Source organism: Prenolepis imparis, unplaced genomic scaffold (assembly GCF_030444845.1).
Source record: "Prenolepis imparis isolate NDT839.2.m4 unplaced genomic scaffold, iyPreImpa1.0 SCAF_183, whole genome shotgun sequence".
NCBI classification, from domain to species: Eukaryota; Metazoa; Arthropoda; class Insecta; order Hymenoptera; family Formicidae; genus Prenolepis; species Prenolepis imparis.
The window spans coordinates 1,625-73,713 of record NW_028141341.1 but is presented as its reverse complement, the minus strand read 5'-3'; the positions used below and the strand labels follow the sequence as shown (position 1 = coordinate 73,713).

Genomic DNA, 72,089 nt, shown 5'->3' with positions numbered 1-72,089 from the left:
AATACGGACGCATCTCGACGATGTCGGCTTGCCACAGATCATCGTATCCTCGCACTATGACATGTCTTCGGGGAAAATGGTATCAACGCAGAGTACTGTTCACCAACTGCCGTCTCTCCAAACTATGTTGTTTCATCGCTTCGTCGGTTTTTCCCGATCGTCGTTTGCTGCTGTTTGTTTTATCACTCATTTCCGTTCCTGAGCCGTTCGTAGCCATTCTTGACCCGTTCTTGAGCCGTTCGTAGCCGTTCTTGATCCATTCGTAGCCGTTTGTAGCCGTTCTTGACCCGTTCTTGACCCATTCCTGAGCCGTTCTTGATCCGTTCGTAGCCGTTCGTAGCCATTCTTGACCCGTTCTTGAGCCGTTCGTAGCCGTTCTTGATCCGTTCGTAGCCGTTTGTAGCCGTTCTTGACCCATTCCTCAGCCGTTCTTGACCCGTTCGTAGCCGTTCTTGACCCGTTCGTAGCCGTTCTTGACCCGTTCTTGACCCGTTCGTAGCCGTTCTTGACCCGTTCTTGACCCGTTCGTAGCCGTTCCTGAACCGTTCTTGAGCCGTTCTTGAGCCGTTCTTTAGCCGTTCTTGAACCGTTCTTGCGTTGTTTACTTCCGTTCTTGACCCATTCGAAAATCGTTCTTGATTCGTTCGCTACCTTGTTCACAGTCGTTTCTAACCCGTTCATAGCCTTTCCTGACCCGTTCGCAGCTGTTTTTTCGAGGAGAAGAGATCACCATTAGATTGCACGTACGACGATGACAGCGGTAACGATGTCACCGTTGATGTCACCCCCGCGATCGCTGAAAGACTCTTGGCTACCGTGTATAACCGCGTAAATATCGCGTCCACTGTAACGGATAATAAATAAGTATCAAATATAATACGCGCTAGCAACACCTTCAACAAGCATCAGCTCATCGATTGCGACCTGGCAACTTTAGTTTTTTATAAAAGGAGACATTAAAAGGCCAAAAAAAAAAAGAGCTAAATATGGTTTGTTGTTATTTTGTGTTAATAATTGATATTTAATAAAATAAAAAATAAAAAATAAGAAATAAAAATAGACGTTTCGACTGTCACAGCAGTCTTCATCAATACATTAGTTTAAAAAGAATTTAATAATTACGAGTTGACATGTGAAGAGTGTCATAATATAATGAAATAAGAGTTAACATTAAATAGTTAACGCAATCCATACTTATTGTAGCGAAATTAACATATTAATATAAAAATTAAGTCCTTAATGATATGAGCTTGATGAACAAAAAAAAAACATGTAATATATATTGATTTGCCAAAGATGTGTGAGTTGTAATGGTCCAAGAAGTAACTTGATATATTTGAGATGGAAAACATATTCATCGTTGAAGGACGAGAAGATGCTTATCAAATATTACATAAATTGCTTTGATGGGTGTTGTTATTTTTGGAAATCTTCTGTGGATTAATGTTAATTTGATTACTAAAAAATGATTGTAAGTAGTAATGATTGGCAAATTAATTCGATAACTTACATCACCCGCCATGGTCAAATAATTTTTTTATTGTCTAAAGGTATAGAAAATACTGTGTCGCTGATTTCGCACTAACAACTAATGCTTTTTTTCTCAAACTCATGCGTGGTACATCAATTCGGTTTAAATATGTAAATAAGCTAATCATAAACATATAACAGATTGAAACAAATATAACTGTAAACAATTATTTATCTGTTAAGATGTCGAGAATGTCAAAATATGACCCACCCAATAATTTCGTGTCTTTGTTTAGATTAAGACCGTTTTTGTTCTTTTATATGTAACATCTCGGAAATTAGTCTTTTGTGATAATTGCTTTCGCGGTCTAAAATTTTAACATTATTCCAATCAAAAGCATGGTTTTGATTTATAATATGTTCTGAAATCACTGACTGCTTTGTTGGATCTAATTTTATATTTTCTATGTGTTCTTTGATTCTAGATCTTAACTGTCTTTTTGTCTGCTCCACATAGGAAGCGTTACATTCTGAGCAATTTATTTTATAAACTACATTATAAGATGGATTCCCGTTATCTTTATATACTTTAATAAATTTATTAAGGTTATTAAGTATTCTGTATCCCACTTTATGTTTCGATTTTCTCATTGAATGGGTAATCGATTCGGAAATCGAGTTGATGTATGGTATAACTAAGAACTTATTTTCAGCATTTTTTTTTTTTTAGTCAACCGTGATGAAGTTATTTCATTGTTGTTGTTGAATTTGTTCTTAATGAGGTATTTTATCCTGCGATTGATTTCATAAAAAAAAAAAAAAAAAAAAAAAAAAAAAAAAAAATGAGATGGAGAGGAAAAAACCGTTGCAGAGCAATATATTTATAATTTTCTCTAAATTCTTTTTATGGAAAGTATGATGTGATAATAGCAATGCTCTGTCAACTAAATTATAAATCGTACCTATTTTATGACAAATAGGGTGATTGGAATAAAAAGATAGTGATCTTCCTGAAAAGGTTTTTTTCTGGAACCAATCTATATATATTTTGTTGTTATTAACTATGATATTTAAATTCAAGAAACTTATGCAACGATCGGCCTCCCATTCAACAGTAAATTTTAATCTATTGTTACAATTGTTAAATCTTTCAACGATGTCTGTTATTGTATTCGCTGGTGCTGCTAATATGATATCATCTACATAGCGATAGTAGAATGATATTGCTGTATCTAATGTGTTTATAATAGTATTTTCTAGATCTTGCATAACTAGGTCTGAAATTATTGGCGATAACGGAGAACCCATGGGAGTACCATAAGTTTGTTTGTAAATTTTTTCATTGAATATGAAATAAATAGATGATAAAACAAAGTTACCCAGTGAGCATTATTGAGAGGAAGAGCTCTTTAAGAGAACTTTTGAAGACTTCATTAATATTTCTCAAAAATGATATTAGTAAGTTATCTTTTTTTTTTTTGTAAGATATCTTTCAGAAGAGCTCTTTATATTGTCTATTCATAGATGTCTGTAGAGTCTCTAGCAAGCGTGCTATTTTACGAACGCCGCACATGGGCAAGCCTTATATACGTGTGTGAACTGCGTGCTCTGAGTTGAATTTCAAGGAGATAGCATTTACGTTCTTCGATATTAACGTTTAATCTTTCTTTCTTAAATTATAAATATTATTATTAAATATGTATTTGAGCATAAAATAGGGATTATATATTTTCATATATTTTTTTTTGTTATTTGTTCTATGTTGCCTCTATATCCAACCAAAGAAGGGTTACGTCTGCAAAAGCATGTTGCAATCATAAAGTTTTTTTTTTATTCAAAGTCTATGGGCATTTTGAAACCTGTTTTAATTTTAATAAAATGTTATAAAAGAAATGTATACCAAGAGTTATATTTTTTTAAATATAAAAATATGTAAAAATATAATACTACAAATAGCAATTCTTAACGGTAACCTTTTATGATATTTAAAAGAAGTCAGATTGTGGAATTCTTTTAGATATCGTTTATGTGATGTCTTTCTTTCCTCTAAAATCGACACATTGGAGGACTTATTGATATCATAATATTATCATTTTGATGGAGTTATCGAAAGTCCGACTCTTAAACTTGAGTACTTTATGAATTTCTTTTGATAATATATTGCTCACTGGGTAACCATGAAAATAAATTTCTCTTTTGGAATTTTTGTGTGTAGTTTAATATAATTCCATCTGTTAATAATACTTCCAATTGCAAGATCTAGAGGTACATTTGTAAAAAGTGAAACCACATCAAATGAAATTAAAACATCCTGTTCTCTTAATGTTTTTCCATTCTCCATTTTTCTCCCACCCGTAAGCAGTCCCAGCTCTCATACGAAGCTTGTAGCGGTCCTTGCGGGGATGACGTCATGCAGGGGAAGGGGGAACGTGACGCTAGAGACTGAGAGGCTAGGGACCGAGAGGCTAGGGACTGCGAGAGATAGCGCTTAGGAGAGAGAGAGCGTGAAGCGTTTACTAGAGATAGCGCGCGAGAGAGATGTAGCGGCGAAGAGCGCGAGAGATGACGCGCGAGAGAAGAAAGAGATGGCTCGGTGAGGTACATGAAAGAGAAAGATAGCGCGACGCTAGGGACCGCGAGAGAGCAAACGCTTTAGGAGAGCGTGAAGCGTACGCGAAGCAGAGAGAATTTAATTCTACTAATATTTTAATAATAAATTTTTATAATTTAAATAATGTCACGATGAGGGAGAAGGACGTCTTATTCTAGAATAAATATATTTTTCTTTTAATATTAATAATTTTTAATTATATATGCGTGTAATACAGGTGTATCTGAATATAAGAAAAAATTGAATATATAAAAATAATATATCAAATAATTGATATTAAATATAAAAGGAATAATATAAGAATATAAAAATTTAAAGAGTATAGAATTTAAAATATAAGAATATAAAATTTAAAAAAAGTGTATAGAATTTAAAATATTTAAAAATATATAAAAAGATAGATAATAAAATGAATTAATATTATAAATGATAAAAATTAATAATATGAAATAGGACCCCCCCCCCCCCCCCCGGCAGTGGATGTGATAACGGCGGTGGGGTGGCAAGCGGAGGTGCGGTGGTAGCTGCGAGGCGGTGAGACGGTCGGGCAGCAGGCGATGGTGGGGGCTGCGCCGTGGATGCTCCTTCTATGACGGACAAAAATTTTTTATTAATTATTTTAATAATTTTTAAATTAAAAAGAAATACTTACAACACACTCTCAATCTTCGTCCCTCACATCCAACTCATCGTTTTCTAGGTCCGCATCCGGAATATTATGTTCTGACAACACATCTGATTTGATCTGATTGGATGGCAATAGCAATGGTGGCCATGGTGGCAATGTCATAATCATTGGGTTCCTTTCAACTTTCACTTGTCCACTTAAAAAAATGCAATATCTTTTGATATCGACGCTGAAAACACGCGATTCGGTTGTGTTTAGATGATATGACGCAGTTACATACGGTAGTTCCCATTAATTTTCTTTCATGAAATTGCAGAAAATGGGTCACATCTCTTGCTTGAGGTTTTTGCACATCAAGTTCGCGATTTTTCTTAAATAATGCACCATCGAAGTCACTGGAATGTTTTTCAATCTTTCCTGAGACGCCATCTTCACTTTCAGAGTTCTCACTTTAAGTGTTTTAATTTTTTTAAACAGTTTATTGTGTGCAAATAGGGCATAGACTGCACGATACTATTTGAGACACTGATAATCGACATTCGCAGCATCTATCTCCCAAAAGTAAAATGTATCTTTCAGTATCGTGTTTCCGCACAGCACGAACACGTGAAAATAAGTCATTGACTCGCAAAAAACATGCTGTGCAAAATTTGTCGTTATTAAATTCATAATAAAAAGAAATGCAACACATTTTTTGTAGTTCGTCAATATCGTGGATATCAGCTCGTTTTAGAACTCGCACTTGTTTTTGTTCAGTAAGGCTCGCACTACACTCACTATCGTAATCGGAGTCTTCTAAAATTCTTATATTATCATCATCATCATCGGATGATTCTTCTTCTATGTTCATAACTTCTTCATTGTCCACTTCTTCGACATCTATATACATGTTTTCATCTTCCTCAATGGCCTCATTATTCTCAAAGGCCTCTTCTCCATTTTCGATGGCAATCACATCTTCATCACTATCTTCGATGATAATTACATCTTCTATATTCATTTCTTCTCACTTGCAATTCACACAGGACACTTAGCTCTTTACTATATGAATACTGAAGACTTTTTGACGCGGAAACGGACCCACTCTCCATAAGTTTCAACCCCCATCCCTCTCAAAATTATCGCAATTCTTCCTTAAAAAGATATTTAGGAAGATGTTTCGCTCTCGTTTACGACCGATTTTCTGCGAGGGTACAAAGCAGCCGAACGTTGGCGCCGATACGTTGCATTCTTCCTTAAAAAATATTAAGAAAAATGTTTCGCTCTTGTTTTTATGGGAGATTTTCCGCGAGGGTACAAAGCTGCCGAACGTCAACGCAAATAGGTAGAGGCCTATTAAATCACGTTTGACATGTTCGTCGCAGCGTCGGCTTAAAATCTTCATTCCTTTCCTAATGATAAAATGTCCATAAAATGAAAAACATAGTTTTAATGAACTCTAGAACGCTCCGTTGACAAGTTCGAGCAGCCGGACATCGGCGCTTCCGTAATAAAATTATATTAACGAGGGTACAAAATTGTTAATCATCGGCGCTTGTTCTATACCTCTTTGGGGAAAATGTCTAAGAACCCTCATAAAAAAGTCGTAAAGATACCATCTACAAATATTGCACTCAGAAAACTCCCCCTCTTTTGTCGAAACATCCCCCTCCACCCGCGTGACGTCAGCCCCCGCGCCTACGAGATACCCCCGCCCCGCGTGACGTCATACCCCTCGCCACGGAGAACCCCCCGCGCCCCGCACCCCCCTCAGAGGACCTGGGTTAGAACCGGCATAGTATTACTACTTCGATCTAAAACAAAAACTTCGTTAGGCATGAATGTTTGATTGAACCATTCTGTATCCATAATCCCATCTGTATTCATAATCGCTCTTAGAATATCGGAATCACTTATATTCGCTGCCCACAGATTGTCAGGACCGAAAATGTCAACAATAAATCCATCTGGAGTGACACAAACCATAGGTTTCTCTAAATTTCTCTTTTTCTTTTTACCACTAAAAGTCAGTTTCTGAAATCTAAAATTAGTGGATTTTGGAAGATATAAATATGTGCCGTCCTAGATAGTAACAACTTCATCATTAGTTAGAGAATACAAGGTATTAGCTATTTCTGTGAAATGAGCTCGCAAAATATTACGGCTATTTATTCCCAAATATTGCGGTACAAAATTATTCTGAAGATCTATACGAGCTTTTGCAATTAATCGAGCTATAGTCGATTGGTTACAGTGAAATTGTGCAGCAATGGATGATTGAATTCGTCCAGTCCACAAGTATATCAAATATGCTGTGCGCCGACTTTTTCTTCCGGCTCGCGATAAGCCAGAAGAATGGAGCGGAGTCGTTCACAAAAACGATATTAATGCCCGTTTCCTCCAACGTGGTTCAGTTCAGCGTTCAACTGAACTGCGTTTAACTTTGATCGCAGTTTAATCTTCGATCAACTTGTTTTGTTTTCCACCAACTTTACTTTCGTTACGATCAACTAAACGTATACCTTATACGTGCTAACTCAAACTATAATATATTTATATCGAATGATGTGATTGGTGCATATAGTTAAGGGGGGAATTTTGTTTAAATTGCTAAAAATAGTTTTTGTGAATTTTTTTTTATAAAACAATTTCATGGATCTGTTAAAAACTTTTATAGTATTTTATTAAATTTTTAAAAAAGTAAAAAAAGTAATTTAAAAGTAATTAAATAATTTCTTATATGTATATTCGTAGACTTCTAATTGATGAAATAAATGAATAGGTAAAAAAAATCACGAAAAATTCATAAAAATTAAATTATAAAATGATATTAAATAAAAATAATTAAATACACACACATTTCAGATTATAATAAAAAATGTTATTTTAAGCTTTAAATGATTAGTTGATTAGTTGTGATGGAAATGTGTTAAAAAATATTTGTAATTTTAACAAGTAAAATATAAGTTGTGAAGTGAAAGAAATGGACAGTAATTAATAATTATTTTGGGAAGAATCAAAATATATTAATGAAATGCACGTAGGAATTTTGTAATAAAAATCAAAATACGATAAAAATTGTTCTTAACGAAATTGCTTATTTGATCTGAGGCTGCTTGATTGTTCACATGAAATGGTGTTTTCTCTCGATTGCATTGGTAAACCAATTGTCATGTTTATTCTGTTGCGAGGAGAGGAGAAAAATTAATCTAAATATAATATTAAAGTTAGCATTTATAGACGGATCTAACATTGAAAATTGTCTTAAAGTCTATAATCGGATAAGATGGTAAAAGGTGCCCCGTACAAAATAATTTAAATTTAAAAGTATTCGCACAATACTTCTAAACTAAAAAGAAAAGTTTTTTAACGGTTGATAACCCTTCATCCCTTCTCTTTCTTACATAGCAAAAACATGTTTTTTTAATTTAATTTTTTTAACGTGTTTATGCTTATTCTTGATATAAATTTTATAAATAAGAATTCTTGATATAAAAGATATGTTAATAAGAAAAAATGTTATTTGTTTAAAAAAAAATTTTTTTGAATTGTTTTACTGAATTGTTTAAATTTTAAAAAATTCCTAAAATTAAAAAATGCAATTTTCACAAGGTTCTTATAGAGGTGGGGCCTTGAAAAAATTCTCGAATATTTCTTTCAAAAAAATGATAATTTAGGCAATTTATTCAGAATTTTCCGATTAGTGCAAAATATTTTTAAAAAATTAAAGACTATTTTTATAACCATTTTTAACCATTTTAAAAACTGTTTTTACATAATGCTATTATTCACATAAAATACATATAAATCTAAATTTATACATTTAATCTAGTTAAATATAAATATTTTAATATAAATATAACATATATTTTAAACTTATTTTATAAATTATTTTATAAACTTATTGAAATGTTATAATATATAAATATAAGCGATAAAAAGTTTATAATATAAGCATTAAAATAGATAGTTATATTAATAAATAGTTATATTAATAATAAGTATTCATAACTAGATTTAATGCATAAATTTAGATTTATATCCATATAAAAAACAGCGTAAAAATATGGTTTTTAATTTTTTGTTGCACCAATCAGAAAATTCTTTCTGTATAAATTGCGTAAATTATCAATTTATGAGAGGAATATTAAAGAATTTTTTAAGGCGTCCTCTATAAAAACCTTGTGAAAATCGCATTTTCTAATTTTCTAATTCAGAAATTTTTTAAATTCAAACAATTTAGTAAATCAATTTTTAAAAAATTTCTTGTAAAGAAGAAACATTTTTTCGTGTTAACATAATTTTTATATCAAGTATTCATAAACATAAAGCACACCAAGAAAAATTAAATTTAAAAAACATGTTTTTTTTACTATGTAGAAAAGGTAGGAGATGGAGAGCTATAAACTGCGCTAAAAAACTTTTTTTTGTTTAGAAGTATTGCACAAATATTTTTAAGTCATTTTGCGCGGGGGAACTTTTTACTATCTTATCCGGCTATAACTTTTATCTGTGATGGTAAAAGAATTTCTTATTGACTACATAGCATCTTACAATAAACCTAAAATAAACTTTATCATTTCAGGTTTATTTTTAAGATGCTATGGAATCAATGAAAGATTTTATCTTGATATGAAATTCTTTATCAGACCGGGCCATAAATATCGGTCTTAAAATTAATTTTATATTTTAATGAATTTAATTCATATTTATTATTTATGCATGCACATGTTAATTATTTATTGTTTCTAATGTCTGAAACAACATTGAATTATTCTAGTTAGAAAATAATATATTTAACATAAAAGCTATATCATATACTTATATCATATATATGTATATCTCTTTCTAAAATAATTAATTACAGAAAATCATAACTCCTAAACAGTTGCAGTTGTCATAGTTTTTTAGCACTGTCATATTTAATTGTAAGTCTTCTGTTTAAACGCCGTTCAAACTCGTTAACCGGCCAAAAATTGGCGTTCACGATAAATGCCGTTCAACTGAGTTGAACTTTCACTAAAAACTTGGTGGAACGCAAAATGTCATTGATCGGAGTTTAAACTCGGTTTAAATTTTGAACCATGTTGGAGGAATCGGGCACAAGAGTTAATTCGCGCGAGGGAGCAAAGATGTCGAGTGCTCCGCGCGTACCGTAGCGGGGAAAAGGGGCCGTAATTACCGCGAAATGAAGCTTTTATAATTGGGCGCCAGACGCGATCCTTCGCGCGTCAATCTGCGATATAATCCGACACTAAAACTTGGCCAAAAACCCGCTACGGGCCGGTCAACTCTCCTAACGGTAGAGGGGCAGGGTGGTGTTGCCGCAAATTTCCAGAATATCTAACTCGCGAAGGGACTCGAACGCCAATCATACAATTTGCCGGGACGAGACGATACACCAAATAAAAGACTCGAAATAATTAACCAAAACAATATTACATAAATTTATTGTGACAAAAAGAAATGTAAAACAAAAAAAAGAAAATAATATAAAACGATTAACAGTGACAATAAAATAACGAAGTTCTTACTTCGATTAATAATAACGGTAACTTTGAGTTACAAAAAAATTAAGAAAATAACGTAGCCAACAATACGCCTCCGAATAAGACTAATAGTGAAAGTACGAAATACAAAAACGAAACCAAAGAATGAGAACATTAAGGGCGAGATAGTCTTTCGCAGCGCAATCCGATAGATTCCCGACGGCACGTGGCCGGAACTTCACTCTCTCTCTCGCTCTCACGCGCTCTCGTGATCTCTCTCACGTTCGCACTCTCTCGCCGATGGTCGCGAGTATCACGCGTTTTTGCTACAATAGCGACTTCACGCGAACTCTCTTCCCGAACGCTCATCGATCAGATTGAATATAAATCCCGCGACAAGATTCTCACACGGCAACGACACTCTCTCGATCACACTACGCAATTACACAAAGACGCGACAACGCACGGTCGCGATACGCAAACCCGACCGAATCCCGGTGAGACGATAATACCGCGTAATCAAATCAACGGACTGACGGTCTCGACGGCTCTCGCCACTTAACGCCGATCACTCGCAAACGCTAAATCCCCAAAGATCGGGCAGAGCCCTCGCAAATTCCTTTAACCCAAAATCACACAAAAAGTTCGCGACGACGTTAGAATGGCTAAGGCTCGGACGTACAAGAACGTAATTTTTACTTATTACACGGGTAACCTCACCGATAAGAGAGTTTCTCTTCCTGGGCACCTCTGCGTCCTCGGTACTTCGGAATCTCGCCAAACTCGAGATCAGCTGACGCTCGGGAGCGGACACGCGACACGCAGGACAGGCAGCACAAGAATGTAGGATCTATTGCCCCGAATCGATATCGGGGCTCAATCCTGCGCGAAAGGGGGTGCCTATCCAATTACAGCGTCGCGTGACTTATCGCTGTCGCGCGGCTTACGCACGGCCGTACTTAGGGCGACGGTACCCTTATCGGTACTTCGCGATAATTATTGCAGGCGTTAATAACGCTACGTTTTCGATAGTCTCGTCGGTCCTTGGGCCTCGCGGTATCTAGTGGCGTGGCCGAGATCGTTTTTCGGCTCCGCCGGACTGCAGCGTGATAAGGTCCGCCCTCGTCGGTCCGGGGTACTTCCTCGCCCTTCCGGTGTGCGTCACTGCCCCGGTCTCGAGGGTTTGCGCGTTCCGCGCTGTAACGGCCGCGTCCTTCGATCGGCCGAATTTCCCATTTTTTGTAAATAATGCCACTCCGGACTGTTGTTAGGTCCCTCCAAGGTTGTCGACTGTGTTTTTGGTCTCGCTACCTTTCTGGCGTCATTTTTTTACTTCCTTTCTGTAAGGCTCCGTGTGCGGTATAAAAAAATAAAAATAAACGCGAATTAATAATTATAATTTTGATATCGCAAGCCGTCTCTCCGGGGAAAATCGGTGGCTCTCGTGCTCTCTCTTTCGCGTGGCGCGGCAACTCGGCTTTTGGCCTCACGATCTCGGCTGGAGGGACGCGCGTCGTGACGGCAACGTCACAGCTGCTAAAGTTTTTTCTGATATATTTTCACCTTTTATATAATCGTAAAGATGCTTAAAATTCTCTTTGGTAAGACCAAATTTATCTTTAAGGCTCCTTGATCCTACCGCGGCCATATTGAAACCATAACATCAGAAGCGAGAAATGACATGCCGAGAATTTTTGCGTGCCATTTGTAAAGAAAAAGATATTGCAATAAAACATCGTAATAGAACACTTCAGCACACTTGTAAAATTGTCCGAAAACTATAAGCTTCTCCCTTGAAAGTATATAAATAGCCATAAAATGAGTGTCGAAATAAGCCTAGTCATGCGAGGTAAAATGCGATTTGACAGCTGTCGAAAGAAGTGGAAAATGTTCCTTCCACATAATATATTTCTTGTAAAGCTTAATTTTTGGACAATTTTATGGGTTTCACAAATACATTCCACGTCACAGTACTAACATAAAGTGAATAATAACGAAATGGCACGCAAAAAATTCTCAGCATGTCATTTCCTGCTGTCAAGACGTCACTTTTCATACCTTTTAGTATATTGATTTTCAGCATGAGGCCGCTGCACGAAAATTCTTATATTTCTGACATGTGAGTAATATGTGGATAATTTATGACTGACGTGAAACATCTGACATGTTGGTAATGTAGATGTTCTGCACATGTATTACTGTGCAATGTATTAAGGGGATCCTAAAGCGTCTGTCTTACCGACCAAAACGGTTATATTTTTCTATATCGAGAACTTTTTATTGGTTTAATAGAATAAAAAAAGCTTTTCCAGGATTAAAGTGAATATAATAATCTAGGGCGAAGTGATCCGAATTTAATGTAAAATGACAAAAAATTAGAAAATTCAAGTTTTTTTATTAGCTTCTCGTGACAGCTCACAACAATACTTACTTAATATAAAAGTTTTACAATTTGTATATTCGAAATAAGAGAACTTCGCCCTAAGGATTGCATGAAGGAATATCAGTGAACTTACAGAAATGAGTTTAGAAGTCTAATAAAAAAGATTTCGATATAGAAATATTTCATTTATATGTGTGTGTGCGAGATGAGGCTGAGGAATAAAACAGAGCAAAAAATTAGTTGCGTGATATCGCGATAGAGAGAGCTGTAATCGGTGTAGTTGACAAGGACAGACAATCATATTATCTTCGTCTCTTTCATGCAGAGTTATATACATGTATAGGGTAATATACATGTATACATCACACACACACTAATATTACTGCTGCGTGTCTTCTTTCTCTTTCTCACGCACGCACGCACACACGCACGCTCACACGCACGCTCGCACACACACACGCACTATCCACGCACGCACGCACGCACGCACAATCTCTCTCTCGAAAATCACTCGCTTATTTTGAACGAACATTTTGAGAGAGAGAGACAGACAGAAAGAGAGAGAGAGAGAGAGAGAGAGAGAGAGAGAAAGAAATTGAAAAAATATAATATGACTACAAAACTTGAGATCCTCTTATTATTGGAGATTCCTTTACAATATGTCAAGTGGAAGGTAAGTCTTATGTGGTGTGGCACACCATAAGAGAAACAATTTTCAAATGATTTCTTTTTATCTAATATAAATAACGATGCTTGGACGTTGTAATACTAAAGGAACTACTTTTATATACATATAGGAAGAAAGGGAAAAAATTATAATGTTAGCATGTATCAGAGAGAGATAGATTTATTTTTTAATCAATTTTATTATAAATGCATATTTTTATTATAAAATGCGATTTTTGCTTATTTATTTATGCTTCATCATTATACTTTTGGAATGTATAAATTTTAAGTAAATTTGACAAATGATTTTTTGCCTGCACATTTATTCGTGTGAAATCAAGAAAAAAGAAAAATAAATAAAAAATGAAAACTAAATAAAAATAACAAAAAAATTAGATATGTGCGTGAATGTGAATGAACGTCTAACTCTAAGCGCTTTAAATCTTGTACAAGGCACTCTTATAATAAGAATGTAAGAGGGTAATCGTCATCGCTATGATTGACTCGAAAAATAGCGTAAAAAATGTTGAATTACATGCGATTATATTTTTATATATTTCTTTTAACTTTTATATAGTTGTATATAAAAAGTAAAAGAAATATGTAGAAAATATAATCGCATGTAATTCAACATTTTTTACTCCTTTATTCGAGTCAATTATAGCGATGACGATTACCCTCTTACATTCTTATAAGAATGCCTTGTACAAGATTTGTACAAGATTTAGAAATAACGTAGAAATCCTGGCGGAGCGGGCACGTATCCTGGTGCTGCCGCCGGAGCGGGCATGTATCCTGGTGCTGCCGGCGGAGCAGGCACGTATCCTGGTGCTGTCGGCGGTGCGGGCACGTATCCTGGTGCTGCCGGCGGTGCGGGCACGTATCCTGGTGCTACCGGCGGTGCGGGCACGTATCCTGGTGCTACCAGCGGTGCGGGCACGTATCCTGGTGCTGCCGGCGGTGCGGGCACGTATCCTGGTGCTACCGGCGGTGCGGGCACGTATCCTGGTGCTACCAGCGGTGCGGGCGCATATCCTGGTGCTACCAGCGGTGCGGGTATATACGCTGCTGCTGAAGGTGCGTGTACGTATCCCGGTGCAGCGGGCGAAATATGCGTACGGCGCCGCTCGACGTATCTCCGCTGCCGCGCTCGTTCCTTATTCACTGCCTTGCGTACAGCATTATTAATCCGCTGCAAGAAAAGAGTAATATTTTAATATTTATATATATTTTGGTCTATTTGTGTACGTTTCGGTCCTGGTATTTTATTGTAACAAACACACGCACGCAATTGACACAATGTATCAGAATGTACATATATTTTATATATATATATATATATATATACACTGATACGTTATGTCAATTGCGTGCGTATTTGTTACAATAAAATACCAGGACCGAAACGTACACAAATGAGAAAACAGAAGCAATTTTTCCAATAATGTATATTTTGTTTTTATACAAATATATAAAAAAAATTAAGGCTCTGACAAAGATAATGTAAAAGACATATCAAGTATTCAGATCATGTACATTTCTGTCCTGGTACTTGTTGACGTTGATCCGATATCAGGATCAAAACGTATAAATGATCTGAATACTTGATCTATCCTTTACATTATCTTTGTCTGAGCCTTTATTTTATATATTTGTATTGAAAGAAGAAATATGTATTATGGGAAAAATAAAATAATTAATTGAGTAAACTAACCTTCTTTACATTTTGCGCTGACGTGTCCGCTGGTAGCGGCGCCGTCGCCATCCTCGTGTCCGCTGGTAACGGCGCCGTCGCCATCCTCCTGTCCGCTGGTAGCGGCGCCGTCGCCATCCTCGTGTCCGCTGGTAGCGGCGCCGTCGCCATCCTCGTGGCCGCTGGTAACGGCGCCGTCGCCATCCTCGTGTCCGCTGGTAGCGGCGCCGTCGACATCCTCGTGTCCGCTGGTAACGGCGCCGTCGCCATCCTCCTGTCCGCTGGTAGCGGCGCCGTCGCCATCCTCGTGTCCGCTGGTAGCGGCGCCGTCACCATCCTCGTGTCCGCTGGTAACGGCGCCGTCGCCATCCTCGTGTCCGCTGGTAGCGGCGCCGTCGCCATCCTCGTGAGTAGGTATACTAGGCGGGTTCTAACTAAGGGGCAATGAGGGGGGGTGAGGGGCGAGGGGAACCCAGGGCGCGGGGGAATGACGTCACGCGGGGAGGGGGAATGACGTCACGCGGGAGGCGTCCGCGATGTACCGCGATGTAACGCGAGGGGTCCGCGGGGAGGGGGAAGCGTCCGCGATTTTGGTACCGGGTCCGCGAGGGGTCCGCGGGGAGGGGGAAGCGTCCGCGATTTTGGAGCCAGGTCTGCGAGGGGTCCGCGGGGAGGGGGGAGCGTCCGCGATTTTGGAACGGGTCCGCGAGGGGTCCGCGGGGAGGGGGAGCGTCGGCGATTTTAGGGTCCGCGAGGGGTCCGCGGGGAGAGAGGAACCGCGAAAGACTGCGTGAAGCTTTATGGGTGAGGGGTCCGCGGGGAGAGAAGAACGCGAAGGAGAGCGCGAGGCACACGTGAGAGAGATGACGCAAGCGAGACGTATATGCAAGAGCGAGAGAGATAGTGCGAGATGGCTAGGTAGCGAGATGACGCGAAGGAGAGCGCGAGGCGCACGCGAGAGAGATGACGCAAGAGCGAGAGAGATAGCGCGAGATGACGAGGCGATGGAGTGCGCGAGAGCTGATGCAGCGAACGAGAACGCAAAGAGAGAGGCGTTCGTAAGAGAGACTTTTTTATAATAATATTTATAGTAATTTTTAATTAATATTTTTAATAGGAGGAAGGGGAGAGGACTTATTCTAAAATAAATACATTTTTTTTTTAATATGTAAAATAATGTTTATTTATAAAATGAGTATGTGTGTGTGTGTATTTACAAAATGTGTGTGTGTGAATTTAAAATTTAAAATATAATAATAATATAATATGAATATAATATAAAAATATAATAATATAATATGAATATATAAGAAAAAATACAAATAATAAGATAAACAATATAAAATGTAAAATATAAAATGTAAAGTATATTGATGGCTGCGTCATGATGATTGAACCACATGGGTCGATATGATATTCCGTGACGATCGACCCATGTATCACCACTTGTGGTACGAGGCGGAGGCTGCGAGGTGGTGGCTGCGAGGTGGCGGTGGGGCGGTGGCTGCGAGGCGGCAGGGCGGAACTCCTACATGACAGAAATTTTTATTAAATATATTATTATTTATTTTATTAATCAATTTATTATTTTAATAATTTATAATTGAAAAGAAATACTTACTAGGCCCATAATGGCTCCAGAACATGTTCGGGAGGATAAGGTTCCTCCCCGAACAACTGGCGAAGGCAGCACACATCATCTCATTCGCCGTCAGGGACCTCTTCCTCTATGTCGCCCCACAGCAGGTCATTATAATATCGGTCATACTCCCGACCTATCCGCACCCACCTAATATGCACCTCACGCTCCGACTCATACCATAAGTCATGATACATGGGTCGATCGTCACGAAATATCATATCGACCCACCTGGGTCGATCGTCATGGCGCACTCTCTCTTTAATAAATTCCATTTTAAACTGTTTAAGATACTAACGCGTCAAACGCTAAAAACTTTATGACGAACATCGCGGAGACAGACCCGCTGACGTTAAAAAGAGTAGGGGATGTATGACATAAGAATTAGCTCGAACGCTTACTCAGTACATGAGATAAGAAAACAGATGGTCCGAGACAAAGATTCCATGATGAGAATAAGCATATGAATAATATTTAAAATTGAAACCACCTTCAAACCACTTTCGAACGTCAATAGAACCACATTCGAACCACAATCGAACCTCGATCGAACCACGTTCAAACATCGATCAACCACCTTCAAAACACTTTCGAACCACTTTCATACCTCGATCAACCACCTTCGAACCACTTTCGAACCTCGATCGAACATCAATCAACCACCTTCGAACCACCTTCGAACCTCGATCAAACATCAATCAACCTCGATCGAACATCAATCGAACCACGTACATACATCGATCAACCATCTTCGAATCACTTTCAAACCATGTTCGTACCTCGATCGAACATCAATCAACCACATTCAAACCTCAATCGACTACATTTAAAAAATTATAACATAAGAATGCTGTCACATGCTGAAATTAATACGAACACGTGTGGACATATAATACTTGTATGCGTATGAGGAAAATTAGCGAACAAAGATAATATTATTTCAATATTATTTCAATATTAATTTATTCAAAAAAAGGGTGTGGCGAATCATTGCGATGATTTGACCACGAATTAAATATTTTAAATACATTTTCTAAAGCACAATTTTTTACATGTTTATCGCAACATAGGCTATAGGTAGTATCTTGTTTAATGCAGGAATATCTTCATAGTTTGCATCCAAGGTCTCAATAATGAAACCGTTTCTCGCATCGTCCATTATATCGGTCAACCATTCTCGCTTTTCATGGCCTTTTACGTACACATGAGAGGATGTCTCTTCTTCTTCTTGTATCATACCAGCGATAACTGTTGTAATCAAACGCTGAGCCATGCAGTATGGAACGTTTCCATCTTCCCATTGCAATCCATGATGATTTCGAGTCAACCATGAGGCTTGACGTCTCTCCGATTTTATGAGCACACCCCATGGTACGGGGCATGCGAAAAAATAATGTGAAACAATGAATCCTCTTCTCAGAATCGCCGCTTCCTTCACGATAAATCGTTTATTGAGAATAAATCCTTGCAGATCCACAAACGTCGGTACAACCATTTTGTTGCAAGAATGTTGGACGACTGATGTCGATTGTTAAAAATCTCAATCATTTATATTACATCGGAGGAGGGGATAATTGCTGATTATGTAATTTTACGAACTACGTTGGACAACGGACAATATTCGACAACACGATCATGCAAGATGAGACAATAGGCTGTAGTATTTGCCGGTACATCTTCCTTACATTCAAACTCTATTCTCACGTCCACGGTAGAATTTTTGACAGAATCATTTTGTCGCGAACAATCAATAACTGCGAGAGGACCGCAATGTAGAAATTTCGCGATAGTTAGTACATTCTCAATATCACACCCGTAATAAGATTTGCGAAAACGAGAGTACATATCAAACAAGAGGGCGAATCTATTTTTTTCAAAATCTAAATTTAAATCATCGTAGGGATAAGATTCCGAGTTTAGATAGAGCTTTACGTTGGCTAATTTACAATGATCGAATACAGTAACATCTTTTGTCATAATATTTTTTCTACCAGTCTGCAGTGCAAAGATCACATATCGCGGCTTTTCCAGCTGAGAAGCAGTTTTCACAGTCCATGAATGCTTGGTTGTACTATGTAGCAGAGGAAATTCATATAGATCTCAAGCGCGAAAACTCATGTTTAAGAATTGCCCGCTTTCCAATGCTCGTAGCAAGGACAGTTTATTGACCTCATTCAATAGTACATGAGGCATATGCCATTGTATCTTGAGTAATTCAATAGCAGCTTCAGCAGGTCCATACAGACAATTGTTGTCGTTGCGCGAACGTATCAAAATTAATTCGTGGTGAGCATTAATCACAACACGCTTGTAAACTTCGCAAAATCCCAATAGCATGTTGAGCGGCACGCAAAAGTAGAACATACAAATTTCGTTACATGACCCATTATGTGTCATATCCCATCCAGCATTCTTCAAGATTTTACTTCTCTCGGTTGTTAAAGAAACATAATTTTTCATCGTTGGTTATTCCAACGTTTCTGTTGCGATCAATCTCCACACCATTGAGTTCATATCGAATTTCATCAAACATGAACGCAACACAATTATTTGTTAATATCATCGTTTCATTTGCATCTATTTTAGATGTCATCAACTTTCCCTCGACATACAAAAAGCTTTCGCACGGTAACGTGTACAAATCCTGGTGGTGTATAGGTATCCGTATCTCGTCGCTATGTCCAAGCGATGTGTTAGCATATGGATTGTATGTATGTGTCTCAACCTTGACGATACGATCATCAAAGACTGGTTCACCACCAATATTCAAAATATCAATCATCTTTTCGTACGATGAATCCCAATGATTTTAAAAATTCGCGATTCAATGCGCTGAGTTTCTTTTTAGTGTAACGAGATCTCTGATTATTGTCGCTCACTGCCGCAGCTGCTCTCGCAAAAGTATTGTCCCTCGTAATGTCCCTCGTAAAATTATTATCTCTCACGTGCTCCGTATCATTTAGCACGAGCATCACACGCTAATTTTGTCGACGCCGTACGTGCAATCTTACAGTAACTTCCTCTCCTCGAAAATCCAACAATCGTCCTTCTTGATCAACAATGCGTATCGTTAGATCAGTAATGCTCCGTACGACGATCGGGAGATAAATGATCTGTGCAGGCGTTTCCGATATCTTATATCCTGGCGGCACGCTCGGTAAAAATTCATGTATCGTGTGTACGCGCTTGTCATTACTGTACGCACCAGTGGTGACGCTACATTCTATACGGATAATATTCACGCTAATAATATTTATAGGTAAATCCGAATCATGCCATTTGTGAGGTTGCAATATACGATTCGACGAGAATCCCAACAACGATCCTATATTGTATGATTTATTAAAGTTTATTCTATAGATGCATTTGATTTCGCTCTTTAGAGTATTATGATTGGCGCGAAGCGCTATTGCATCTTCATTCTGCGCTTTATTGGAAGGATATTGTGAAATTGCACGTCTCAGATACTCATCTATAGCTTGTATTTCGTATAATCCTTCGGGTATTGTAATTTCCTTGTCATCGTTATCAAAGTAAAATTTATTATTCTTAGAATTTACATTCGGAATCGTATGATAAGTTTCAAAATCTGTTAAACCGAGCTCATAATCACAATTCGATAAATCTATAGCTGGAAAGTAGCTTACAGCGAGAACGCTACTTTTGCCAGTCAACGTTAGTGTTAGCGACATGTTGTCAAACTGAATCGTGATGATGGATTGACAGGCTTTATATTAACCGTTTGAAGAAATCGTAAACACAATTGTCCACAATTATTCTGATTATAATTTTGATAGGATGTGTGACTGTATTCTATTTTCGTAACATTTAAATATTGCACCAATTCTTTGGGTGGTCGTAGATTACCAAAACTATCGAAATATATTGATCGATTTCCCCTCTTTACATATCCAATGAGTACCGGGACCATCAACGTCGTCCAAATTGACGCTCTCATTTTGTCGCACACCGTTTATCGGTAAATTATTGCGCATGAAAACACCTCTAAAGAATGGTATATGCATACGTCTTGCCAGTTGTTCTAATTGTACATTAGTTGTTACACCCACAGGCATTTTTAGCGTTTTTTTTTTTGACGTTTTTTTTTTCTTAGTTGAGAATCCCTGTCCACGCTTGTATGGAGCGAGATAAACTCCACGACCTTCCATAGCGCGATTATGACGTTGCATTTCTTCAAGCTGACGTTGCGCAGCCTTGCTATCATTCACAGCCTTTGCGACTCCCGCTGCTCCACCGGCCAACGAACCGAGAACTCCCAACAATGGTAAAATTGGCAAGATACCACCACGTTTCGCCACAGGCAGTATTCGTTTCTTCTTCTTTTTCAAAGATTTTTGCACATTCATCCCCATACCGAATTTTGTCTTTGCTTTCATAGCTGCCCAAACAGTCGTAGCGGCTGCTCTTTCACCAAGAGTTGAATCTCTCGCAGTAATACGTTTTCGCGCTTTCGCAGCGAGTATATTATCAGCAACGTGTCGTTCTCTGAGGGCGTTGCTTTGAGAATATGCAATGTCGTGCTCGCGACACGCGGCATCCAATGGATTAATACCTCGATCACCTCTAGCCAATCGCTTTTCCAAATGAGTCCCCGGACCGCAAAACTGATAGCCGGGAATATGTAATTCGATCGGAAGCGCGTTTATCGCGCGATTAAAGAGACCACTATCTATTTTCGTTGACATTCGCTGCAATCCTTTATCATCGGCGCTGGACCGTCGATGTACGTTTGCTGCCACGGTCGATTGTAATGTTTGAAACATCGACGACAGGTCTGAATCTCTGGATCCGCCTTTATGTGTTCCGGAAGCTTGTCCCACACGTAGTGGATGTGATTTTCATATCGCAATAAAAATGCTTTTGGTACAAATTGCAGCTGTTCGGCGCTTAAACCGTGAATATCGGAAGCACTTGTTAGCAGAACAAACATTTTTTCGATACTGAGTGATTCATGGTTCCGCGCAGCTATAAATAGGCTCTCCATGACTCATTCATTCATTCGAGAGAAAACATGCGGTTCGTTCAGCAATCGACGATAATCAAAGTTACAAATTTCGACGATAAAACACGGTTGATGTCGGATAAAGAAATACGCAGACATGGAAACATACTGCCGAATACTATACGCGGAATCATTTGCGGTCCTTCGAATTGTGGTAAAACTAACGCGTTGATTAGTTTGATAGAAAGCCCGCACGGCGTTTGCTTCGAGAACGTGTACGTATACTCGAAATCGCTTCAACAACCGAAATATCGATATTTGGAAAATTTGCTATCACCGATAAAAGAAATTGGTTATTTTACATTCTCTAATAATAACGATGTCATTCCACTGAGTGAGGCGCTTCCGAATTCCATTTTTATCTTTGATGATGTGGCATGTGACAAGCAAGAAACGATAAGAGAGTACTTTGCAATGGGGCGACACTCGAGCGTCGACTGTTTCTATCTTTGTCAAACGTATGCCAAGATACCCAAGCATCTTGTACGTGACAATGCAAACTTATTAATTTTATTTAAACAAGATGGGACAAACTTGAAACATGTGTACAACGATCACGTAAATACAGATATGTCTTACAATAATTTTCGTGCATTTCGTCAGAAATGTTGGCAACATAAATATGGATTCGCAGCGATTGACAAGGACAGTCCGCTGACTAATGGACGATACAGAAAAGGATTTAATGAATTTGCAATACCGCAAAGCACTTAGTCGCTTTCGATCCATTGATCGAGCAACGTCTAAATTGCAACATGATGAATAACGATCGTGAAAAGATTGTGATAGAGATTGCGAAAACGAGCGATTCAATCCGTAAAAAATATCGTTTCTTGAAAACTGGTAAAATGGAGGAGGACGATGCATTGGAGAGGCATTTTAAACCAATCTCTGAACCTCTGAAACAGCTTGTTGAAAATACAGTCGGTGTTGAGTCTGGTGAGAAGATTGAACCATTGAGTATGCTCGGAGAGAAAAAAGAGTTTAAAACAAAGCGATCAAATATATCATTGAACGGTATAACTTCTACTCCAAAGCGAATCAAAAGCAGGCGAATGCAACAATTATTGGATGCAACTACTTCTACTCCGATACAAGATGTACAGCCAAGGCAATTATTGCGTGATAAGACATCTATCGAGGAAATTTTCGAGACTTCACCTGAATCGCTTGTGACATCAATTCAACATTCATTACAAACATCCGATGGTCAAAATTCATTGCGAAATCACCTGGGTCCACTTGCTCAAAAATATGTGACAGCTATATTGAGTCAAGATAAAAATTCCAAGATGGATTACGTATACGGTGTTAAATTTATCGACAAAGGAATGACGCTCGGTAATAAAAATTTCGATGTGGATAAAAATGATAACATAATTATCGATGGATCAAAATACGTTGGAACAGCAGGTCTTTACGAGTTGGTTTTCAAGAGAATTCCCGACGATGAAATATATACTGCGAATGACTTGCAAAACTACAAAAGTATATTAATAAGAACAAATACGCACAGACGAAATGGTAATGTGAATCAGCCTGTATTAGGTAACAAGGGATACAAATATAAATATATAATCGCACTATTATTCTCTGATAAAAAATCTGGAAAAGGTATACCGCGTGCTATGATCTTAAACAATAATAAGATTGATTACGTGCATTGGAATGATCCCAACGAGTTGGTAGATCGTCTGCGATTGCTCGAAGCTTCACGTCAAGCCGGCAACAACGCCCACAGCAATGAAATATTATCGATTATAGAGGAACTTTACGAAGCTGGTATTATTATAAAATAAGTTATACATCCACGATACGAGTCAGTCTGTCAATATTAGTGGTATCGAAATGTCGATTAATAAATTTGGATTATCACTTGGAACGTCGAATAATAATTCATATTATCAATGGGATGGATTACTAAGAAATTACGTGCGCGATAATACTCTGTGTCTAACAGCCTCCGGCTATGACGCAAGGTCGCGCAAGATACGACGTGTAGCGCAACCGGAAGATGATAATGATGCAGCCAACAAACGATATGTCGAAGCGAGTGTCAAGCTTTTGAGAGATCAACAGAAAGAAATTGAGAAAAAAATAGTCAGGCTTGAAAGGAATATGCAGGCGCTATTATTAACGCTGGATAAAATGGCTGTAACGCAGACTACATCAAAAGATACATAAAGAACTGTACGTGAAAATTATATCACATTATTACAAATATGCCTCGATCAAACACCTCTGAAAAGCGGCTACTCGTGGAGGAATTGCACGCTCCAGCGAGAAGAAATTTTCCGCGTAGACGTGTCATAGTCAGTGAACTATAACCATACTGGAAGGACAACTCCTTTGTTCTCGAGCGGTCAGAGAGAGATAGTTGAATGGCGACCGTCTGTTCTTGTCTAACTAACTGCACGTACCACGTGACTCGCTATACTATTCACTCTAAAAACATTTATGCTGTGACGTGACGCCTCGGGAGCGTCGTCACAAGGGCTACGGCTCGACCGAGGGGGGGGGCAAGGAAAACGCTTCGGGAGTCGTCTCTCACACCTGAGAGGAGGCGACCTCGAAACCGATTTTATTTCTTTCCGCGATACCTACCGATATTCTTAGACCAGCTTTTAAGGGGTCTCGAGACGACTGCCTGAGTGGGAGGTGACCTTAAAGAATTGTGAAACAGGATTCAAGAAATCCAGAGAAGATACCGCCCTGGAAGGATACCGATGAAGACGCCTCCAACTCCCAGGTCACGTATCGAGTTCCCGTCATTACCGCCGCCTTAAAGTCCGATCTCTAATACACATTTTTTATAGATACGGCCGAGGATAATACACAGGATACCGACGAGCCCCCCTCATGCTGCAGAATGCAGGGTGGAGGGCCCCGCATACGGCTAAACGCCACATCAGGAGGAACTGGAGTAAGGCCTGGCCAGCCTGCCAGTTCCGACACCTGAAACAGTCATATCCGTCGTACACCACTATACAACCACAAGGATACCGAACGGTGACGACATATAGTACCCCCGGAATCCACGGCGATGACGCGTGGAAAGACGGGCAATCGATGGGTGGATCCACACCCCCTCGGCGGTTGAATATCGACAGGATGCGCGGGAAATCGGCGCGGGACTCGAAGGACCGGGAGACTCTCTCGAAGAGAGACACTGTTCGGCGAGCGATACTACGGTGAGGACGAACACCGAAGCCTTCGGACCAGCTGACGACTGCGCCGCAAATATTGTAAGCCGCCGCTCAGGTAGAAACTAGAAATAAGTTCCGGTGCAGGCTGGCGTCGAGTTTACGTTCATACCGGGAATACCGTTGCATCTCATTAACGAGATATTTTCCATTACCGATTTCGTTTGGGAGCATTATCGTTCCGTAATTATCGATACCGGAAGGCCAGCTTACACCGGGTACCGCGAGGGTGTCCCCCTCAGGGAAGTTGCCACCGACAGTCGTAGTTACTAAAATTTGTACTACCGTCTCGTACCGTACTGTATCGTGCCGTATATTAAAATTAACTAGCGTGAGAGTTATCTCTAATTATTCAGATTAAAATCACGGGACTTAAGGAGGGAATTTGCGTGAGTCGTTCTCTGCGAGTTAGCGTTACCGAATCAATAGCAACTCTGCGAGAGTCGTACCGTTCACGAAATTACCGTCTAGGATTCCGATAGAGTCGAGGTACCGATTTTGTTTATATCGGATTTACGCGACCTTCGTGCCGGGAGCGAAGGACTCTCGAGACGCAAGTAGCAATATCAACGTTCTCGCCGATCAAGTTTCCGTTTCTTTTCCGATTATTTAAGGTGGTTAGGACGTAAGATTATCGTGGCATATTCGAAACAGTCCGCTCTGAGATCGTTCGCGAGAAGTAAGAATTCCGTGTATTTATTCGCCACAGTTTGTATAGCATAGCGATTACGTACCGGGTGTCGTTTCCCGACCGAATCACCTATCGTAGTACCGTTTAATTATTTAAGTGTCTGTAAAACCTCGTTGTCCTGTATATTTAAGTATACTTGTGTGTAAATTATCATTGTTCTATACTCTTCATGTAATATTCATTTGTACTAGATTTAAATATACATTGTTAATTATTGTAAAACATCTGTCTTAATTCCCCTAACGTTCTCTCTCACCGTTCTCTCCGGTATAGCTATTTCCCCCGGAACCGCGCCCCTCTGCCATATACGGAGCTGCCGGACTCGTATCCCGTATCGCTATTTTGATATCGATACCGCGGTGCGAGGAATCGCGCCTGGCGCCCAATAACTAATATCGATCCCGTTATTTTGGATACTGAGATACCGCCGGATTACCGTTTACCGACTTTTCCGATTTGCTACCGATTTATTCACCATTGCACGCTGTCCCCTCGGAATCGGCGTTTCCGAGATTGGCAACGGCGTCGCAAATTTTGGCGCCCAACGTGGGGCCCACGCCGTTAAAAGTTCCGAAAAGAAAATTTTTTATTTAATTCCAAAGAAAAAAAAATCCGGGAGAGCGAGAGAGAGAATATTGCCTGATAGTGAGTGCCGATATTTACGTATTGTGTCTATATTTGTTTTCTCTTTTGTGTCGTATACTAATCTTCTATTTGCAGTGAATTTTCGTATAGGTGTTCCGTACATTTGGTAAAAATTTTGAATTTGGATCCCGTATTCGTGAGTAAAGTGTCTGTCCAATCACGAGAAATTTGTTGTAGGAAATTTATAATCGTGGAACGCTGGAATTTGTGTGCCACCGCGTATATATTGTCTACCGCTCGCCGTGTTGACAAGTACCGGGTCGCTCAGCGGTCGAGAATTTTTCTACTCGCCCGAGACGACCTAGGCGACCTAGACCCGCGAGCCGACATATGATACCGCCCGAACCTATGGCTAGGGGAAAATCTGGGGAATTCAAAGAATGACCCGACTTTACCTTTGAAGGTTCTAGGACCCGTGAGATCGTAATACCGTTAGTACGAGAGGTACATTTCCGTCAAAATCAGCGTTTCGATAATCCTGCTCGAAATATTAATACATTTTTTTTCTCTTTTCTTTTGTATATCGTCCCGTTATTTACCGTTTTTATTAATTCTCTCGCTCATCGAGGCTTAATCTTCTATAGTGTTTACAGCTTATATTTTATTAGATACACCGATTATATTCAAGGTTCTTTTTTTTCTCTCTCTCTACTTGCCTTCCCCAAATACGAAACCGTTATTATCGTTATTGTATATCGACCTTGTACATGGAGGCTTGTCTCGATTTTTGATATTTTCGCTACTCTAATCTCGATACCGTCTTCGACGAAGAAAGAATTTTTTTTCCTTGCAGATCAAGGTTAAGTTCAACGAACATTTTGGAGTAACAAAGCCGAGTATTATTGTTTCCGTATTGTTTAAAGTTTCAATTTCGATTTCGAGTGTTGTTCGTGTTTATATTTTTGGGGATTCGCGTATTCGTGTTATTATTATATTTTTCTTTCCTCTGGTCTTTCAACACTGTTTTTCTGATTTATTTGGCTACCGATATAAAAACCGTTTGTGCCCTTCGCCCTATTGTTTCTACCGCAACCATATTTATATAAGAACTTATTTGGGAAATTATTTCAAACGATATTATTTTGTTTTTTTTGTCCTTGACTTATTCCGATTTCTCGACAGTTTTTTTTGTTTATTTAGAGGTTGTTATAACGGTCGTCGGCGTTCTTAGCCATACCGTTCCTACCGACGAACGAAATTATTCAAGGATTTATTTGAAAGTATCAGCCCCTGCCATCGAAACTTTGAATTTTCTTGAGCTACCGTGTTCCGAAGTACGACTTGATTTCTTTTCTCTCCCCACATGCGGAAAGATAGCAATCCACACCAGTGGATACATCAGTTAACAGTAGACGAGGCGAAACAGCATTTAAAGGATAGGGGATTAGGCACGGAAGGCATTTTACCGGTTTTACGGGCGCGACTCTACCGATACGAGGAAGACCTCCACGGGAGGGGGAACGAAACCGCAGAGACCATGTCAACGGATAAGGGCGGACCGTCGAGTGACCCGACCCTTTTAGGGGAGGAAGCCTCGGCGGACCCTAAAACCCCTTTATTCTTCTCATATGGGGAACTGAAAATAGGTGACCCCGCGGGGGGAAAAGGCGGTAACCCAGGCTCAACGGGAGTGGGTCCACTTCCGCGACAGCCCGATCCTCGACCGTCGCGAGCTTCCACCGCGGAAGCCTATAATTTAATGAGAAAATGGAACTTGCACTTTTCGGGGAAACGGGGCAGCGACGCGGAAGCTTTCTTGCTGAGAATCAAGGAAGCCCGAGCGATAGTACCGATATCAGATGCCGATCTGTTCAAGTGTTTACCGTTATTCCTATCGGATATGGCCTTGTACTGGGTCCGGTTGGAAAGCGAAAACTGGCGGAACTGGAGTGACTTTGAGGCGGCATGGAGGGGACGATTCGGGGACCCCGACTACCAGTACGCACTCCGCGACGAAATTTTTAGACGAACGCAGGGGGAACACGAATCGGCAGCCGATTACCTAACATGCCTTCGCGCGTTGCTCAATCGCATGATACCCCGCTGGCCGATGGCGGAACAGTTAAATTTCGCGCATCGGAATATGCTACCGCGATTGCAGATAAGCATCCGACGTCAAGAGTTCGCCGACTTTGCTACCTTAGAGTATCTAGCCACGCGAGTAGAAAGAAGCTTTCTTGCCGAAAAAAATTACCGACCCCCGCTACCGCCGGAACAATCCATCTTCCCGGATTTGGCGTACCATGCGCCGAAAGGCAAAGTAAAGAACCCCGCTACCGTTGCTACCGCTACCGCTACTAGGAAGGAAAAGAAAAAGCCCGCCAAAAACGCGAACGTGAATACCGAAAAGAACGAGACCGCGACAGTTACCGCTACGGCTACCGCTTCCGATACGACGTCCCGTGATACCGTGAATCCTACCGCGACTACCATGCACTCCATAAAATGTTGGAACTGCGATAAAACCGGACATCGCGCACGTGGGTGTACCGAAACGCGCAGAAAGTATTGTTACCGCTGCGGTAAGCGTGACTTTACAGTACAAACTTGTCCCATGTGTGCGGGAAACGCCAGCCGGAGCCAGTAGAAAGGGTCCTTACGACTCCGAGCCATGAAGACGAGGCCCGCACAACCGTGACACATACCGGGGAGGAGGATACGTTACTGCAGTCATATGTCACCTTAGAGTCAGATACCTTACCGTCTTTACGATACTTTTACATTAATATACGCGGATATCCTCTCGCGGCTCTCATGGACTCGGGGTCGAACCGAACGCTACTAGGCCGCGAAGGAATCAAGATTATCCGCGCGTTAGGTATCCCCACTCATAGAAACAGGGGCATGCAAATCCGTACCGCGAATGGTCAACTCGCGGATATTAACGAAGAAGCTCGAATACCGATAGAATTAAAAGACCGATGTCATGAAGTTACCGTAGCCTTATTACCGAACTTAGCCGTACCGTGCATCCTCGGAATTGATTTTCTAATGAAATTCGGCATAGGAGTAGATTTTGCTACGGGCGAATGGTACTTCGCAGAAACACCACATCTTCGCTACCGTCTCGCTACCGAAGAAACCCCACGCGGAACCTCGTGCTACGGGTTATCGGAATTAATCCCCGAACAGGAGAAGGTATTGGAAAATTTTTTACGAACGTTACCGGAGCCCTCAGAAAACCCAGGCGTTACCGCATTAACCGAACATAAAATAGACGTAGGTTCGAATCCGCCAATACGACAGCGCTGCTACCTAGTATCACCGAAAGTGCAAGAAGCCATACGAGCCGAAACGGATAAGATGCTCGCGGCGGGGATAATAGAACCATCATTTAGCGAATGGTCAAATCCGATCGTCATGGTAAAGAAGCCGAATGGCAAATACCGTTTCTGCTTAGATTTCCGGAAGGTTAATAGCGTATCGAAAAAAGACGCATATCCGCTACCGAATATGAATGGAATTCTCGATAAACTACGCTCAGCTCGTTACATCTCTACAATAGATTTGAGCCAGGCGTACTTTCAGATACCGTTAGCTAAAGACAGTCGAGAGATTACCGCATTCAGTGTCCCCGGGAAGGGATTATACCACTTTAAGCGAATGCCATACGGTCTTACCGGAGCACCGGCAACCTTCCAACGATTGTTAGACCGTCTAATAGGCCCGGAAATGGAGCCACACGCGTTCGCGTATTTAGACGACATCGTTATAGTCACGCCAACTTTCGAACATATGATATGGTTGGAAAAAGTACTGGATAAAATTGTTACCGCCGGCCTTACCGTAAATCCGGATAAATGCGAATTTTGTCGATCTCAAGTACGGTACTTGGGATTTATCGTGCAACAAGACGGGCTGACGGTAGATCCCGAAAAGACGCGACCGATTTTGGAATATCCCGCCCCACATAATATCAAACAATTACGTCGATTTTTAGGCATGTCCTCCTGGTACCGACGATTTATTCAGCAATTCGCAACCCTTAGCGAACCTCTAACACGGCTTTTGAAAAAGGGCAAGCGCTGGGAGTGGGGGGATGATCAGGTTCGCGCCTTTGAGCAGATAAGAGAGCAGTTGGTTACCTCACCGACACTAGCATGCCCGAATTTTGAGATACCGTTCGTGTTACAGACCGATGCCAGTTCCGTAGGGTTAGGCGCAGTATTAACTCAAACTATCGACAACGAAGAAAGAGTAATAGCGTTTGCGAGTCGTGCACTATCAGATCCCGAAAAGAGATATTCCGTTACCGAACAAGAATGTTTAGCTGTCGTTTGGGCTATACAGAAATTTAGGCCATATCTCGAAGGATACCGATTTACAGTGATTACCGACCATAGTAGCTTACGCTGGCTACATAACCTAAAAAATCCGACGGGCAGACTCGCGAGGTGGGCACTAGAATTATTGGAATATGATTACGAGATCATCCACCGTAAGGGTGCTTTGCACCACGTGCCGGACGCCCTTTCCCGAATGTTTGAGACAGATACCGAAGAAACGATAACGGCCGCGATAAATGCTATCCAGGTAACTGCCGCTATAGATACCGTAGATTTAGCAAGTACTACCGATGAATGGTACCGTAAAAGATATAAAGAGGTCCTATCAACCCCAGGGAAGTTCACGCAATGGAAAGTTATGGACGGGCGACTGTACTTTTTGAGACCCAAGCGCGTAATTTCCGAAATAGTGGAAGACCTGGACCGGTGGAAGTTAGTAATACCGAGAGAATACCGTAGAGAAGTATTAAGGGAATCGCACGACATGCCGCAAGCCGGTCATTTAGGTACCGAGAAAACCTACCAACGCGTTGCTGTTTCTTATTTCTGGCCGAATTTATTCCGCGATGTTACCGAGTATATACGAAAGTGCGACCTCTGTCAGCGAACCAAAGTCGAGCAGGCGAGTCCCGCAGGTCTCATGGGACGCCGCATTGCGGACGGACCCTGGACCGTTATAGCTGCCGACATTATAGACCCGTTACCGCGCAGCAAGGCTGGATTCCACTACATCTTGGTGGTACAAGATCTCTTTACAAAATGGGTGGAATGCAAAGCCTTAAGAGCTGCAACCGGCAATAAGATTAGCGAAGCTATGGAAGACTTAGTAATTTCCCGATGGGGCGCTCCTAGATTTATCTTGACGAACAATGGTACCGAATTTATCAATAAAGTGATGAAGACCTTTGCCGAGGAGCATAACCTCACTCACACTACCGTACCGCCATACCACCCTCAGGCCAATCCAGTGGAACGCGTAAATAGGATCCTAAAGACGATGATTATCTCGTTTATCGAGAAGGATCATCGCGAATGGGACGCGCATCTGTCCGAATTCCGTTTCGCTTATAATACCGCCTCCCACTCCTCATTAGGGGCATCTCCCGCCTTCTTGAATCTCGGACGAGAATTAGAGCCAGTAAACTCACTGAGTCGGCGTAGTCGAGAGGTTACCGAAGTGATGGCAGGGGATACCGTAGATTGGGCGGAACGCATGAAGGGGTTACAATCCTTGCGCGAGTGGGTTACCGAAAACTTAAATCAGGCGTATGAGAAACAAGCCTCTCATTATAATTTGCGTCGGCGCAATCGGACTTTTAAGGTAGGCGAATTGGTACTGAAACGTCAGCACATTTTGTCGTCAGCTGCACAAAACATAGCAGCAAAGCTCGCACACAAATTCCAGGGACCATATAAAATAGAGCGAGTGATCTCTCCGGTGGTCTATGAATTAGCTCAACTGGACGGATCACCCGCAGGTAAAATCCACATCAAGGACCTAAAACCCTATTATACCCCTGTTACCGAATAGATTAGTAGAATGCCACGTAACCTGATGGACCAGCGGGCGATCAGGAAGCTCTGGAGGAGCTTTTGGTCCCGACATCGCCCGGTCTGGGAATACATCGAGTTCCACGACGACGGTTTCTGGCTGGACCTGGAGGACGTGGCGGGGCAGGTTAGACGGGCTCGCTGGACCACCGAGGGTGCCGTGGTGCGGGAATACCCACGCACCCAGGATGCCCATGTCCAAGCGACCGCGGCGGGAGGTACGGAGAGGGCCACACAAACGGACCCTCCCGCACCCGTTCGGGAAACCCGACCAACCCCGAAACCCCGGGGACGAAGCCCCTCTCCGCGGATACAACCGCGGCCCCGTCCCTGCCAGATCCACCGGGAGCGGTCCCCCAGAAGTCCCGCGAGGCGAGGTCGGTACCCCGGGGGGTGCTGGAACTGTGGTTCCGACCGACACCCCTATACGGGATGCCCCCTCCCTCGCACTGGGGACTTTTGTTACGGGTGCGGACAGCGGGGAGTGACCCTCCGACGGTGTGACCGTTGCGGACCCACCTATCAACGGACGGAACCGTACACGGCCGGGAGAGGGTCGAGAGCACCCCAGCCACCGAGGACAGCGGAGCGAGAGGACTCCCCGTCCCGGAACGGATGGCCGTGGCAGAGGGACCTGGCGGCGGAATCCCACTAAAAGGGACCCGAGGGACCAATCATCCCCCTACCGCGATAGCCTTATGCTGCTGGTTTTTTTGTTGATTGTTTTTTTTTCTCGCTACGGGGTACCGCTAGGTTGGCGATTGAGTTTTTTTGTTTTTTTTTGTTTTGTTTTTTTGCTTCCGAATACCTAGTTTTTTTTTGTTGTTTTTTTTTATTTTGTTTTTTTTGTTGTTTATTATGACCTTTTTTTGTTTTTTTTATTGTTTTTTGTGTACCTCCGAGCGATAATAAAGCTGCAGGCTTATAACCCTATCGCCTATTTTCTTCACCTTCTCTCCTACTGGTACGAGTTCCTCCTGTCACCCACGGGACGGAACGTATCGGCTCGCAGAGCGCGATTGTAGCAAGAAGGTCACGGAACGGCCCGCGCCGATACCGAAAAGACCCCGCGAATCGCGACATTACTGTCGGAGCGATGAAACTGGAGAAATGGTGGACGGAGTGGGTCACGAGATCTTGAGGACCAGCGTCCAGGGATAATACCGGAGCGGCGGTAACCAGCGGGTCGAGACCCCAAAACCCCGCGGTCCTCCTCTAGGAAGGGGGAGTTGTGACGTGACGCCTCGGGAGCGTCGTCACAAGGGCTACGGCTCGACCGAGGGGGGGGCAAGGAAAACGCTTCGGGAGTCGTCTCTCACACCTGAGAGGACGCGACCTCGAAACCGATTTTATTTCTTTCCGCGATACCTACCGATATTCTTAGACCAGCTTTTAAGGGGTCTCGAGACGACTGCCTGAGTGGGAGGTGACCTTAAAGAATTGTGAAACAGGACTCAAGAAATCCAGAGAAGATACCGCCCTGGAAGGATACCGATGAAGACGCCTCCAACTCCCAGGTCACGTATCGAGTTCCCGTCATTACCGCCGCCTTAAAGTCCGATCTCTAATACACATTTTTTATAGATACGGCCGAGGATAATACACAGGATACCGACGAGCCCCCCTCATGCTGCAGAATGGGTGGAGGGCCCCGCATACGGCTAAACGCCACATCAGGAGGAACTGGAGTAAGGCCCGGCCAGCCTGCCAGTTCCGACACCTGAAACAGTCATATCCGTCGTACACCACTATACAACCACAAGGATACCGAACGGTGACGACATATAGTACCCCCGGAATCCACGGCGATGACGCGTGGAAAGACGGGCAATCGATGGGTGGATCCACACCCCCTCGGCGGTTGAATATCGACAGGATGCGCGGGAAATCGGCGCGGGACTCGAAGGACCGGGAGACTCTCTCGAAGAGAGACACTGTTCGGCGAGCGATACTACGGTGAGGACGAACACCGAAGCCTTCGGACCAGCTGACGACTGCGCCGCAAATATTGTAAGCCGCCGCTCAGGTAGAAACTAGAAATAAGTTCCGGTGCAGGCTGGCGTCGAGTTTACGTTCATACCGGGAATACCGTTGCATCTCATTAACGAGATATTTTCCATTACCGATTTCGTTTGGGAGCATTATCGTTCCGTAATTATCGATACCGGAAGGCCAGCTTACACCGGGTACCGCGAGGGTGTCCCCCTCAGGGAAGTTGCCACCGACAGTCGTAGTTACTAAAATTTGTACTACCGTCTCGTACCGTACTGTATCGTGCCGTATATTAAAATTAACTAGCGTGAGAGTTATCTCTAATTATTCAGATTAAAATCACGGGACTTAAGGAGGGAATTTGCGTGAGTCGTTCTCTGCGAGTTAGCGTTACCGAATCAATAGCAACTCTGCGAGAGTCGTACCGTTCACGAAATTACCGTCTAGGATTCCGATAGAGTCGAGGTACCGATTTTGTTTATATCGGATTTACGCGACCTTCGTGCCGGGAGCGAAGGACTCTCGAGACGCAAGTAGCAATATCAACGTTCTCGCCGATCAAGTTTCCGTTTCTTTTCCGATTATTTAAGGTGGTTAGGACGTAAGATTATCGTGGCATATTCGAAACAGTCCGCTCTGAGATCGTTCGCGAGAAGTAAGAATTCCGTGTATTTATTCGCCACAGTTTGTATAGCATAGCGATTACGTACCGGGTGTCGTTTCCCGACCGAATCACCTATCGTAGTACCGTTTAATTATTTAAGTGTCTGTAAAACCTCGTTGTCCTGTATATTTAAGTATACTTGTGTGTAAATTATCATTGTTCTATACTCTTCATGTAATATTCATTTGTACTAGATTTAAATATACATTGTTAATTATTGTAAAACATCTGTCTTAATTCCCCTAACGTTCTCTCTCACCGTTCTCTCCGGTATAGCTATTTCCCCCGGAACCGCGCCCCTCTGCCATATACGGAGCTGCCGGACTCGTATCCCGTATCGCTATTTTGATATCGATACCGCGGTGCGAGGAATCGCGCCTGGCGCCCAATAACTAATATCGATCCCGTTATTTTGGATACTGAGATACCGCCGGATTACCGTTTACCGACTTTTCCGATTTGCTACCGATTTATTCACCATTGCACGCTGTCCCCTCGGAATCGGCGTTTCCGAGATTGGCAACGGCGTCGCAATGCATTTTCTATATACCAAGTACCAAGGTTCAAGTACACGCACACGCATCCAATATTGGATGCAGCACTTTCTTCCCATTCTTCTTTTCCAAAATTGCACATTACTTGTAGGTATAAGTACTTGCACTGTATGTTTGCATGACACGAATCGAGACGAATGTTTTCAGCTAAGATAGTTCATGTTAAAAGGAGACAGACGGTCGCCGTTTAACTATCTCTCTCTGACCGCTAGTACCCATGGAGGGGGTAAGGCAGTTTTACTTCCAGTATGGTTATAGTTCACTGGTCATAGTACATGGATACGACGACCTGTGGCAAGCTGACGTGGTCGAGATGCGTCCTTATGCAAGAGTCAACAAAGGATACAATTACATACTCACCGTCATCGATGTGTTGAGCAAGTATGCATGGGCCCTGCCGCTCAAGAATAAGAGCGGACGCGAAACAGCTGACGCTATCGCTGAGATAATTCGAGATAGCAAGAGATGTCCGAGAAACATACAAACCGATAGAGGAAAAGAATTTTACAATGCAAATGTGCAGAAACTCGTAAAAAAACACAACATCAATCATTACTCGACGTATTCTGTTATGAAAGCCTCAGTAGTGGAACGATTTAATCGTACTTTAAAGAACAATATGTGGAAAATGTTTACACTTAATGGTAATTACAAGTGGATCGACGCGCTGTCCCGACTCGTTGCAGAGTACAATGCGCGAAAACATCGCACTATCGGTATGAAACCTATCGATGTTACTCCGGAGATTGCCGAAAAACTTTTAAATACGGTATACAGTAACATGAAAATTGCTGCTCCGGCAAGATTCAAAGTAGGCTGTCAGGTACGCGTGAGTAAATTCAAGACCGTCTTCGAAAAAGGTTTTACACCAAATTGGACTACTGAAATATTTAAAATTATCAAAGTGCAGAAAACTAATCCTGCGACATATATACTTGAAGATTTGCGCGGAAATTCCGTCGCCGGAGGATTCTACGAGTACGAGTTACATCATGTTGCAAATCTTGATGTATATCTCGTGGAAAAGGTTTTGCGGAAAAAAGGCGATGATGTTTATGTGAAATGGTTGAGACTGGATAAATCTCACAACTCATGGATTCATAAAAATAATTTATTATAAACATTTATTTAAAATATTTGTACACTGTTTATTTTACAATATATTTATCTAATAATTTTATAAATACAAATATACATATAATATACATATTTATACAAAATATATTACAACAAATATTATTTACAAAGGTATTTTATAATGTCCCCATGGCAATGTATCAGTGGTTTCAGGTATGATATACCGCTTGTCATCGTGAGGACTTAGAGCAATTTTCGTCTCGCGAATGGTGTATACTTCATGCAATTTCGATCTTATACATGACTGACTACGTGTCATTTCAATCTCTTCATTCAAACACCGCGTGTAATCATCAAACGTTATCGTTCTCGCGACAACGTTACTCTTGACACCTTTTACTTTTTTGGTATCTTTCTTACCATCCACTCGTAATGCATACATTTTTGCTCTAAGTCCTACAAATTCAGTCATTATCGTACCGTTATTTTCATCTTTCATTAGACCTGGCACCTTTTTATTCACAAGCGGTATACCGTACGCATTGTCCGCAGTGTAATCGCTCGTATCAAATTTGCTTATGTCGCGCTTTATATTCTCATATACGTCTTCGCATTCGATGTGGTATATTAGGCTGTCTGTGTCGGTATACATTACCCGACATTTATTTCGATACAGTGGTGACATATATTCATGATGAAATTCGTATAAACATGTCTTCGAAATGTCGAGTATGCACATACCGACATAGATTGGTTTATAAAATTTTACTTCGAGTTTACGTAATTCTATGGCAATTAAATTTTCCGAAAAGATGCTTCTGCTGTGAAAATTTGGTTTCGCAATCATTGCCTCTGCACCGTATCTCCCTTCCCATTGTGTGATGAGTTTTACATCAACACGATTACGCACATTTTCCATCGTTTTGCCGAATACTGCATTATTCATCAATTTGTATAAATTTTTTTCGAAATCATTTTTTGCTTGCATTCTAAATTGTGTATTAAGTTCGATATAATTTCGAAGCCATGGAGATTGTGCGAATTGTAATATGCGATGTATTTTAGTAACTTGAAGACCGTGACGCATACATTGCTGCAGGTTGCGGTAGTGTATCACGTAACGCTTTTTATCATATAATGTCGCGAGCAGCTTATCTTCCCGCTTGCCTGGTGGCTTGTCGCGTGTCGGGCAAAACGGTAGGTCAGTGTGCACATTGTGAAGACATTGTGGATATTCTAAATCTACTTCAAGGATGTAGCCTGTAGGCGAATCGAGCGCGATAGATGATAAATTGAAACTAGACATGTCATCGACCCATCGAAAATCTGCATATGGCAACGGTTGACACATTGCGCATCCATACAAATTATTTACATCGAAATACATTAGATACGAAGATGGTTTCGATGAATCGTACGACTGCATGTACTTGTTATTAGCGTGTGCATATCTGTTTGAACATTGACTTAGACCGCCGCGTATACCCCGTTCTATAAACATAACCATGTCGATATCGGTAAGCAATTCGAACGTAATATTTGTATGTTTTAACATGGCATCCCATGTATACCCGGGGAGAGTATAGTAATACGCGGGGTCGAGCCCATAACTCTCGATACATTTATCCCGGAAATTTTCAAAAATGTCAGCTAATAACAAGACGTCAGTTTTTAAATACAGATCGCTATATTCGCCCAGCGTTCGAATGGAGAATCGCACCCATACGTTTTCAGCGTGCGCGTAATCGTTCTCGGATACAGTGTCGCCGGTCAAGGAACTATAAAACGATTCGCGCGGTGGTAGACACGTATCATGCAACCTTTCAAAACAGTCAATGTATTCGTATGGAAAGACACCTTTCCGTGTTAATAAATTGAAATTTTCGGTAGATAAATTTTTAAATTCTGAATGTAAAATTTTGAATTTATCTTTATCCAAAAAAGATGCCAATTTATCGAGACTTGTCGTGAGAAATTTATATGAATCGATAAATCGTAATTTTATGCAAGCTTTCCTATCTTTGTCATCGTTGGTACTATTGACAGTTTTTGTAAATGATATATATTTTTCTTTAGTTATTGGAAGTAATTCGATTCCCCCTTCGAACGCTGTAGCTATTTCCTTAATTATGAAATGTGAGTCATAACCGGATAAATTGTGAAATACTATTGGAATACAAAAAGAGTTTTTATAATTTAGATTACAATTTGAGTGCGCGGGACCTCTGTACCGCCCGGTCAGATGACAATGATCGCGTACGCGTGTATCGTTATCTTGCATGAATGGTTTCTCACATATATGACAATGCGTCGCGCTATGAAATTTTTCCCACTCGTCAGATGTTAAATTTACCATGGGGACGTTAGTTGCTAAAATATTCTTTACGCGTATCGCTAAATTTTGTAGTTGTTTGGAAAACCACGAAACGCAATCTACACTACGATGAGAATAATATTCGGATAACGAATCGTCATATGAGCAATGTACATAATATGCTATACTAAATATTTGGTGATGTTCGTATAAATTCTTTTCTTCTTCCTTCTTATTCGTCTTTGTCAGCACACATTCGAGGTCTGCGTATACGACAAAAGGAAGTCGTTCTTTGTGATAAAAGTTGTTGAACGCGAGCCACTTGTCCTTATCGCTCGGTAACCGGATAGCGCAATCATTCATCTCTCCGCAGTCTACCATATGTGTCTGCAACTTGTCCTCAGACCTGAAATAATGCAAGCATCTGTAAAAGATAATAGCAATTATAAACACTTTATAATTATTTTATGATTATTTAATATATAATTTGCAATAAATATACATACCGATCACAGATATATTTTCTACATTTGTCTTTGCTCAATTGCGAGCTGACAAGCCGGGATAGATTCTTTATCCAGGCGAAATGTCCAACGCTATTGCTGTCTTGCAACAAGTTGATGTGTCTGTCTTTCTTTTCCTCCGAGAGACGTATCGGGACAATGTTCTTTTCTTCGATACTGTACATATTTATCGAAATGTCATTATGATGTTCAAATTTTTTAATTTGATTCAACGTCATTGGAAACTCAATGTTCTGGAGATTCAACACTGTTGTGTAATGTGGATATGAAGATTCTAGTTGCACATTTCTTTCTGCGGGGTACAGAGCAGCGACCACCGCCCACGCGAAACATGCATTGTCTTTAGATTGCACGTTCACTACAGCTCTTTTATTCATTATTTCTCGCGGCAATTTAACATGGCATCCCGCGCGCATTGGATTATACTTGTTTATATTTACAATTAAATTGTTTATTCGCGATAATGCCCAACCACTATCACGTTCTTGAAATTCTTCTAGCGATGCTAGTGTGGGCTCGATAACGCGGCGTTTGTACCAATCATGTAAATCGGAGGTGCGAAAGATTTCAAAGTTTTTAGTGTTGACACTTTTATTAGCGCGCTTATCGCCTGACACAAACTCACCATTAAATATAGTGTTCACTTTTACACTAGTGTGTTTTTGCAACACTTTTTGCACGTGTTCGATCACAATGTCTTTGGCATCCTCTAGAAATTGACGAGGTTCGATGTGGTTGCTGTTTATCACCGCACCAGTCAAGATGCGGCTCTCGAACGCTGTATCAATCTCTCGCCATATGAGTCCGATGTCTCGCGAACTGCTTCCGGCACCTGCGTGTACAAAACGTCTGCGTACCGAATTCTTCAACCCTTCGAGACGTGCGATTTGGGAGACAAGCGATTGTCGAACTCCGATCGGTAATCGTGGACGTTTTATTCGACTTTGTTCTTCCAGTGATTCGATGTATTCGTCACATTGCTGCTCCCACACAATATATTCTTCCACCGAATTCACCCTTGCGGCTTGCTCCAACAAACTTGCTTCCAAGTGTGCCATTTTTGAGATGCTCTTGCTGAACCTCTGACAATGATACTAACATAGTATGCCTCTTTACCATCCTTTTTATTTAATCGTAGAGATCATTGGCACTCGAGTATGTTGCACTTTGTGATTTTGTTACGTACGAATGATGTATCGACCTTGAAATTGATACATTTTTTTGCACATTTCGCGAGATTCATCTCAAGATGAGAGCGGCCGTACATTGGCGCTCGAAAATTTTAATTATGTTGCATTTTCTTGTGATTTTGTTACATACGTTTTGAACACCTGGGGATGATATCATAGCAGCCGTACATTGACGCTTGAAATTTTGAATATGTTGCATTATTTTACATTTAATATTTCATTGAGGATGATGTCATAGCAGCCGTGCATCGGCGCTTGAAATTTTGAATATGTTGCATTAGTTTACATTTAATATGTCATTGAGGATGATGTCATAGCAGTCGTACATTGACGCTTGAAATTTTGGATATGTTGCATTATTTTACATTTAATATTTCATTGAGGATGATGTCATAGCAGCTGTGCATCGGCGCTTTGATTGGTTGAAAATAATTTTGCGTCAGCAATAATCCCCACCCCATTGCTTTGTATCAATAAAAACTTGTAATAATGGTTTAGTATTGTATCAATCACTCGATTGAAAAGGTTCTTTTAAAATGTACTCCGCCAGCATGAATTATTACGTTCCAGTACAAGAGAGCCATGTTTTGTACAAGAAGAAATGTGACAAGTAAGTTTCAATATTATCTGTTAAATGAATTTTTCAATAAACAACTTTTTTTTTTGTTGTTAAATAATTATTTTCAATAAAATTTTTGTAGCGCTTCATCTCATCGTGCGGCTCGTATACTTGGAAGAAGATACATCTTAACCCCAACATCATACAAATATTTGGAAATAGGAATCAGCGTCGGAATAATATCCTATGTGGAATTGGCTCTCGGTGATAATCGAGGCAATCAAATAATATTACCCATTGAAACATGGAAATCTCTAATGCGGAAACGAGCAGACATTGAGCAGCTAACTGAAACTCCGCTATGGATTAGTGATCTAACACTCGAAGCGGTTAACATGTATACTTCAAAAATTATAAAAATTACTTTATCTGATAATTCTTTGTACATGAAACTATCAACGTTACTACATTTATTCGATTTCGACAAATGTATTGATCATATGTATTCCTGGCTGTGTGAGAATACTCATAGTGTTAATGAAAAATTTAAGCAATTTGTAAATATTTTACAATGTGATAATATCCACGATGTGAGCAATGCCGCAAAGGCGATACGTGATAGTAATATGTTTAATAGCGAATCACTTATAGATTGTGAATTGATAATTTGTGCTATAAATGAAATTATTTATAATGCTTGCAACAAATAAATTATTTTACTGTTAAACTGTGTTTAATTATTTCTTTCCCGCTCCTGTTCTATATGTATATGAATAGTATGATGTGCACATGCATTATCAGCAAAACCCTTCAAAAAAAAAATGATGAGCTAGATGATACTCCAGTTAGAACAGAGAGATGAAGAGAGATGTAGAATTAAAATCAAGAGGGGAGCAACATTATAATATATGTGTCGTGTCATAGAGTAGCAGACTTATACTCACATGCTTGTGCTGTGCGGTTGCATGAAACTGTAAGATATACTCTAATTGAAGGGAAAACGTGTTGTAAAGATGTTAACTCTGGAGGAATACATTGCATCGCTGGAAAAAGATGTGTTAAAATTTGCTGCTCGGTTTGAAAAAAAAAATTTTGCAGTGCGTCCGACTGAAAGTGATAAAGTGAGTTATAGTAAATGGGAGTTGGAGTGCGATGGATGTATCGACTTGTTAGAAGGAAAATGCCCACAAGAACTAATGAGAATTTTCATAATGAAAATCAACCCAAAGAAATTATTAATTGGAAATTTGCAGTCACGGACCGCTCGAATCGCGCGACTTGAAGAAATAAGAAGATCGCTACGCAGACGTTACTTAAGCGTAGATACCAATGTTCCAGCACTATCGACAAACACTCCAGTAAATTCAATCGTGCAGGCAATACACGGGCGTGAAATAGGTTTTAAAAAACGTCACACGAAAAACCTGTATGATTGCATCTTTACGCATAATTTGTATCATTCTCCACTCGACTATTTTGATTGGCGAGTTCAAAATTTCTGTGTAACAGAACTCAATCCTGGTTGTATGGCAAACGAGTTTTGGTAAGTCTCATTAATTTTATAATAACTAAATTAAAATATTTAAAAATTATTAAATTAATAAAAAAACTGTTTTTTTTTTTTTTGTTATGCAGAAACCGCATCCACCTCGCAGCCACCACCTCGCAGCCTCCGCCTCGTACCACAAGTGGTGATACATGGGTCGATCGTCACGGAATATCATATCGACTCATGTGGTTCGATCATCATGACGCAGCCATCAATATATTTTACATTTTATATTTTACATTTTATATTGTTTATCTTATTATTTGTATTTTTTCTTATATATTCATATTATATTATTATATTTTTATATTATATTCATATTATATTATTATTATATTTTAAATTTTAAATTCACACACACACACATATTTTGTAAATACACACACACACACATACTCATTTTATAAATAAACATTATTTTACATATTAAAAAAAAATGTATTTATTTTAGAATAAGTCCTCTCCCCTTCCTCCTATTAAAAATATTAATTAAAAATTACTATAAATATTATTTAAAAAAAGTCTCTCTTACGAACGCCTCTCTCTTTGCGTTCTCGTTCGCTGCGTCAGCTCTCGCGTTCTCCATCGCCTCGTCATCTCGCGCTATCTCTCTCGCTCTTGCGTCATCTCTCTCGCGTGCGCCTCGCGCTCTCCTTCGCGTCATCTCGCTACCTAACCATCTCGCACTATCTCTCTCGCTCTTGCATATACGTCTCGCTTGCGTCATCTCTCTCACTGTGCCTCGCGCTCTCCTTCGCGTTCCTCTCTCCCTGCGGACCCCTCACCCATAAAGCTTCACGCGGTCTTTCGCGGTTCCTCTCTCCCCGCGGACCCCTCGCGGACCCTAAAATCGCGGACGCTCCTCCTCCCCGCGGACCCCTCGCGGACCCGGCTCCAAAATCGCGGACGCTCCCCCCTCCCCGCGGACCCCTCGCAGACCTGGCTCCAAAATCGCGGACGCTTCCCCCTCCCCGCGGACCCCTCGCGGACCCGGTACCAAAATCGCGGACGCTTCCCCCTCCCCGCGGACCCCTCGCGTTACATCGCGGTACATCGCGGACGCCTCCCGCGTGACGTCATTCCCCCTCCCCGCGTGACGTCATTCCCCCGCGCCCTGGGTTTCCCTCGCCCCTCATCCCCCCCCCCTCATTGCCCCGTAGTTAGAGCCCGCCTAGTATCACTACTCTCGTGTCTGCTGGTAGCGGCGCCGTCGCCTTCTTCATGTCCGCTGGTGACGGCGCCATCGATTTCCTCGTGTCCGCTGATGACGGCGCCGTCGCCTTCCTCGTGTCCGCTGGTAGCGGGGCCGTCACCGTCGTCTTCCGTCTCGGGATGTATCCCTCACTTCTTGCTGAAATAAAAGTATATTATAATTATATTTATTTATAACGTTTAGAGAGAGAGAGAGAGAGAGAGAGAGAGAGAGGGGGGGGAGAGAGAGAGAGAGAATAAAAAAGATATAAAATACTTACATCTAGGCATCGTTGTCTTCACTCCACTCTCTTCGGCGACAAAAAACGAACTGCCGATTCCCGAGCTCGTGCAAGCAACGTGCGTTGTTGCCGCGCGGCTAATTGTTGTTTGTTTGTAGATAAGGATTGCGCGGCGCACACACAGACACTCAATACTCATGTCACATTTAGAAATAATGTCTTTTTGTCTCTCGAGCGTCTTTTTCGCTTTCAACGAAGCAGTATTGCATTAGAATTTTTTCTTATTTATATTTACAAATAATATAAATAAATAATATTGTTGTGTCCCCGTCGATGTACTTCGGGACACAGTGTATAACAGAGAAGTTCATCTCCGAACGCGTCGTCATAGAGTCGTTGTGAAACAAGAGAGCGATTGAGTTGGAATTCGGCTGAAAGCCGGGTTAGACGGGTTTTAATGAATTGCGTATTAATATTGTTGATATTCCTAATTCTGTTATTAAAGTTAACAAACGCCTAATCATTTCCGGCGTGAGTGTTGTGTGAAAACGAGTGTTTGCGTTATACACGCTTCGAGATATCGAAGCCGGCCAGAGAGCGCAACATTTTGGGGGCTCGTCCGTTATCTGACGGACAACGATGGCGACAGTGCATTCTCCGAGAACACGTTCCCAGACTGCAGCGAATCCTCTTGCAACGAGTGAGGCGACAATAGAAAGCACGGCGCTCCAAACTGCTTTACTTGAGATCCGGCAGCTTCGCGAGGAACAGCAACAGCAATGATCATCTTTTGAAATGCAGCTGCGACAACGCGACGAAATGCTTCGAGGAATCGAGGAAAGAATGCGTGGCGAAAACCAGCTAAGTCGCTCTAATATTAGCGGTGTAGGAGACAATGTTGGAATAAACGAAAATGAGCGTTTCGATACTATTAGCTTGGGTTATAAATTGAAGCCGGACACGTTTGACGGGACTATTCCGCTTAGAGAGTTTTTCTCACAATTTGAATTAATTGCGCGAGCTAATCGATGGTCTGAAGATGCAAAGAATATCGCACTTGTATCATGTTTAAGAGGGAAAGCGCGATCCGTATTGGAATGTATTGACGATATTAATAATCTTACTTATTCTGAATTGAAATCTAAATTAGAGTTGCGCTTCGGGGAGAGTTATTTGTCTCAGTCGTATTATTCGCAATTTACTAATAGAAAACAAAAGTTCGGGGAAGATGAAGCGACTTTTGGAACTGATTTAGAACGTTTAGCGCAATTAGCTTATCCTGAGTGCTCACATCAAATTCGGGACAAAATCGCATGCGCGCAGTTTATTTCAGCATTGTCTGATAGATTTATTAAAAGAACACTTCAACTCGAGGGAATTACTTCCCTGAGAATGGCCGTACAAAGAGCTAAAACAGTAAAAAGTATTCAAGAAACTAATTTTGAGAAACGAAAGGATGAAATTAATAAACAAGGGTATAGAGAGAAAAAGTATAATTTTATTAAGAATGAGAATAATAAAAATAAGGAAATTCAGAAAGAAGGTAAAGATTTCGAAAAGAAAAATGTATTTAATAAACAAGGGAATAATAAGAAAAAGTTTACGAAAGAGTGTTGGCAGTGTGGTAGTACTGGCCATTTTCGGGCGGAGTGTCCCTCTTTGGAGAAATCTGAGGGAAACTAGGTTTTGTCGAATTGTTTGGGGCAAGTTTGACAAAGAAAAAAAAAGCCCCGGTAGAATATAAAAATTATTTAAGTAGAAGTAAGAAAGTTAATTTTGGAAATAAAGAAATGTTTTCCTTTAATGGTTTTATTGACGAACAATCTGTTATTTTGAAAATTGATACGGGTTCGGATGTTTCTCTAATTAGTAGCAAATTAGTTAAATTGCCTAGGAAGAGGATTACGATTGAACAATCTTATTTAAAATACCCTTCGGGAGAAAAGGTACCGGTGAAATTTAAAATTGTCACTTTGATTCGTTTACGAAAATATTTGGTAGAATGTCCAGTTTTTGTGATAGATATGGCCGAAGATTGTCTCTTAGGGTTGGATTTTCTTTCGAAGATAGATTTAGGAAATATTTTTAAACCATTCTTTGGAAACAGTATTGAAGAAAGGGGAACAGAAATTTGTGCTCGGATAGGAGCTTGTATTGATGAAGTTCCTCAATTCTTAAAAGAATTTTTTGTTAGAGAATCTGAGGGTTTAACAGAAAAACAAAAGATTCATTTTATTCAGTTTTTGATTGAATTTCAGGATATCTTTTCAGAAGATATTATTGCAGGAAATTGTAATGAGGTCGAACATGTGATTAATTTAGAAAATTCTAATCCAATAAAACAGGCTCCCCGTCGAATTCCATTACGAATGCGAGAAGAAGTAAATGAGATTATAGAGGATATGAAGCGTCAAGGGGTAATAGAAGAGTCTCGAAGTCCTTGGGTTTCCCCAGCAGTGTTAGTTAAAAAGAAGGATGGTACACTCAGATTTTGTATCGACTATAGGAAATTAAATTCAGTGACTATAAAAGATTCTTATCCTATACCTCGGATTGACGATATGCTTGACCAATTGTCTGGAAATAGGTGGTTTTCTACCTTAGACTTGAAAAGTGGATATTGGCAAGTGAAAATTCGTTCAGAGGATAAAGAGAAGACTGCATTTTCGATCGGGAATGGTTTGTGGCAATTTACAGTCATGCCATTTGGACTGTGTAATGCTCCTGCCACATTTGAGCGTTTGATGGAAAGGGTTTTACATCAATTATTGTTTAAAATCTGTTTAGTATATTTAGATGATGTAATTATTTATAGTAAAAATTTTGAGGAAATGTTAAGTCGTTTAAGACAGGTTTTCTTACGACTCCGTTCTGCTAATTTAAAATTAAATCCAAAAAAATGTTTCCTTTTCAGAAAAGAAATTAAATATTTAGGTCATGTAGTTTCTGAGAAAGGAATTGCTACAGATTCCGAAAAGATTTTTGCTGTAAAAGATTGGCCAGTTCCTCAAAATAAGAAACAGATTCGAAGTTTCTTAGGGTTTTGTTCTTATTATAGGAAATTTGTAAAGGGATTTTCTCTTATAGCAAAACCATTGTTTTCATTAACGGAAAATATGACGAAGTTTATTTGGACTGAGTCTTGTAAAAAGGCTTTTGAAGAATTGAAGGAACGATTATTATCTTCTCCAATTTTATCTTTTCCAAGGGATAAAGGAAAATTCATTTTAGACACCGATGCCTCAAATCATGGAATTGGCGCAGTATTATCTCAAATTCAAGAAGGAGAGGAGAAAGTCATAGCATATTATAGTCGTGTGTTTAGTAAAACAGAAAGGAATTACTGTGTTACGCGACGAGAATTACTAGCTATTGTCGATTCATTAAAGTCTTTTCATCATTATCTATATGGAAATAAGTTTTTGGTTAGAACTGACCACATTTCTTTGCGTTGGTTGTTATCATTCAAGAATGTAGAGGGACAATTGGCGCGGTGGTTAGAGCGAATTCAGCAATATAATTTTGAAATTATGTATCGAAAAGGAAACAAACATGGAAATGCTGATGGTTTATCGAGACGACCTTGTGTAGAGATGAATTGTAATTATTGTCATAAAGTTGAAATAAAACGGGAGGATTTAGTTAGAAGAATTGTTTTTAAGAGAATGATTTAGAAACTTGGAAAAAAGATCAACTGGAAGATCTCACCTTAAGAAAGATTTTTCGTGGAAAAGAGGGAAACCAACATCCTTCTTGGCAAGAAATTGTTTCAGAAGGAAATTTTGCTAAGGTTTATTGGTTACAATGGGATTCTTTAGTTTTGAAAGATGGAATTTTGTATAAAAAATGGGAGTCTCCTAATTTACAATCTATTCATCTTCAAATTATAGTTCCTCAAAAAAGAATTCGACAAGTTTTAGAAGAGGCTCATGATTCTCCATTTAGTGGACATTTTGGTGTGAATAAAACTCTTGATAGAATTCGAAAACGATTTTATTGGTCTGCTTGTAAACAAGATGTAGAAGATTGGTGCAGATCTTGTAAAGTTTGTGTAGCTAAGAAAGGGCCTTCTGATAAAGGAAAATCAGAAATGCAAATTTATAATATGGGAATTCCATTCGAAAGAATACAGATGGACATTCTTGGTCCATTTCCTTCTTCTTACTCGGGAAATAAATATTTGTTGGTAGTTTCAGATTCTTTTACTCGGTGGGTAGAAGCATTTCCGTTAAAGAATTTTAGAGCAAAAACGGTCGCAGAGGTCTTCGTTAATGAAGTTGTCTCTAGATTTGGTGTGCCTGCTGAGTTACATACTGATCAAGGTAGGAATTTTGATTCCCGATTAATACGAGAATTATCGTGTTTATTAAGAATAAAGAAAACCAGGACAACCCCGTTTCATCCACAGTCCAATGGTTTGGTTGAGCGTCAGCATCAGACGATAGTGAATTATTTAGCCAAATTCGTTGCGGATAATCAACGAGATTGGGATCAATGGATTGGATTAAGTTTATTGGCTTATAGATCGGCCAAGCATGAGACTACAGGAGTCTCACCCGCTGAATTGTGTTTAGGTCGAAATTTAAGGTTACCTATAGATCTTCTTTGCGGAAGTCCTCCAGGGAGTGAAGAAATATATTCGGAAGAAAGTTATACAAGGAAATTTAAAAAAAATTAGATGAAATACATTTCAAAGTAAGAGAGCGAATGAAGATGAAGTCTCTTAAAACTAAAGCTTCTTACGATCAAAGAGCTCGTCAAATTCGTTTTGAACCAGGACAGAAGGTGTGGTTATTCAATCCAAAAAGAGTTATAGGGAAGACTCCTAAATTACAGAGCAATTGGGAGGGACCCTATGAAGTAGTAAAAAGATTAAATGATATAGTTTATTGTATTCGCAAATCAAATAGACATAAAAATAAAGTAGTTCATTTAGATCGATTAGCTTCTTTTTATGAAAGACGAGTTTAGGAAATCTTCATTTTAAATAAAAGAAACATCCGAAACCCATTTAAAGAATTATTTATTCGTAGGAGTGTTTTCTTTTAGAGAAAAGACCGCGTCGAAGTGGATTTTCAAGAAAATTGAACATCATTTTCTTGGGGAAGACCGCGTCGGAGTGGATTCTCGGAAAATTGAACATCATTTTCTTGGGGAAGACCGCGTCGGAGTGGATTCTCGGAAAGTTAAACATCATTTTCTTGGGGAAGACCGCGTCGGAGTGGATTCTCGGAAAGTTGAACATCATTTTCTTGAGGAAGACCGCGTCGGAGTGGATTCTCGGAAAGTTGAACATCATTTCCTTGAAGATTAATAATCGATAAAAGAAGACTGCCTCATTCGTGGTTTTCAAGCCGTGGTTTTTCCACGAATCTTTGGATGAATACCGAGGCAGGGATTTGAGAAGTCCCATGTGGGCGTTGGGTCCACGGTAGTTACCTCCCCCTCTTATCCGAAAAGTTCCAGAAGAAGTCTAATAAAAAAAAGGAATTTTTTTTGTCTTCAAGAAAATTTGGATCAAGTCGCTCGTTAACCTGCAGCAGCAGCTCAGGATGGAGCAGGAAAACTCGTCTAATTTTCTGAAGTCAAAAGAAGAATCAAAGGAGTTACTTAATAATTCGAGCTGGAGCTCGAAGTGAAGTAGAAAAACTCATTTCGATTCATGATTGTCGAGACGACAATCTTTGGAAGAAAGGGGGCAATGTTGTGTCCCCGTCGATGTACTTCGGGACACAGTGTATAACAGAGAAGTTCATCTCCGAACGCGTCGTCATAGAGTTGCTGTGAAACAAGAGAGCGATTGAGTTGGAATTCGGCTGAAAGCCGGGTTAGACGGGTTTTAATGAATTGCGTATTAATATTGTTGATATTCCTAATTGTTGAGAAAGAGAGAGAGAGAGAGAGAGAGAGAGAGAGAGAGAGAGAGAGAGAGAGAGAGAGAGAGAGAGTGTATGTATGTGTATGCGGGGAAAATGTATCGCGAATGCATTCGCGCTTCGCTATGAGCGCGCAATTAAATCCGAGTGATTAACGCACTCGAATTCTGCGCGACGACACGCATTATCCGCCTGTGCGCCAATCGCACCGCCGGCGCGCCCCGCTACCGCGCACAGCAGCGCGCGTTTCGCGCGCCAAATATCGTCGCCTTCGATCGCTCACGGGTAACCGTCCCGTGAGCAAAAAACAATAAACGGTGAAAAACAAACGGTTTTGTCCTCTGACATTCGAGAGGATTCCATATCTTTGTGTAACGAGAATCACAAATACGATGATTCTCGCCTCGGAATCTTCTCGAAGGTCGGCGGGATAGAACCGTTTGCCCGCTGCCTGTATGTTCACTCGTCTAGTCAGCTTTCACGCGCACAGACCGAGATTCTTTCGCTGTTTTCTTCTCCTTTGTTCGAGCTTCTCGCGGACAGTAACTTTTTCGTGCGGTTGCACTTCCAGCGATCGTCGCACTGCTTGTAGCAATAAAGGTGCATCGCGCTTGCATCCTGTATATATATATTGTGTAATTTTCTTGTAAATATAGTGCCGTGGGTTTTTTTTCTTCGTGTAAATCCTGTGTTCTTTTTTCTTTCGTTGTGTCGTTGCACTACCTCTGCGTCCTCTGGACTCAATCGTGTCCGCGCAAAAACCGCTATCTACGCGCTTTAAGATTCCGCACATCTTTTGGTCCTTCGAGCCGGATCTCTTTCGCGCTTCCGTCGCAACCGGCACTCGTGCGTGTATTCGCCATTAGCGGATGTGGACATCGGACAGTGAGTCGAGTGCCATGACGAACGACGACATGGAGCAGATGATCGATGACCAGCACGAGATCTACGGTCGTATCTCCCGTTCTCTCGACAACCTGAAGAAGATCGGAGCAGCCAAGCTCTCATTGGACAGCGTGCACGCAGCTATACGCCTCCTGGACGAGAAGTGGTCCGCTTTTTCAGAACAGCACAAACAGCTTCGTGCGGAGTTCTGGAAGGAGCTGAAAAACCACTCATATCAAACAGAGGACTTTTTCAGCGTAGTGGAGGTCGCATACCTCCAACAGCGTACAGAGCTGGGTGAAGTAGAGCGGAGACTCACCGTGCCGTCGGAGACAGTACCTGCCGAGCGGGCGCGAGACCCCGCTACGTCGCGCAAATCTCTGCCTCGGATGCAGCTGCCGCAGTTCTCTGGCAAGTTCGAGGATTGGCCGTCGTTCCGAGATCTGTTCCGTTCGATGGTGATTGAGGAGCCATCCTTGTCCAAGGTCGACCAGCTTCAGTACCTGAAGACAAGCGTGAAGGGTGATGCAGAACACCTGATCAAAAACTTACCCACCACGGGGAACAACTTCGAGCGTGCTTGGGATATGCTGATCTCTCATTTCGAGAACAAGCGACTCTTGGTGAGGGCTTACCTGAACGCATTCACCTCGCTGCAGCGGATGAAGACCCCCTCAGCCGCCGGACTCCGCCGTATTTTTCATTGCGTCCTCACGACCGTTGGCGCTCTGGAGGGTATTGACAGACCAATTAACGACTGCACCGACCTCTTCGTACACCTTGTAGTCGAGCTTCTGGACAGCGAGACCAGACGTGAATGGGAAAGCTCACTCGGCAGATCATCCGATCCTCCCTCGTACGAGACGCTTCGTGAGTTCCTCCAGGAGCAACTAATGACACAGGATGTACTTCTGTCCGTCGATGCAGAGTCTCGCAGCAAGACGTCCAAGCCGTCGGAGAAGACCAGCCGCTCTGTCCGTGCCAACCACGTGGGAGGAAAAGGGGTCGATCCTAATCGCAGTTGCCCTCTGTGCAAAAAGGATCACTTTATCGCCTACTGCGACCTTTACAAAAGGAAGACGACTCAGGAAAAACGAGAGGTAGTCGGTACTCACCAGCGTTGTTGGAACTGCCTCGGACGACACCTTCTGGGAGCCTGCTCTTCCACAAAGGTATGCGGCAAGTGTTCGGGCCGCCACCACACGACCTTGCACGAGGCATTCGCCGTCGCCGCGTTAGCCGCAAGTGCACCCAGTGCATCCGCGACAGTGCTCGTTGCTGAACACCCACCCGCGGAATGCGGGCCCGTGTTACTCGCGACCGCTCGTGTGCTGGTGACTGATCGTGTCGGAGCCCGCCACGTCGTGCGGGCGCTCGTGGATACGGGAGCCGAGACGTCGCTGATCGCTGAGTCGCTGGCGCAGCGGCTTCGCCTGCCGCGAACTCCATCAGCTGTGGCCATCTATGGGGTAGGTGGCATCCAGTCGGGCGTCTCACGCGGTCGGGTCACGCTCGCCGTCACCTCTCGCGACGGGCACTTCACGCTCGCCGTCTCGCCGCTTGTGTTACCGCGGCTGTCCGTCTACAGCGGTCCGTCGAGGAGTGAGATTCGTGCGTGGCCTCACCTCGACGGCCTCGAACTCGCGGATCCTGACTACCGTCGTCAGGACCCCGTGGAACTCCTACTCGGTGCAGACGTGTATCTGGACCTCGCCTTGCCAGAACTCTTACGCGGAGCGCCTTGCGAACCCGGTGCCCAGCGAACTCGCTTCGGCTGGGTGCTGATGGGTACTACCGGAGCCGGTCACGTCGCGACCCCGGTTTCGGCGCTGCAGTGCTCCACTGACGCCGACCTCAGTGAGTTAGTGCGCCGTTTCTGGGAGGCGGAGGAGCCTCCACGCGCACCGATGCCGCTGACCTCCGATGAAGCGGCGTGCGAAGAGCATTTCTCGCGTACGTGCGAGAGACTGGCCGACGGGCGCTATCAAGTGCGCCTGCCCGTTCGTCGCGAGCTGCCCGACTTGACTCACACTCGCCGAGCCGCGCATCGTCTCTTGGAGGTCATGGCGCGTCGGTTCACGCGCGACAACGACTTCGGGAATCGGTACCGCGCCTTCATGGACGACTACGCCGCGCTCGGACACATGGCGCCGGTCACCTCCTCACCGTCGACTCCAGGAGCACGATGTGGAGAAAATGTACCGCCAAATCTTGGTACATCCTGCGGACCGGGACCTCCAGCGCATCCTGTGGGGAGAGAAACCGACTGTAGACTATCATCTTAACACAGTCACATACGGGTTGGCGAGCGCACCGTATCTCGCAATACGCGTACTCCGCCAGCTCGCCGACGACGAGGAATCGAGATTCCCGCTCGCGGCCAACACGCTAAGACGAAACGTCTATATGGACGACATACTCACCGGGGCGGACGACTTGGTGACCGGCCGGCAGCTAGCAGATCAGGTGTCGGCGCTCTGCATGGCGGGCGGCTTTCCTCTGCGCAAATGGGCCGCCAATCACGACGCACTCCTGGAAGACGTCCCAATCGAACATCGGTTGCAGCAAATCGGCAATGCGCAGCTCCCGTCGGCAGAGCACTCCGTCCTGGGCCTGCGGTGGAACCCTGTAAGCGACGACTTCGCGCTAGTCATACAGCGGGTCCCGCATACTATCCCGACGAAGAGGTCTGTCTTGTCGCAAACGGCACGACTCTTCGACCCGTTGGGTTGGCTGGCGCCGATCATCGTCCGAGCCAAGCTCCTGGTGCAAGCAGCGTGGCTCCAGCATCTAGATTGGGACGCCCCGCTGGCCGACAAAGAAGCCGCCGCCTGGATCAAGCTGAAAGAAGAGTTGCCGATGTTAGAGGAGGTCCGATTGCCGCGCTGGTTCGGCTGCGGCATCCCCGCGGATACCTTGGAGCTCCATGGATTCTCGGACGCCTCGGAGCTAGCCTATGCCGCCGTCGTCTACCTGCGGACCAGCGGTGCCGCTTCCACCATCAACCTGGTCGCCGCTCGGACAAAGGTCGCGCCGCTGAAACGCGTCTCGCTTCCTCGCCTGGAGCTCTGCGCCGCAGCCTTATTAGCCAATCTGGCCGAGCATGTCCGAGGCCTACTGGATCTGCCATCTTCAGCGGTGCATCTCTGGACTGACTCCACGGTCACTCTCGGCTGGGTGCGTGGGCATCCTGCAAAGTGGAGCACATACATAGCAAACCGAGTCAGCGAGATTCAGCGAGCAAATCCGGATGCAACCTGGCGACACGTACCTGGCCGAGAAAATCCTGCTGACTGCGCTTCCCGAGGGATCTCACCGAGCGAACTGGTAGGACATCCGCTGTGGTGGCGAGGTCCGTGCTACCTCCGGGAAACCCGAGATGCCTGGCCAGCGGACCCTGGATCCATCAACGACGAGGACCTGCCGGAGCGACGACCACCTCGATGCTTCGCGGCCACCCAAGAGCGAGAGCCAGACGAGCTCTTACGCTTCTCCAGCCTCCGCCGCCTGCTTCGTGTCTCGGCCTGGCTTTGGCGCTGGCGAGGTCAACACCTTCGAGCAGCTAGCGGACAGGCCGCGCCCACGTTCCTGAGTCCAGGGGAATTGGAGGCGGCGTTGGCACGCTGGATCCGAGTGGCACAGCGGCTGAGCTTCCACTCGGAGCTGAAGGTCATCCGCGCCAGGGAGTCCTTGCCGGGTCGCAGTCCGCTCCGCAAGCTAACTCCGACGATCGACGCTGAGGGCATCCTGCGAGTGGGGGGCCGCCTAAAACATTCGCTTCTCGACGCGGATCAGCGTCATCCCATTATATTGCCAGCTGAGTCTCACCTGACCTGCCTGGTGATCGACGCTTGTCACCGACGCACGTTGCACGGAGGGGTCCAGTCCACGTTGGCTAACATCCGGCAGCGCTTCTGGATCCCGAGGGCCCGCCAGCTGGTGCGCCGTCACATACACCGATGTCCTCCATGCGTCCGATGGCGGGCGGCCACTCCGCAGCCGATGATGGGGAGTCTGCCGAAGGAGCGAGTTACACCAAGCCGACCATTTCAGCACACCGGCGTTGACCTTGCGGGTCCCATCTGGCTCCGAGCTTCAAGAGGCCGAGGTCACAAGGCTTTTAAGGGGTTCTTGGTAATCTTCGTGTGTTTCAGCTCTCGCGCCGTGCACTTGGAGGCCGCCAGCGACTACTCCGCCGAGGCCTTTCTCGCAGCATTCCGCCGATTCGTGTCGCGCCGTGGACTGTGCACCGCGGTGTACAGTGACTGCGGCACGAACTTCGTGGGCGCGGACCGACAGCTCCGGGAGTTGTTCAGAGCAGCCAGCCGCGAGGCCAGCACCATCATCGGGCGCCTCGCCGACGAGGGGATAAGGTGGGCCTTCAACCCACCCTCAGCGCCCCACTTCGGTGGTCTCTGGGAGGCGGCCGTGAAGGCCACCAAGCACCACCTGCGCCGGACGATCGGGGAGTCGAAGCTGACCTTCGAGGAGCTCTCAACGCTCCTTGCCGAGGTCGAGGCCTGCCTAAACTCGAGGCCGCTCCAGGCCTTGACGGACGATCCAGAGGACCTCAATGCGCTGACGCCGGGGCACTTCCTGGTGGGAGGCCCTCTCCTGGCCATCCCGGAGCCGTCGCTGTCGGGCGTGAATTCCAATCGGCTGACCCGGTGGCGCCTGCTCCAGCAGATGCGCGACCACCTATGGCAACGTTGGACCAGGGAGTACTTGCAGGGACTGACCCCCCGGCCAAAGTGGTGGGCCACGCGCGGAGCCATCCAGGAGGGTCAGCTCTGCATCGTCAAGGGCGAGAGTACCCCACCGTGCCGCTGGCCGCTCGCCCGGATCACGCGTCTGCATGCCGGCGACGACGGCCGCGTACGCGTTGTGGAGGTTCGAACCTCCGGCGGCAACCTGACTCGTCCGGTAGTAAAAATAGTACCGCTGCCGTCGACCATCGCCGCGGACACCGACTCGCCGTCGTAGGGCACGTGCCCCGCGATCCTCCCGCGCCGTTTGCTCCATCCGCGAGCACAGTCCTGTAAAAATAAATTTATATATATTTGTGTGCCGGTAACTGCAACTTACGGTCTAGTTGCTATATACTAATGTACTTACTGTCATACCGCAACCGGATCTCTGCCTTCGATGCTCTCACTTCTCACGTTTTCTTCGCACACGGGGCTCCTAACCTCGAACTGTCAGCGCTCGACAGTAAGCCATACCCACACCTCTATCGACGATTGCATCGACGCGTCGATGGATTCACGCCGGTTAATCGATACGAGAATCGAGGGGTCGGTCGTCGTTCGTATCTCGACGACGGCGGGCGGGATGTTGAGAAAGAGAGAGAGAGAGAGAGAGAGAGAGAGAGAGAGAGAGAGAGAGAGAGAGAGAGAGAGTGTGTGTATGTATGTGTATGCGGGGAAAATGTATCGCGAATGCATTCGCGCTTCGCTATGAGCGCGCAATTAAATCCGAGTGATTAACGCACTCGAATTCTGCGCGACGACACGCATTATCCGCCTGTGCGCCAATCGCACCGCCGGCGCGCCCCGCTACCGCGCACAGCAGCGCGCGTTTCGCGCGCCAAATATCGTCGCCTTCGATCGCTCACGGGTAACCGTCCCGTGAGCGAAAAACAATAAACGGTGAAAAACAAACGGTTTTGTCCTCCGACATTCGAGAGGATTCCATATCTTTGTGTAACGAGAATCACAAATACGATGATTCTCGCCTCGGAATCTTCTCGAAGGTCGGCGGGATAGAACCGTTTGCCCGCTGCCTGTATGTTCACTCGTCTAGTCAGCTTTCACGCGCACAGACCGAGATTCTTTCGCTGTTTTCTTCTCCTTTGTTCGAGCTTCTCGCGGACAGTAACTTTTTCGTGCGGTTGCACTTCCAGCGATCGTCGCACTGCTTGTAGCGATAAAGGTGCATCGCGCTTGCATCCTGTATATATATATTGTGTAATTTTCTTGTAAATATAGTGCCGTGGGTTTTTTTTCTTCGTGTAAATCCTGTGTTCTTTTTTCTTTCGTTGTGTCGTTGCACTACCTCTGCGTCCTCTGGACTCAATCGTGTCCGCGCAAAAACCGCTATCTACGCGCTTTAAGATTCCGCACACTAATTCTGTTATTAAAGTTAACTAAAATTATCAAACGCCTAATCATTTCCGGCGTGAGTGTTGTGTGAAAACGAGTGTTTGCGTTATACACGATTCGAGATATGGAAGCCGGCCAGAGAGCGCAACAATATAAATAATTTAAAAAATGTGTTTACTATATAAATTTAAAAAAAAGGAAATGAAAAAAGGACATGTCTTTCTCGGTCTTGAACCCGAGTTCGCACGGTGATAACTCCACGCACTATATTGGCGCCACAGAATTTATGATATCAATATGGATTTTTATGAGACATTTTAAATAAAATAATACTACAAATTGTTTTTAAAAAAATACTATAAATTGTTTTTATAAAAACGTTTCTTTATAGAAAAAATATCATTCATCCACTTATTTCAAAAAGATAAAAAACAAAATAAAACTACTTTTATCTTTTTAAAATAAGTGGATCGATAATATATTTTTCTATAAAAAACGTTTCTAAAAAAACAATTTATATTATTTTTTTTTTACAATTTGTAGTATTATTTTAATTAAAATGTCTCATAAAAATCTATGTTGATACCCTAAGTCCTGTGGCGCCAGTTTAGTGCGTGGGATTATCATCGTGCGAAGTCGGGTTCAAGACTGAGAAGGACATGATGCCCTTTTTCGCATGCGATTTACGCCGCTACCAGCGGACACGAGAATGGCGACAAATGTCGCTCCCCCCCCCCCCGCACGCATCGCCCGTAGCACCAGGATATGTACCCGCACTGCCGTCAGCACCAGAATGATATCCCCGTACAAAAAAGGGCCCAGGACTTTTTATGGCTGTTTTTCCGAATGGGACACTTCGAGTTGAGGGCAGCCCTTTTGCGTACTGAAAGTAGATGCCAAAATAACGTATTATATAAAATTTCAGTCGCGGCAAATTATTTTTTCAAATGTTTTTATTTAAAAAAATTTTCTTTAAAAATTTTATTTTAAAAAATTGGACACCGCACGTGCGAAAATCCACGCGCTGCCTACCGACGGGGAGGGTCCGGGAGGAGGGCCGAAGGCCCCCCTTGCACCCCCCCCCGTGTGTGTGTGTGTGTGTATACATACGTTTCTGATATGCGTGGATCTGTCCAATGGCGTGGAGCTCCCCGTAGGGGTGGGGGGGGGCGGAACTCACTGCATCCACGCATGTACTTTGCAAGATGAAACGAAGTTCACTCAACACCTAACATTGATATAATGTACCTAATCCTGAAGGATTACAATCCATTCAGGACAACACCCAGATATTTATTTATCCCTGCTCTTGGAGAAAATTCTCTGCTTTAACCAAAAACACAAACTGATAATTATAAAGTATTAATACTGTTATTGAGTTTAATTGAGATTTTACTTTTAGGTAAAAACTATTGAAAAAATGATTTGCCGCGGCTGAAATTTTATATATTACGTTGTTTTGGTATCTACTTTCAGTACGCTAAAGGGCTGTTCCGAACTCGAAGTGTCCCATTCGGAAGAATATCCCTTTTTTTGTATTTTTTTTATGATTAATAAATGTTAAATAATTATTCATCAAACTAATAAGAATATAAATATATTGATCAATAAATGAAATTGATCGTCATCGAAAGGGGAGGAAAGAAAAATCTTTTACGTTTATTTATTTTTATCAGTCAATTGAAGATATTCGTAATTGAAGAGATTCGTAATTTATAAATCAAATGATATTTTTATTTGCTTTATAAATTGTCAATCGAATCTTCGATTGAATTTGCTCGATAAAAAAATTAGTTATATTTCATAATTTTACTTATGAATGTTGATAAAAATTCAAGTTGTGAACTTCATGGAATCGAGCAAATTCAATCGAATATTCGATTGACAATTTATTAGCAAATTTGTAAAAAAATAATTAGATTTATAAAATACGAACCTCTTCACTTCATGATTGATAAATAAACATAATCGGACATTTCCCTTTCCTTCTCCTTCAACGACGATAGAATCACTATAATTTATTGTTTATCAAATATTTATACTTTTTTTAGCTTGATGGATAATTATTTTATATTTATTATTCATAAACAAATTCCAAAATAAAAGTCCTGGGCCCTTTCGTGCGAAGATATCATCCTGGTGCTGCCGGCAGTTCGCGGGCACATTTGAAACTCTATAATTATAATTGGTGCAAAAGAAAAATAACAATTATTAATTATTTTTTATTTATATATATATATATATATAAATTATATTTTTCTATAAATATTCTGATTTATTATGTAAAAACGCGCGCGTCAGATCTTTTATATTCGCGCGGTATCAGTAGTATGTATGTACCGCAGCACCGACGAGTCGGTGACCGCAATAATCCGTGTGTGTAATGCGTTGATATGATCTACTGCGCGACTCCTCGCCGCGCGTAACAATGAAGCAGCGTGTACAAGAAGTCACGTTAGAACGTGTCGTAACTGTATAAAGTGAAAACGTGAAAAGTTTCCACATTATATATATATTTAGTTTTTTTTTTGTTTTAGTGTGTTAGTTTTAGTTTCTTGTCCACACAATGGGAAAGAAATATAACGCAAAACGTTTGCCTCTCACTAAACGTAGAGTTTCCTTCAAGAAAGGCTGGATGCTAAGGTTAGTATATTTCTTTGGAATAAAAAACATGAGATAATACAAATACATATTCATATATAAACACATATTCATATATATACATATTCATATATATTTACATTCATATAAATACATATTCATATATATTTATATATATATGGATATATATATTCATATTCATATAAATACATATTCATATATATACATATTAATATATAATAAGTAACAATGTAGGCTCCCTGCATTGATAAATTACAAATTCAAAAGGAGGCTATATGGAGCCACGCGTATGGTGTAGGTACGCAAATATTAAAAACAAACTTGTTGGAAAAACAAATTTATTGAATCTAAACGTTTCGGTCCTTTCTTTGGACCTTCTTCAGTAAATTTAATACAATAAATAATAATGGGGAATCTACATACTACCGCACGTAGCGCAAAAGCCGTGAGCCCCCCCTATCGATATCCCATTAGATAGACAAAGTGACATAATATGTCATGAGGTACTCAAAAGTGGACTATAATGACGAGTATAGTGAGGAATTTCCGAAAGGGGGCTCACTCTTACTCACACACTCATCCATCGCACGTTCACACGACCGTACGCGGACGCGCCCGACGCACGAGTGAAGAAGATATTCGTTCTGATGCTATTTATAAGGCGCCCTACACGGCTCATAGCCTGTTATCGAAGTCAATGTCAAACAATGTGTGGAATTTATTTCTCCTTCTCTCTCTCTCTCCCTCTCCCTCTCCCTCTCCACTCTCTCTCTCTCCCTCTCTCTCCCTTTCTCCCCTCCGTCTCTCTCCCTCTATCACTGTCCCCCCTTCCTCTCGCTTCCCCCCCCCTTTCTCTATCTCCCTCTCTCAAACATACGATGTATGGAGATTAATGTTACAAATGATTTATGGCTCTCTAAAGGAATTCGATAACAACTAAACGAAGACCGTTTTTCAAGAAATTTGAGGCATATTTGTCACAACAGATATATATGCTTGACTTAGACACTCTGTGTCTTCTTGTCGGTTTAGGTCATTTATCTGGCGCCTGATAAACAGCATCTCTGAAACAAGTCTCTTCCTTAGAAACGGTTCCTCATCCAAGATCTCAACGTTATCCCAATCAAATTCGTGGTTATTCAGCCTGTGATCCGTGATCACGGATTTTTGCGCGGTGTTTCTTTTTATGTGATTTCTGTGCTCCCTAATGCGTGTTCTCAACTGCCTGCTGGTCTGACCGACATAAGAGGCACTACAATTTTGACATGAAATTTTGTATACAACGTTATTATGCCAATCTTTCTGCAGTGTGTCTTTATGCACGCGGATAAACGAGCGTAACTTATTCAAACCTGTGTAGGACATTTTTACATCTAGATCACGGACCACATGGCTAAACCGCTCGGACCATTTGGGTATGTATGGGACATTAAAATATGCAACGCGAGCCAAATTATCAGGTAAAGTATCAGGTGTTCTGTTAGCGTCACCTGAATTATTATTTTTATTTCTCGCAAACAAAGTCCTAAGCCTTTCGTGAAATGTTTCAAAAATCAGTTGTAATGGATACCCATTATCACGTAACACCCCAATGACCAATTCGAGGTTCTTTTGGTGATATCTTGGATGTGATAACCAGAAAGCCCTATCTATTAGGCCAAATATTGTGCCTCTCTTGTGGCAGAGAGGGTGACAGGAGTAATAATTCAGATATCTTCCCGGAAATGTTGGTTTATGATACCAATCGAATTCAACGTATCCCCGGTTTAGAATGAATGTAACATCCAAAAAATCGAGTCTATTGCCCCCCTTTTCCAAAGTAAACTGTAATCTGTTATGACACGCGTTAAACTGTCTTAGTATCGCCTGGCTCGTCCCGAGAGGGACGGCCAACGCGATATCATCAACATAGCGTACGTAGATCGGGAGTTCAAAAGGAAGGTCTCCTATCACCCTGCTCTCCAAATCGCGCATGGTTAAATCGGCTACTATGGGAGACAGCGGAGAACCCATGGGCGCTCCGAAGGTTTGTTGATAGATTATGCCATCAAAGGTGAAAAAAGTTGAGTGAAGAACAAGCCGGACTGCCCCCAAAAATTCCACGCGCGGTATCGTACAGTTATTTTCTATGAAATTCCACCTCGCGGCTATGCCGTCGACTGCCAAATCCAATGGGACGTTAGTGAATAGAGAGACCACATCCAGTGAAATAAGTTCACAATTGTCACCAACGTAAGTTCCATCGAGTTTGTTGACCAGTCGAAAGCTATTCTCCACATGACTGTCGGGAAGATATCTGAATTATTACTCCTGTCACCCTCTCTGCCACAAGAGAGGCACAATATTTGGCCTAATAGATAGGGCTTTCTGGTTATCACATCCAAGATATCACCAAAAGAACCTCGAATTGGTCATTGGGGTGTTACGTGATAATGGGTATCCATTACAACTGATTTTTGAAACATTTCACGAAAGGCTTAGGACTTTGTTTGCGAGAAATAAAAATAATAATTCAGGTGACGCTAACAGAACACCTGATACTAATTCGGCTCGCGTTGCATATTTTAATGTCCCATACATACCCAAATGGTCCGAGCGGTTTAGTCATGTGGTCCGTGATCTAGATGTAAAAATGTCCTACACAGGTTTGAATAAGTTACGCTCGTTTATCCGCGTGCATAAAGACACACTGCAGAAAGATTGGCATAATAACGCTGTATACAAAATTTCATGTCAAAATTGTAATGCCTCTTATGTCGACCAGCAGGCAGTTGAGAACACGCATTAGGGAGCACAGAAATCACATAAAAAGAAACACCGCGCTAAAATCCGTGATCACGGATCACAGGCTGAATAATCACGAATTTGATTGGGATAATGTTGAGATCTTGGATGAGGAACCGTTTCTAAGGAAGAGACTTGTTTCAGAGATGCTGTTTATCAGGCGCCAGATAAATGGCCTAAACCGACAAGAAGACACAGAGTGTCTAAGTCAAGCATATATATCTGTTGTGACAAATATGCCTCAAATTTCTTGAAAAACGGTCTTCGTTTAGTTGTTATCGAATTCCTTTAGAGAGCCATAAATCATTTGTAACATTAATCTCCATACATCGTATGTTTGAGAGAGGGAGATAGAGAAAGGGGGGGGGAAGCGAGAGGAAGGGGGGACAGTGATAGAGGGAGAGAGACGGAGGGGAGAAAGGGAGAGAGAGGGAGAGAGAGAGAGTGGAGAGGGAGAGGGAGAGAGAGAGAGAAGGAGAAATAAATTCCACACATTGTTTGACATTGACTTCGATAACAGGCTATAAGCCGTATAGGGCGCCTTATAAATAGCATCAGAACGAATATCTTCTTCACTCGTGCGTCGGGCGCGGCCGCGTACGGTCGTGTAAACGTGCGATGGATGAGTGTGTGAGTAAGAGTGAGCCCCCTTTCGGAAATTCCTCACTATACTCGTCATTATAGTCCACTGTTGAGTACCTCATGACATATTATGTCACTTTGTCTATCTAATGGGATATCGATAGAGAGGGGCTCACGGCTTTTGCGCTACGTGCGATAGTATGTATATTCCCCATTATTATTTATTGTATTAAATTTACTGAAGAAGTTCCAAAGAAAGGACCGAAACGTTTAGATTTAATAAATTTGTTTTTCCAACAAGTTTGTTTTTAATATTTGCGTACCTACACCATACGCGTGGCTCCATATAGCCTCCTTTTGAATTTGTAATATTAATATATATTTATATATATATGGATATATATATATATATATATATATATATATGAATATGTATATACATGAATATGTATATATATGAATATGAATATATATGAATATGAATTATATATGAATATGAATTATATATGAATATGAATATATATGAATATGTATTTATATGAATATGTATTTATATAAATGTAAATATATATGAATATGTATATGTATGAATATGTATATATATGAATATGTATATATATGAATATGAATATATATGAATATGAATTATATATGAATATGAATTATATATGAATATGTATATATGTATATACATATTCATATATATTCATATAAATACATATTCATATAAATACATATTCATATATATTTACATTCATATAAATACATATTCATATAAATACATATTCATATATATTTACATTCATATAAATACATATTTATATATATTCATATTCATATAAATACATATTCATATAAAAACATATTCATATAAATACATATTCATATATATGTACATTCATATAAATACATATTCATATATATTCATATTCATATATATACAGATTCATATAGAAACATATTCATATATAAACATTCATATAAATACATATTCATATAAATACATATTCATATATATTTACATTCATATATATTTACATTCATATATATTTATATTCATATATATATACATATTCATATATAATTCATATTCATATATATATGTACATATTCATATATATACATATTCATATATATACATATTCATATGTATACATATTCATATATATTCATATTCATATAAATACATATTCATATATATTCATATTCATATATATTCATATTCATATATATATTCATATTCATATATATACATATTCATATATATACATATATACATATTCATATATTCGTATAAATTAAAAAAACTTGAAAATTAATTTTTTTAATATACATATTTTTTTATCTCTACACACACACACACACACACACACGTATATATATTTATATACACATACAGGGAGACCCATTAAAATCTATAAGTAAATATATGTATCTTCTAAATAATTTTGAATTAAAAAATTAAACATATACATCAGAGCTGTCCACGTTTTGCACTTTTCGGCCGATTTCCGAGGCTCACCGCCTAGCGGCCCCCACTTACGCTCGAGACCTTAGCAACGCGTGGCCCGATAACCGTAGTTGCTAAGGTCTCGAGCGTAAGTGGGGGCCGCTAGGCGGTGAGCCTCGGAAATCGGCCGAAAAGTGCAAAACGTGGACAGCTCTGATATACATGAACGAGATTGAAGAGGTCTTTAGAATATCGCAAATAAAATTCGAAAGGTGAAGGAGTCTTGGAAATTTCAGGATCATCTTTGTTTTTTTAAATGGAATCGCCATAATTTTTTAATATAAATTAATTTATTGGAATATTCTGCATAAAAAAAAGGATACAATGACCAAAAAGTGAATAGTTGTTATTTTTTATTTTAAAGTAATTTTACATACACTATATAATATTTTAGTAAAATATTCATTGTTCGATGATGTTACCTGAATACTTTTAGGCATAAAATAATGAGAAAAATTAATTGGTATAAAGAAAAAAGAGTTGTTAAAAAAATATAGCTGTTAGTTGCAAATTACCTTTTTTAAATACAAACATGTGTTTTCTTTACACCAATTAATTTTTCTCATTATTTTATGCATAAAAGTATTCAGGTAACATCATCAAACAATGAATATTTTACAAAATATTTTATAGTGTATGTAAAATTATAAAATTAAAATATAAAATAACTCGTAAACTATTCACTTTTTGGTCACTGCAGAATATTCCAAGGAATCGATTTATATAAAAAATTATAGCGATTCCATTTAAAAAAACAAAGATGATCCTGAAATCTCCAAAACTCCTTCATCTTTCGAATTTTATTTGCGATATTCTAATAACCCCTTCAATCTCGTTCAACATGTATATGTTCAATTTTTTAAATTCAAAATCATAGAAGATACATATATTGGCTTATAGATTAAAATGGGTCATCCTGTACACACACACACACACACACACACACACACACACACACACATATATATATATATATATATATAATAGTAATTTCGAAAAAATAGTAATTTCAGAAAAATAAAGCAGTCTCTTGCACATATAGTAGTTAGTAGTAGAAATATTAGTAATAAATAGTAGTTAGTAGTAGAAATAGTAGTAATAAATAGTAGTTAGTAGTAATAATAGTTATAAAGTAGTAGCAGAAAAAGATATTTTATACCAGAGACGATATATTCGTCTGCTAGTTGCTTATAAAAAATATCTTCTCCCAGAATGATTTGCATGTGCGTTCTGGTTTTTAAAAAAAGATATTTTATACCAGAGACGATATATTCGTCTGCTAGTTGCTTATAAAAAATATCTTCTCCCAGAATGATTTGCATGTGCGTTCTGGTTTTTAAAAAAAGATATTTTATACCAGAGACGATATATTCGTCTGCTAGTTGCTTATAAAAAATATCTTCTCCCAGAATGATTTGCATGTGCGTTCTGGTTTTTAAAAAAAGATATTTTATACCAGAGAGCATCTATTCGTGAACTGGTTGTTTGTGACATCAGATACGGTTTATATGGTATATGTGTCCTCTGGTTATTATAAAAAATAAGACATTTATGTTGTAAAACATTATCTATTGTATAATATAATATAGTTTTCAATTAGATATAGATTTATAAACAAGAGACTCCATTTATTTTTCAGAAATTTTACTTTTTTCTTGATTATATATGATATAATAACTGACCCATCTTATTTTTTTAACAATATTTTAACATTATTTTTTTTGCAGGCGACAGATGCTGAAGCTGGAGAGACAAGAAGAAAATGACTCCAGGAATAGCACGTCTAAGAATACTAACAACGAATCCATCGGTTATCAGAAATCGGTAGAATTATTCTCCGATACGATGGATTCGAAAGTTAGTATCCAATCGTTAGTATCCAGCACGTCTAAGGATACTAACAACGAATCCATCGATTATCAGAAATCGGTGGAATTATTCTCCGATACGATGGATTCGAAAGTTAGTATCCAATCGTTAGTACCCACGATCCAATGCCTGGAGTTAAATTCAAATACAGGTACGTGTAGAATTGTCAAAATGTAGAATTTTGCGAAGATGACAATTATTTTGTTATCGATAATGGCCCTCTGGATACAAATCGTATCCAGGAAAGCATGCCTCAAGGCCGTCGCATTGTCGACCTTTCTCATATGTGGAATGAAATCCACAGAACATTTAATAACCACATGCGAGGAATAGAGTGCCGATTTGAAGATTGGAAACTCACCCACACTTCTGACAAAGGGTTAAAAACGCGTTTGTACTTCAAGTGCCAAATGTGCCATACTGAAGCCGACTTCTGGTCAGAACACGAAGAGCAGGAAATAATGGACATTAATATAGCTGCTGTAGCAGGAACTGTTACAGTAGGAATTGGTTATGCTCAGCTGAATGAGCAGTGTACAGCCATGAATATTCCTTGTATGACCGAGCCAAGGTACATAGAAAATAGAGAAAAGTTAGTCGATGCTTTTCAAAAATCAGCCATAGAAAGTATGAAAAAGGCTGGCGAAGTTGAAAAACAACTCGCTCTTGAGAGAAACGAAGTTATAAACGGTATTCCGTATATAACAGTTGTAGCGGATGGTAGTTGGATGAAGAGATCGTATGGCAATGCCTACAATTCTCCTTCCGGTATTGGAGCCATAATTGGTTACCGTACGAAAAAGATTCTCTTTGTTGGTGTCCGCAATAAATTTTGTGCAGTATGTGATATGGCAGAACGAAAAAGTATCGAATCAAAAGCTCACAAATGCTACAAAAATTTTAATCGCAACGAAAGCTCCACAAGGATGGAGAGCGATGCTATCGCGGAAGGTTTTAATTGTAGCCTCGAAATGCATGGGCTGATTTATAAAACAGTTATTGCCGACGGTGACAGTAGCGTTTATCAGACCATTATTGATAACAGACCATATAGTGAACAGATGGTCACAGTAAAAAAAGTAGAATGCACGAATCATTTACTTTGCAATTTATGTAAAAAGCTCAAAGCTGTGGCAGAGATGACTCAGCCAAAAACGCAGAGGCAGCGTGGCTTTACAGAATTGCGAAATGTTGTGAAAAACAACATGAAAAACATCAGAAAAGAAGTAGAAACAGCAGCCGAGCTACGAAGAAAAGATCAACAAACACCTCAACATTGTAAGGCTATGGAATTGCAGAAAGATATATTGAACATTCCTAGTCATGTTTTTGGCGAACATAAGCGATGCAAAGCACGCGGTATATGCGAAGAGAATGATAATAAAACGAACAAAAATTATGTTCCATTGTTGAAAATACATGGCCTGTATCAAAAAATAGAAAGCGCTATCACATATCTAAGCGGTTATTCCGACAGCTTATTGCTGAATTTAACTAATAATCCTGCAGAATCGTTTAATTCGATAATCTGCAAAGAAATTGGTGGAAAGCGCATTCATTTTGGTAAACGAGGCTCTTACAATGCCAGAGTTGCGGCAGCAGCTGTGCAATTTAATACGCAACAAGTCCTTACAGAATTACATAAGAGCATGGATAAAACTGTTCCACCTATTGTTGAGAATGTAGAAAAAAATCGACAAAAAAAAATTGCGAAAACCAGAGAATCTCGAGAAGTGCAAGGAAGGCAAATAAATTTCAAACGAGAGACAGGAACAGATCGTTATTATGGTCCGCAGTCTCAAAAACCAGATCTTCCATCTGATGTATTTGAGCAACTTCGGCAAAATCATTTAGAAAAGTTGTCCGAAAATGCGAGAAACTGGAAGAAAATTGAATTCGATACGAGAAACCAAAGTGACTCGGAATTATGGTTATCATTGAGACGAGAAATGTTGACCGCATCCAATTTTGGAACTGTATGTCGCATGAGACCGACAACGTCTTGCGCAGCAACATTAAAAGCCATTTTATATCCTTCGTTTATTGATACCGCAGCCCTAAAATATGGTCGCGAAAACGAAAAAGTAGCAAGAGACGAATTGGCTGAAAAATTAAATAAAGAAATAAAACCTTGCGGATTATTTATTGATACTGAAAATCCGTGCTTGAGTGCTTCTCCTGACGGAATTATTGACGAAAATGGTCTAGTGGAAATAAAATGTCCTCTGTCAGCTGAGCATTTGACAGCAGAAACAGCTGTAGAGACATTACCTTCTTTGAAAGGTATCTTTGATAAAAAAGATCCACACAAAATGAATAGAAATCATCGATATTTTTATCAAGTTCAAGGTCAGTTGAACATAACACGGCGAGAATATTGTATTTTTGCTGTTTGGACTCCACAAAGCATGAAAATATTGCGCATTGATTACAGACAATATCTTTTGGAGAAATCAAATGCTACCTTACTTAACACGTTTCTATAACGAATGCATGCTTCCAGAAATCTTGGATAGTCGTCATAATAGGCATATGCCAATCAGAGATCCAAGATATATTATAGAAGCTAAAGAAGAAGCAGCAAAAAAAATAGTGACAATGAGTCGAACAAAGAAACGAAATATAGTAGAAAGCGAAAATGGCATACAAGAGAGCAAACAATTCAAACCGATCGTTTCGTTAATAGAAGCAAAAATTACTGATACTGCTGATATTGCTCTGAATAAAGAGGAAGATGATGATTGCATTATCACAAGTTATTCTAGTAACGAGCGAGATATATCTGAAGACGATATAAAAAGAAATGAAAAACTGTTAAACACATTTGCTCCTCTTTATTTGGTAAAGGATAATGTCTTGCGTATGACAAGTCAATTAAACGATGAATCGTTGGATCTATTTTTGCGTATCATAAGAGAAACTTCTCATTTCGAAACGCAAAGTGTGCTTTATTTAGAATACCCTCACATGATTAAAGCTAGTCGTAGTGATAATAGCTTACAAATAATTGGAGGGAATTGCAGTAATCATTGGAGATGTATTTTCTTTGACGGCACCAAACTTCGCGTGTACGGTAGTCTACCTGGCTGTACATACGATAAATTGGTAGCTAAAGAGAAAAATTATATACATCTTCGTTATCCAACAATAAGCTCGAGTGACATAATTTTTGAAAAGGTTCAAACACAACCTGATGGCATATGTTGTGGAATTTTTGCTGCCGCCTTCGCCACGACTATAGCCTTAGGAGGCAATCCTTGCGTGGAAAAATACTCCAAAAATGTAAAATGCATGAGAACATTTTTATACAATTCTAGAAAGCAATAAACTTTCGCCTTTTCCAAAATAATAAAAAATAATTTTTTATTTAAAAAAATCTATGCTACAAATATAGACTTGAAAAATCTATATTTTATAACTGACCAGAAAAAGCTGCATCAATCTCGATTGCAAATTATAATCGGAGCGACGAAAAACATATTGGGTGCGTTCTCACGAGAATGGACGGGGAGGGGTCCATTCTATGTTTTAAATATTTAGAATATTGTAAAAATACATTATTCTGTTACAATCGAGACAAACAATGTATTGTAAATCTTTATTACAATACATAAACATTTACCTATACGATAAAAAATATATATATATATATATATATATATATACGAGGGTGGTTTGAAAAGTCCGTGCAAAAATGAAAACTACTTAATTTTTCGGGATAAACTTTTTTTATTTTTCAACGTAGTCTCCTTTTAGGCTTATACACTTCGTCCAACGCTGCTCCAGTTTGTTGATCCCTTCCAAATAATAAGATTGGTCCAACTCTGCAAAATAGGCATTTGTTTCCGCAATCACCTCCTCGTTTGAATAAAATCTCTTTCCTCCCAGCCATTTCTTCATATTGGGGAACAAGTAGTAGTCCGAGGGAGCCAAATCTGGAGAATAGGGGGAATGCGGAACGAGTTGGAACCTTAATTCCATCAATTTTGCGGCTACAACTACAGATGAGTGAGCTGGTGCGTTGTCGGCCAATCGTGGACGTTTTTCTTGCAGCTCGGTTTTTAAACGGTCCAATAACGATGAATAATATGCACCTGTAATAGTTTTGCCCTTTTCCAAATAGTCGATGAGGATTATTCCTTGCGAATCCCAAAAGACAGTCGCCATAACTTTCCCGGGCGAAAGAACGGTCTTTGCCTTCTTTGGTGCAGACTCCCCGCTGGCAACCCATTGTTTGGACTGTTCCTTGGTCTCAGGCGTGTAGTGGTGTATCCATGTTTCGTCCACAGTGACGAAACGACGCTTAAAGTCCTGTGGATTCCGCTGAAACAGCTCCAAACCGTCCTTGGAACACCTCACACGATTTCGTTTTTGGTCAACTGTGAGCAATCGCGGCACCCATCTTCCGGATAGCTTTTTCATGCCCAAATGTTGATGCAAAATATTATGTACCCGTTCACTCGAGATGCCCACAGCACTAGCAATCTCGCGCACCTTTACTCTTCTATCATCCATCATCATATCATGGATTTTATCAATGATTTCTGGAGTAGTGACCTCAATAGGGCGTCCAGAACGTTCAGCGTCACTTGTGCTCATATGGCCACTCCGAAAATTTTGAAACCACTTATAAACTGTTCTAATCGAAGGTGCAGATTCACCATAATGTTTATCAAGCTTCTCCTTAGTCTTCTGAGGCGATTTGCCTTTCATAAAGTAATGTTTTATCAACACACGAAATTCTCTTTCATCCATTTTTTGGAAATCACTCGACTTTCTCGATTCAAACGAACGCCAAACACAGAGAAATAGACCGATCTGGCTGAAACTTGGTGTGTGTTCTTCCAAGAGATGCTACTAACTAAAAATAACCCCGATACGCACCAGTGGTGCCATCTCTCTGACTTTGCACGAACTTTTCAAACCACCCTCGTATATAATATACATATAATGTATTATTAAATATTCTGTGTGTGTACATACACACACATAATTTTGAAATAATACATTTTTATTTTTCGATTATATCGATTGGAAAAAATAAACTTAATTAGATTGTAACTTATATAAAGCTACATTATAATATCGAAAATATGTAGATATTATGCACATATCTGCATGCGTCATATACATTTCTTATATTTATATACACGTATGCAAACATAAATAATACGTCTATATATATATGTATTTTATTTGATACAGTGGATTATCAGAAAAATAAATTTTATCAGAAAAATAATAAATAAAACATTTTCAGGAAAAATGTTCTATATAAAAGTTGTAAAAGGTTTCGAAGGGGGACAATATCGTTTTGTTCGGTGTTTTTCAAAGATATTTAGAGGTCAATCTAGTTCTTTTTATGAACCTACCTTTGTTATGTAAATCGAATCCTCGCAATATTCAACATAAATAGTGATAAAATGGCTAAAAAATAGAAACTTTACGAGATATTTTATAATTTTGATATAATTTTATAAATTATGAAATATATCTTATAAAATATTCATTTTTTTCGATAATCTTACATCTACTTATGCACAAAATAATGAGAGAAATAAATTAGTGCAAAAAAACACATAGTTGTTAAAAAAAAGTATAATAGCAGCTACATATTTTTCTTTGAAAATAACTGTTTGTTTTCTTCATACCATTGTATTCTTTATACCATGTTTTCTTTATACCATAAGTATTGAGATGAAATTATCGAAAAATGAATATTTTATGAGATATTTCATAGTTTATATATTTATATAATAAAAATAGTTCCACTAAAAAAACTAAGTCTAAATATAATTGAAAAACGCTACGCAAGAGCAATTTTCATGATATTATCTCCTTTCGAAATCTTATAATATAATACAATTTTTATATTAACATTTTTCCAGAAAATGTTTTATTTTTATGATAACACTGTATCAAATAAAATACCTTGTATATACGTATTATGTATGTATGTATGCATACATGTATGTATAAATATAAGAAATATATATGACGTATACAGATGATGTGCATAATACATATATAACTGAATATTATAATGT

General features: G+C 40.9%; 1 protein-coding gene, 2 long non-coding RNA genes and 1 pseudogene across 3 annotated transcripts; 1 reads left to right on the top strand and 3 right to left on the bottom strand.

Annotated features, from left to right (window-relative positions):
* Positions 1 to 36,407: 36,407 nt before the first annotated feature.
* Positions 36,408 to 36,983, bottom strand: LOC145947910 (uncharacterized). Its single transcript, XM_083057674.1, has one exon. It carries the CDS (start codon positions 36,981 to 36,983, stop codon positions 36,408 to 36,410), a length of 576 nt encoding a protein of 191 aa, XP_082913800.1.
* Positions 36,984 to 50,919: 13,936 nt separating this feature from the next.
* LOC145947907 (uncharacterized) lies at positions 50,920 to 51,813 on the bottom strand. The gene is made up of 4 exons (XR_014427252.1): positions 51,690 to 51,813; positions 51,466 to 51,602; positions 51,210 to 51,427; positions 50,920 to 51,077 (listed from the first exon to the last, which is right to left on the bottom strand). It is a non-coding gene; the product is annotated as an uncharacterized LOC145947907 (long non-coding RNA).
* Positions 51,814 to 52,810: 997 nt separating this feature from the next.
* Positions 52,811 to 54,650, bottom strand: LOC145947906 (uncharacterized). Its single transcript, XR_014427251.1, has 3 exons — positions 53,846 to 54,650; positions 53,490 to 53,764; positions 52,811 to 53,415 (listed from the first exon to the last, which is right to left on the bottom strand). It is a non-coding gene; the product is annotated as an uncharacterized LOC145947906 (long non-coding RNA).
* A 6,796-nt stretch (positions 54,651 to 61,446) lies between these two features.
* On the top strand, positions 61,447 to 69,391 carry LOC145947909 (uncharacterized; annotated as a pseudogene).
* The last annotated feature ends 2,698 nt before the right edge of the window (positions 69,392 to 72,089 follow it).

Bases quoted from the DNA above. Each gene is read 5' to 3' on its own strand.
- LOC145947910 (XM_083057674.1), bottom strand. From the start codon at position 36,983: ATGTGCATACTCGACATTTCGAAGACATGTTTATACGAATTTCATCAT.